The 72,089-nt window shown below is 29.6% G+C and overlaps 2 protein-coding genes and 1 long non-coding RNA gene across 6 annotated transcripts; all 3 read right to left on the reverse strand.

The window, feature by feature from the left end:
* Positions 1-8,806: 8,806 nt before the first annotated feature.
* Positions 8,807-11,217, reverse strand: LOC121122163 (uncharacterized). 2 transcript variants are annotated; one of them, XR_011781196.1, is made up of 4 exons: positions 10,808-11,217; positions 10,376-10,687; positions 9,435-9,557; positions 8,807-9,127 (listed from the first exon to the last, which is right to left on the reverse strand). It is a non-coding gene; the product is annotated as an uncharacterized lncRNA (long non-coding RNA). The 2 variants fall into 2 exon arrangements; XR_011781197.1 differs by lacking the exons at positions 10,376-10,687; positions 10,808-11,217 and adding an exon at positions 9,680-10,369 and having other exon boundaries at positions 9,435-9,613.
* Positions 11,218-13,735: 2,518 nt separating this feature from the next.
* On the reverse strand, positions 13,736-15,118 carry LOC121121405 (phenylethanolamine N-methyltransferase). Its single transcript, XM_040716318.2, has one exon. It carries the CDS (start codon positions 15,056-15,058, stop codon positions 14,264-14,266), a length of 795 nt encoding a protein of 264 aa, XP_040572252.1. The 5' UTR covers positions 15,059-15,118; the 3' UTR covers positions 13,736-14,263.
* A 170-nt stretch (positions 15,119-15,288) lies between these two features.
* On the reverse strand, positions 15,289-40,845 carry LOC121121404 (histone-lysine N-methyltransferase SETD7). 3 transcript variants are annotated; one of them, XM_071889844.1, is made up of 4 exons: positions 21,099-22,129; positions 20,947-21,041; positions 17,300-17,531; positions 15,289-17,243 (listed from the first exon to the last, which is right to left on the reverse strand). In XM_071889844.1, exons 3-4 carry the CDS (start codon positions 17,521-17,523, stop codon positions 15,785-15,787), a joined length of 1,683 nt encoding a protein of 560 aa, XP_071745945.1. In that variant the 5' UTR covers positions 17,524-17,531; positions 20,947-21,041; positions 21,099-22,129; the 3' UTR covers positions 15,289-15,784. The 3 variants fall into 3 exon arrangements, with proteins under 3 accessions (XP_071745945.1, XP_040572250.1, XP_040572251.1); XM_040716316.2 differs by lacking the exons at positions 20,947-21,041; positions 21,099-22,129 and adding an exon at positions 40,685-40,845; XM_040716317.2 differs by lacking the exons at positions 20,947-21,041; positions 21,099-22,129 and adding an exon at positions 40,690-40,821.
* Positions 40,846-72,089: the final 31,244 nt, after the last annotated feature.

The raw sequence follows: 72,089 nt of genomic DNA on the forward strand, positions 1-72,089 counted from the left end.
CTTCTCTATTTTTTTTTATCCAATGTAATGAACCAGGGAGGAAATCTGTGCCTCCCAATTAATTTAAAGAAGAACATATATAAGTCTAAATAGATGCATTCATTTAAGTGTAAGTAGTCTGAGTATTAAGCATTCACTGGCTAGAAAAATTAAACTTTCTATGGCTTCATATAGATACGGAGGAAATATCATATATTTCTTAGAATTATCTCAAGATACAATGTATATTTTCTTGATTAATCGGGGTTGGATTACCCTAAGGCTAATGGTTATGCTGACTATATGAATAGTGTTGTGAGCTGTTTTTAATATTAAAGAAAACATAGTATTTCTGTTTATACTTAATTGATAACAGTTTTGGACAAAAAACACTCTTCTGATTGCCAATCACTAAAAGTTTATCACTCGAGTAAAAGTTTGACAGTTGTCACTCTAACCATTTACGTACTTAGGGGCGTCCGTAGGGGTAGCCTGGAGGCGCTGTAGCCCAATCAAATAATTTTTTATTATAATTGTCGACACTATATAAAATTATTCATTCTTAGAATAATTTAAAAAGCTTTTTTTTCAACTACTTCTCTTTTTTTTTTTTAAAGGTCTTATTAATTTTCTCAAAAAAAATAGCAAAAAGTTTTTTTTTCTCCTTTAAATCAAAGCCAACCCCAAAATAAAGTCTTGCAGACGCCCTTGATACAACGAACATAGTGTGTGGGGTTTCAACAAGATATAGAGAGTTGTAAATTCTAAGTATTTTTAGCATGCGAGGTTTTTGTTCATTTAGCCTGAGCAGTGTTTAGCCTGATGGCAGTTGCTATATTTATACTTTAATTTGTGAAGACGGAATGTCAAATGCTTAAACTCATGAATAATGTAGACGTATCCAACAACACTGATGAATAGTTGCAAAGTTATAAAAATAAAGTCCCTGTTGGACTCAGAGTGGAATTGAGGATCCATAACAGAGTAACTGTCTTCCTATCAATGAATGATAAGGAGTGAACTTGTGTTTATTTCCTTTAATAGTTGCTTGAAGGTAATGTAATGAAATATCACAACAGCTGAATAGCTTTAAAACACTTCTAAATTGTTAGGAATATCATTTTTATTGTTTTTTTTTTGATTTTTATCACCATACCGAAAATGCATAAGATTTACAATCCTTAGACATAGACTTAGATAAAAAAACTAATTTATGCTTTATACTTACACGTAAGGATTAATAAACATACCTTTACATGTAGATAATAGACTTAAAGCTTTGATCCATGTTTTGTTTTTCGTGTCTATTTTCTAATACATCAATTTATATTAAATGTTGTCAGAAACATTTCAACATATTTATTTTTACATTTCATTGTTGCCAACAAGGAATATACACGTTTTATCACATATATACCTCTATTTTCTAGGAATTGAATTCCTATAAAAAAGTTTATAGCATTATGTGGATTGCATAATCTTTATTTTTTATTTTCAAATATGATGAAAAGTTTAGTCAAATATAATCTTTAAAATTTGTTTTATTAAACTGAAATGTGTGGAGATTTTAGGATAAACTTTCTTCAAACCCCACTTTCAAGTAAATTAGTTCCTCTGAATTACATTTACATACGCGTACAAATGTATAGGTATGGGCATTTCGTAGAGTGTGAGAAGAAGGCGGGAGTGAGACTTATAGTTCTACTTAATTATGACGAGTGTTTTGTTGGTACTGATTTATTCGGTTCAGTCCAGTCTTAGGAACGGTCCTAATGGTCCTTAGGACTATGGTCCTGAACTGTCGGCCTGTGGAACTTTTCATAAAAATATTGATGGTTTAATAGGCCAAACATGATATAATACATGATATATGTATTAAGATTATTGCACATATTTTGGAAAAAATATTATTTTTTGTATTATTATATAATATAATACAATCTTATTTTATTTTTATATAATTTAAATCATAATATAACTGAATAATTAAAAAAAGGAAACACACCCTCATTGACGTCACGAGGGATAGATTTTACCTTCAAAATGACCGACAAGTGGGGCGGGACTGTATGAGACTGAAATGGATTGGACCACAGTCCTAAATAAGGACCGACACACCACTAATTATGAACCTTGTTAACATCATTTTTGAGGGAGAAAATGTGTTACTGTTTTAGAGAGAAGAACCTTCAATATTTTTCAAATAGCATTGGAACTAACAAAATAATACTTTTATAAAATTAATATATATATCTAGCGACAGTACTCGGCATTGGCGCCAGTTATTAGGTGTCACCGAACATATACATTTTGGTTGAATAATATAGAAAATCACTCACCAACAAGTTCTTGGTGGTAATTTATTTTTCCATTTGTACACTCACACGTAGCTGCTCACTCAATACTTAGATGTTCTAATCTTAAGAATAAAATAATAATAATAACAGGGTGAGGGGAAAAAAATTAATTAAGGAGCCAAGGATTTGCATATTAGTCTTGTCATGATAACAATTTTTATTCCAGTATGGATATTTTGATAATTTTTCCACAAAAATGCAAAATAATATGGTCAAAATGGCAATACACATGCCCTTATAAAGGCAAATGCTTGTGAATTGCCAATTATTAGTTTGCTCAAAATTTGGATTACGATATGAAGTTTTTTCCAAATTTTTTTCCAAAAAAATAAATTTTATATGAATAGCTATGGTTTTTTAAAATTTTTCTACAAAAGTTTGATGGTTAAAAATTTGTTTCCAAAAATTTTTATAACTGAAATTCTCCGAAAAATTCAATATTTTGTGAACAACTATGGATTTTTGATTTTTTCTCCAAAAATTTAATTTTTTGAGAGTAGCTGGGGATTTTTGTAATTTTTTTCCTAAAAATTTATTTTTTTAAATTTAAAAAAAAAATGAAATGTAAATAACAGTAGATTTGTGAAATGAAAAAAAAAATAATACAAAATTTTTTTTTTGAATTATTTAATAAAATTAATTGTTTTTATGTTGATACACAACGTTTATTAAAATTTTAATTAAAATTACAATGAATATTTTTATTTCAATTCACCATAAAATCAATTGCAATATTAGTCCGTTTTAAAATAATCAATCGAAGTTTATACTTGAAATTTATAGTAAATAACGGGATTAGTCAATGATGTTTTCTTTAACTCCTCCGGATCCATTTTGACCTTTTTGATAGAGTTATTCTTACTGTCCAATGTTTCGGACTTGCTGACGACGAAGACGGTGATCCTGGAGGGTTGGAGTGAGCAAATGGAAATTCGTAGATCAGGTTCAAGTATCATTTTCTTTACTTGTACGCAAGCTAAAGATTTCAAGTTTGTTTTGTTTTGTAACTAACTGTTTATGCTTTAATATATCGAGATCTGAATTAATTTCAATCACTCAACCTTAATTAATTATTGAATTAGTAATTTTTCATATTTCAATGGACCACCCGGTAACAGCGTATTGAATGGTTACCTTTTTAAAACTTTCGCTTATCAAAGCTTAGACAATTGACACATCATATCAGACTGCTTTTCTAATGAGTCTATATTAGTTCAATGAATATGGACCAAACCTTGAATTTTATAACTACTTTAGGGTGAAGCTGATTTTCTGACTTTGTCAAAAAAAACAAAAAACTTAACCTTCTATTGTTATCGTCTATAAACCAAGGTGCTGGATAAAGTATCACTCACGAATTTTATAATTGGACAGAAGTGAGTAAGCCCATTTTAATCACGTCACATATGTGTAAAAAAACCAAACTTTTATTTTGCTCTAAGATTACTATGAATTTAACACAAAATAAGATTTTCTACTTGCAAACAGGGCCTAGCACTATCATTTTATTTTCATACTATACCCTTGTAGTTATGAAAAATAAAAAATAGGTGAACATCTATCTATGATTATTAATATAATACCGTAGACAACTATTACTATTATTGCCTTTTAGTTGTAACTTAGAACAACTGCATCGAATTCAATAATTAATTAATGTTTATATTTTTCAATTTTCTTTACATAAGGGATAAACACGATTATCGTAATATTTAAATATAGTTTTATAATAAAAAAATAATCATTATAGCCAAGAAATCAACTATATATTAAAACTTAGTGAATGTTATTTTTTCTAAATATGAAACGCTCATGTTAAAAACATAAACTTACATCTAGATCTTAAACTCTATATCAACTTAAATAACAAATTATCTTGCTAACAAAACTGAAAATGAATAAGCCTCTGTTCCCTTTGATTCTTACTTTTTTCTCCAGAATGATATATATATTTTAGTAAATATTTGAATAATACTCGGGAAATCAAATTTTCTAAAGATTTTCCACTTTGATAAAGCTTGCAATAATTGTTATACCGACCAATAATAATTTTACAACTAATAATAAGAAGGATTTTGAAATTTTTACTTGCCTGACAACAATCAAAATAACAAAATAGCATGTGTATGTCCAAAATAAATCCGAATTAATCAATAAGATATAAAAATAAAATAACGGATAATTCATAAATATAAGAATATCATTGATACTTATCTATTTTTTCAATCCATACTAAAAAAATCGTTTTATTAATTTGTTACATTTTAACTATTGTTCTCAGTAAAATAGCTTATCTACTAAGGAAAACATTTAATAATTTATTTAATTGTGTTGAGATCCTAGATCTTTGTGAGATTAATATTTCAATATGTTGGCAAGCAATTTGGCTGTTTGGAGAAGGATTCCCAACTCAATACACTTGGTAATTTCAATGATATTAAGATATTTCAAGATAAGTCTATAGAAGTTAAAATGTTGTTACCTATTTTTTAAAACACATAATCACTTAAAAACTCCGAATAACTATTTATATGTAATAGCAGAATAGAATATGCATTGTAGACCAAAATATCGAGAAAAGAAAAGCACATTATCTTTACTTGTTTATAATCATGTTACACTTGTTTTCCAAGGACAAGTGACTCAGTAGTAATAAAAAAATCGGATGGGAGCTTGAAGTGTCCAGCTTATATAATTAACAGCATAGACCAAATATCACGAAGTCTAACTTATAAATTGAATTGATATAAATGTGATAATGATGATTGATTTCTGCATTATTTAAGTGCAAGAAAATTGAAGTACTCTTATTTATGGAATAGTCTTGTTAGAGTAGGAGACGAAGCAGAGTTGACTTCCAATAATTTCAAAGAAGGAGCTCTGGGTGGAGGATGATAGCTCTCTCTCCTCCTCATTAGGTATCTCAGTCGATTATTCTGTCGTTTTACGGAACTCCTTAGTTCTTATATGTAGAAGTATACGATGATTCCGTGGAAGATCTGTAGGAATGAATATATGTTCATATAGGGACAATTATTAACGAGATCAGAAGTCACTAGTCACAAATCACCTTGATCTGAAGAGGTACTAGAACACTGAACGATCTTTCGATTAAAAGAGATGAGATACACCGAGTGACACACTTGTTCATTGAATCTCGCCTTAAGAATTGAAGATTGAAGAGAGTTGTATTATTCACCACCTTGACAAATTCTCAACTCACATTGTTATATTAATATTATTTTTTTCATTTCTGAGTGAATGTAACATTTGTGACGTTACTCAGCTCAACCATTCAGAATGTAGACGCTAAGCGACACATCTTTATTATCCACTACCTTGGTATAAACTTAATGAACGCAGAAATTTGATACATTTTTTGAAAAACTTAAAAAAAATTATAGAAATCAAATTTTTGGGATTTAGAATGTAATTCATATTTTTTTCAATTATAAATAGTTTAGATTAAATTACAATGATTAGAAAATGTTGATAGAATTATTTAAAAAAATCCAATTTATTATCAAGAAAATTAAAGAGTAATTCAAAAATTTCCCTATTTATTTGAAATTTATGTAAATCTGTTAAATATATTAATAATTTTTTGTAGTTAAAATCAATTGTGAGATAATTGTTTCGTTATATTAAATATTTTAGCCTTGGTGGGTTAAATTATTATCCTAACAGTAATAATTTTGAATAAGTTAATAAATATTCAGTCCATTTTATATCATTTTACCAAAAAGAAGATAAATCATTAAATACTTATTATTAAGAAAATGGAAGATTGTTGTTATTGACAAAAGAAAAAAATATTAACGGCAGAAAAAGACTTACATAATAATTTAGATATTTGAACTGCCTAAAATTTTTCTACTTCAAACAACTATGATGATTCTCAGGATGGAATTTAAAAAGATTTGAAAATTAAAGATAACGATTTATATACAAAACACTTGGTAAATGCTGCATCGTTCCTACTTTCTTCAGCCCAGTCCAGTCTAAGACCGGTCCCTAAATTCAATTAAATAAACTATTATAATAAAGCAAAATTTTTATGTCTGGATATTTGTATCTTTTCCTAAGAGTCAGTTAATAATGTATCGGGTGGAAACTTTAAACTTATACACTTGTATTATATTTATTTGAGAGGTTCTGTGCCAAGAAATTAGAACTGTTTTTAATTGTACAAGAAACCTTATATCTCAAGCACATGCTACTTTTTGAATTTTTTTAAATCGGACGAGAAGTGTAATCGCAGTAAAATTCAAGGCTCAGGGTATCAACTTCTCTTCGTGCCGGTCACACTCCAACAGAGGACGCCAGGCTGACGGGAATTGCTCGTAAGACCATTTACAATGTTAAGAAGAGGCTAGACCACAACAAAACCATAGAGGGGAAGAAGGGCTTCGGATAAAGACATTCATTAATTCGTATGCCCTCAAGGACACCTCTGATCTGGTTCCTAGAGGGTTACATGCAGCCCTGTGCATCGACATTTTCCTGACCAACCTGTTCCTGTGGGTCCAAACAAATTTCCCCTAAGGCAATTTTGTCTCTCTGCAAGATGGGCCCCCTGCTCACACTGCCAAAATCACTCAGACCTTCCTATCTAACAAACTCGCTTTCTGGGGCAAGAGAATGTGGCCACCATACATTCCAGATGTAAATCCCTGGAAACTTTGATTTCTGGTCGCACATCGAGAGGAGGACCTGCAGCATCCGTCATCCGAACTTTAAAGCCTGAAGACATCTGTCGACGATGAGTGGGCTGTCAAGGACCCCAACTTCATTTGCAATACATGCATCTCTTTTCGAAAGAGGCTTGTCGCCATCTTATTCAATGGGGCTAAATAGATTATATCAATTTGACATTGGCTTTGTATTATAAAAAGATGATTAAAGCTTTTTGTTAAATGTATAATCAAAGAATGTGAGGCTAATTTCTTTTTTCTTTCCAAGCTTCCACCCAGTACATTAAGACTGTGTGTAGACTTTATCTTTATCTTTAAACAATGCATTCGGGAGTGTCATACCATAATAATTGGGAGTATCTAGGCATTGAGTTGTATAAAAACGTTATGTAAACAAGAAGGGCAACTCATATATAACTCTATACTTCTATGTTGTATAAAATAGAAGTTGAGGACTCAATTTCTAACATGAAACGTGTGTAGCTAAAACTCATATTAAGAAGAAAAGAATAAGAAATACATTGCATAAAATAATAAATATGACTTGAGATAAGGTCTGTCAACGAGTGTCTGTGAATTCATCAGCTCATCTTAGAAAATAAAATGAAAGACGAGTACATAGTTCTATAAGGGCTTTGGGAGTGCGAGGAACAGGCAGGAGCGAGGCATATGCTACTATTGATTAAGATTAATTTTTACAAATTCAACTGCGATTCTGCTCTAGAAATGTGAATCTCCTATATTTCAAATAACAATAAAAGAGTGTTAATACAATAAATAGTTTAAATTTTCAAATTCAGCAATACTTGATTTACTTAGTGAACCCATGGATTACTTAAAGTGTAGATGAACTCCAGCCATACAACCTCATTATTAGAACTTTTAAAATAAATAATAAATAACTCTTCTATTAAATAGCAATTGTAGGATATCATATAATTAATTCTTGTTCAAAAAGTGATGAATCATGGACGCAGAGATAGGGACTTATCCAATCGTCCATTAAAAACCCTCATTTGTAATTTAAATTATCACTCATGGAATTGTGGGTGGTCTGGTGAAAGATTTTGTTGGAAAATTTCATTTTTTTTTGTGGTTAAAAATGAAAGAGTCCAACAAATGCAATGATAAAGTATGATTCAATTATGTGGAAGAAAAAAGCTAATATTTTATAGAAGATTTTCTATATATATATATACACATATTATTAAGTTATTCTTGTCTTATCTCTAGAGTTTGGATTTGATCTCCCATTTATAATTAAATAAAAGTGTTGAACATAGTATTTCTGATGTGATTTCCTAGATGATTATGTTTGTGCTTCATTTTTGAAGAGTTTATAATCAAAGATGCCTTATCTTCCCTGTAAATTTATATACATATATAATATATGAACGATATCTGCCCGAATATGTAGCTTTAACCTCAGGAATTTTAAACTTTTATTATGATACATAACCTAAGTGTAGGTTATTCAACATGTTCAGCATGAATTAGTCAATATTTTGCATATGGACAATACAACAAATCGTTATTATCCCCACTACTCAAACTGAAGATACTGCACATAATGAAATTGGGTGAATTTATTTAATTTCAAATTAATTCTGATAATTTATTGTGACAGCAAGTTCAACCTTTACTTCCGGATATTTATTTATAGCATTATATTTAGAATGCTATGAATCTTTAATAGGAAGAAATAATGATTTCATTGATCACTGGATGTAGAGTAATTCACTCATAAAGTAACTAATAAACTTATTTCTTGTTCAGTTCTATAATAATTATTTTTATTCGAATATACCATCATGTATTGCACGGGCATAAATGATATTTTTTTTAAGGAAATTAATTGAGCTGTTTCTGAAAAGGTTTGATTGAAGCTGTTTATTCTAATAATTGCATCTTGTTGGGTAGCGTCCTTATACTTAAGTCTTCAAAAAAGCTAGTAAATTTAAAACTTCGCTACGTGAATTTATTCGCTCTGAAACCACCAATAACTTATTTCATTGATTAAAATCTTATTTGCAGCATTCCACATTTGATGTTTCAAGTCTCTTTGAATTATTACACTAAATACAATAACTGGACAACCTAAAATGAATGAAAAATAGTTATCATCATTAATTAAATAAAAATATATTTATTAAATCAAATTAATAATCTATCTTCTCTGAATTAGTTATCATTTCACTAATTTTGTGTGTCGTGCAAACATCTGAATTTGATTTGGTTATGTATATAAATTGAACTTTCTCTTCCATTCAATTTACTCTTATTTTTGTAGCCACACAATTTATATATAAATTTTGTCTGAGCTCTGAATTTTTTAAAATATAATCTTCTCTTAAAATTTTTGCAACATCACTTCCAATGAATCCCTTTTCTATTTACGCCTCACCTCGAACCATTGACATAATACTGGTCCTTTGTTAATTGCCACTTTTGTTTTTAATCCTAATGATGGTATTGCACATTTTTTTCCGATACATTCTTTTAGTTCTCCATCAGTTTCAAAATCTTTCTGTTTAAAATGAAAAGAAAAATAAGTTTTTTTACATCTATTACCGGATTTTCCATCTATATAAAAAATAATAATTGTAAACTCATCAAATATCACTAAAATAAATATATAGCTTTTTTTACCAGGTATCTAATTTATTGGTATTGCCATTTACTAAGAATTTACATGTTTAATTTTGGAACTTTACACAAATAATTTCTTATTTTATTACTATTGAGCTTTCGATCAGAAGTTTTACAAGTGTGGCAAATAGGAACCGCACAATTTGAAATCATATTTGATGTCTAGGAAGAATAATCAATATCAATGCAAAATAATATTTATTTATAGCTAATTGGCGATAAAATAATTTATTTATATTATTTATTGAATCAAAACAGAAAAACTTATAGCATAGAAGTTGTGTGATTTTAATTGCGAATAGTTTATCCAGATGTTAAGTTAACTATGTAAAAACTTTCATATTTCTAAATTATAGATCTAGCGATTACCAAATATTTATTAAAGACGCTAATATGATAGGTTACTTGTAAATGTAAAATATTTGTGATATTGAGCTAAATAAGTCAGGGTAAAAGCAAAAAATACTACTAAGAAATGATTAACTATTTCGAAAAATATTAATTATAAATTTTTATAGAAGTTAGACACAGAAAATTAAACAAATTAATAATGACAAATGATAGAAAAATCAAGTTATTCATATTAAATATTACAAATGGATTCAACGAATCATAGCAACAAATGTTAATTACATATTTACAAAATATAATATACTAGTTATGAGAAAAATAAAATCGGTATTTTTCCTATCATACTTCAAATTCCATGTAGAATCATCATTTTTTGTCATTTGTTAAGCTAAAAATGAAATATTGTGTTCAGTATTTAAAACGAAAAAATTACACATCATCACTGCTTGAATCCATGGTGCATACCAATGTACCTATTAAACCAATAAACTAATGATAGACAAATACCTTACACATCATTTGAAGCTTATATCCCTTTTAAAACCATTGTAGCTAAGAAAATATCCTTATCTCCAGTTTTCCCTTTAATTTTGGAGATTACATCCTTGTTGATAATATTCATTAATCTATTAGGGACGGTTCTACTGGCGTATTTCTCTATACATTTCGAGAAATCGGGATTCACCAAGGTGAAAAAATAGATGTTTCATAAAAAAAAAAATATATATATATATCTTTAAGAGGTCGGTGTTACAGTTAAAGGGGTCAGACTCATACATGTTTTGTTGTCATCCGGTAAGTAGCTCCAATTTCATGGCCTCCATTATTTTCTATCTAGACGTAGGGTGATTTTTGTAGGCATTTTACAAATAATATTAATTATATTGTACAAGGGTACGCGGCTGACTATAGATTCTTTATTAGAGGAAGATCCAAATGTCAAATTTAAAACCATGTCGATTGAAGGGTATAATGCTCATTTTCGTATTTTTCGGTTTTTATAACAATAACACTATGCAACTAATTTGATGCATTGGAACGCCCGACTGCTAAAATCCACATTTATTATTATTACTTAAGGCAAAGAACATTTTCAATTGGAGTAGGTTTAATTTAAAAAAAAATCTCATTTTGGATTCAGAGCTATATTTCGAAAGGAAATAAAAATAAAGTAAGGCAGCAAAACGTGGACTTATGTTTATTTTCTCATTACAATGAGCAGGTTTAGTGATTATTTTTGATATTCTGTTTCCGCTTATATACAAACAAAATATACGTCATCATGAGCAGCAACAATCAAAAAGGTAGCGCAACTCAGATATCTAAATCTTAGATGCGGGAGTTGATGTGATGAAGATAATGGACATTCTTATGTGTTTTCGGAGCATGGTTTTTAAGTTGGCCAAGATGAAAAAATAACAAAAAAAAAATGGAGAAGACTTTTCGAGGATGTTTGGAAGTGGAGGACATAATTAAGAGAGGGATACAATGTTCTTGTTAAGTTTGGGGAAGAATATAAAGGAGGATACCAGCAAGTCGATGAATCGCCTCGCCAACGACTTTTCTAAGAACATCAGGAGGGCTATATAGTACAACTTTGAATCAATTTCTTTTACAAGGACCCCTTGTCACCTTCTGATATAGGGAATGAAAGCTTGGAGGCTCGAGAGGTACAAGAAAATCCTCACATTGATCTAGACAAATAGGGTAATTGTGAATATTTTCTTGGACAATAAGATTTTCACAGTTGATCAATTTCACAACCACCGAAACGACCGCTGGCATGCAGAAACGAAAGAAAATGTTGAAAGGGGTTGCCATACCAAATATATCGCTCAAAAAATGGTCCTCGGCGTTTTGGCCTCTGAAATAGTTGCCGCAGTTCTTTTTCAAGGCTGTATAGAAAAATCGGCCAGGAAGCCTACTATAAGATGCTTAGGTACACCATCTTGCCATGGCTGAAGACCAACTACCCGTTGGAAAATTCTTGCCTATTCTTAATGTAAATTGATTTAAAAATGTATAATAATATACATATATAATAATATTCTCCTAGCACTTATGCTATTTTAAATGTAGAAAGTTATCCTCTTTATAGCATTCATTCGTCTCAGGTAGCTGATATTTACAAGGTTCTTCATTCAATAATACTTTATATCTCGCTTCCCTTTTCATTAAACTTTTACAAAAATTGCATCTTTAATTTTAGCTAAAACTTATATTATAAATTAAAAAGATTTCCTGTAAAGAAAAGTTATATTTGATTGATTTTTCAGTTTAACGTTTAATGTTCTTATAAAATATTTAATAAATGTGTAATGTAATGTTGTATGAAAATATTTCAAAACTTTACATTTGATATGAAGCATATTTTTACTGGGATTAATCCTCCTGCCTCTAAAATATTAATTACTTATTACAATTCCTACTCCTTCTTATTTTTGATCAAGGCTGCGTGAATAGGTTAATATAATTTTGATAAATACTTTTTTGTTTGATCATTTCTGCAACTGTATTGTTTCCCCTTTTCTTAAACACTCTATAAGTAATTATCTATTCTTTTAACTTAAGCTTAAATATTAATTGGTAATTCTTTTGTTTCCATAACTATAATGTGAGGAACTACTTAATTCATTTCGGAATTATATCCTAAATCACTAAATAAAAATGCATATTGTTGGTATAAGAGAAATATTAGAAACGCCTTCTTATTAGTTAAACATAAAATCAACTAAAGTTCAGATTAAGCCAAACATTGCAAACGTTATAATCAGATTAAAAGTTGGTTTCATCATGTATGTTTTTTCTTCCTTTCGTTTAATCATTTACTTATTATAATTTACGTGAAAATAAGATTCAGATAATATAATTGTCTTTCACAACGTGCAATATTGGGTTATTTACAAAATAACTCTAGACTAAAGCAATGAGTTTCTATCCTCAATCCAATCTTATATTGTTTTGTTGTAAAGTTAAGTGTATTTAATTTTTTTATATATATATCAGGGGTCATTAAAAATTTGGTGGTTGTCAGAAGCGACTCTTTTATATCAATAATTATAAAAAAATGTTCATATATTACCAGAATAAATATTATAGACTGTCATTTTCTATTTAATCACGGACTTCATCGATATAATTTTTTCAATTTGGGATTTGAAATGATTTATGTGCATGCGACAAGATATTATGAAATTAATTATCATTTTTATATACCGAAATCATTTATTACCACGAATTATAAATTGATTTATGAAAATTAAAAATATTCGCGTATCAAAAAACCTGGATAAATAAGTAATTTAATAAGGTTATCCTTATTTTGATACATATTTAATTTAATGAACATTATGAGTACAATTTAAGTTAACTAAATCATATTCTATACTTATTTTAGACATGTCTATTTATTTTTCCATGAATATGGATTATACAAAAGCCAAAAGAATTAAAATTTTGAAAATATTCATTCATTTTCATAAAAATAAATTACTAAAAATATATTTTAATTATATTAGTTATATAGTTTATTAAATAAAAAAGCTCCTTATGTAATCGCATTTTAAGAATTTATTCATATTTTTTACGAGTTACATGTTATAATTACACAAAAACACTGTTTATTTCATTAAATTTGATTTATAAGGTTTTGTGACATTACCTTAAGTTCCGTTAAATAAAAGACAGAAATGAAGATAATATACATACTTTTTATAAAAATTTATTTGATTGTTGAATTAACTAACTACTCTGTTAAAGTATTCTATCATTTTAATTATAAATACTTTTATACTTCTTAATACATTTTCGATTTTCATTTCTCTAACATATTTTCTGTTCTTTTTCAATCGTTGAACACATCACAGGAGCTTCATATTTGTCAAACATGATTCCAAACTTTTCAAGCGTTAGATTTCGATTATTCTTAGTTCCAGTTGGCAATATAATCTTTGTATTGTTTTCAGTTGATGATGGAATAGGGATAGTGGGCATATCAGTGAAACCTACTACTTCTTTACTTCCACTTGTTTTGGTTCGACTATTGTCCATGGTGGTGTATCGATCTACTGGTAAAGCACTAACCAGAAATAACGAAGCTAACAAATAAATAACTAAACTCTTCCACATTTCGAATTTTTAATAAAATAATATATAAGAAACAATCAATCCTTTGATATTTTTTCAAAACAATGATTTAACGAATTCTCTTTTTTAATTCTACATGATATCATATTATTTCATTCTCAAAACAGCGAAATAGTGTGTTGTTATATGTGTAGTTGTCTCCCATTTCAAAACGTTCATCGATGCTTCATGAAAAATCTTTTTGAGACCAAGTTCATCAATGTTCATGACTGGAAATACGGCACTCCCTACAGTATAAATACTTTCACCAAGGCTTCCTTGGAGTAGTATAATTCCATTTGGTTTTAAGCATTTGCTAACATTTATTAAAGCCCTCAGAAATGTTTTATGGTTCAATGCAACAACGTCTAAAACTAATGATGCTATCACAACATCTGCTTTTATACGACTATCTTGATTAATTACTTTACTATCCTCCACCAAAAACATGGATTCATCATTTAACACATCACAAAAATAGACACCTCTTATAGCGTTCCTCGTCCTTGACTCTATATCAGATATATTTGGATTCAATTCCAAAACACCATTAAATTTAAAATGATGATTCCAATTAAAACAGTATGAATACTCATCATCAGGTCCTCGCCAAAATCCTCTAACTTCCACTCTATTACTCTCTAAAAAGTCTGCAAGTATAATATGAGAGCTCCAAGAACTAGCTGCAATGATATTAGATATTGAAGGTCCACATCCAATATCCAGGACTCTTGGTTCATCCTTTAGCTCCTTGAAAAACTCCTTTGTGAGAATAGTAAAAAATCTATTAAGGAACTCGGACCATTCCTTTCGCACGTTGCCACACCAAGTATCTAAATAACCCTTGGCGTAATATGAGTCTATTTTCGAATGAAGACTTCTGAGGTCTGAATTTGAAGTCATGTTGAACGTTTCTGTACATTTATTTGAAGCTTTGGTTATGTGCTTTGAATTTTGAATGAAACAAACAAATGTTTCTCTATAGTGTTGAGAAAGAATCTAACTGCAACTACACACGTTACTTTCTTTAGACTGAAACGATTGCCAAGATATCTGATAATAATCGTTTCTTGCATTAATATTTATTTACGTATGTTTAAGAAACTTTGTTGTTTTAAATAAAAAAATAAAGCTTCAATCAGATTAATTTATTGTTCTTACGTAAACTTCTTTTAAATCACAAGTAACAGCATGTATTTTGTATATCTATACATATAAATGAGAAATTTAGTAAAAAGTATTCATTTTTAGTGGCGCATGAATCATATAACCTTAAATTGAATATTAATATCCTTAAAGTTTGTCACATAATTGAGATCTTGTAAAAGATTTATCTAATAAATTGATATAAATTTTTTGTACAGAAAGAGTTAACTTTAGTATTATACACAAATAAGACAAAATTAAAATGAAACATTTTCTTATGAATACACAATTGGCAATGTATCTTTAAATAGAGGATATTTTATAAATAGTAAAACGTATCATCAAAGAGCCCATGATTATAGTTTAAAGTTTAATTTTTGGACATTATTTTGAATATATGTAGGTGGTATAATAGAATATCCTCGGACTTAAAAACTTTTCATGTTTTCGTGAGATTTTAACAATGACGTTTCATTTATTTTATTATTCTTCCAGTTTGACATTTCCATCACTACTCTTGCCGTTTTCAACCATGTCGACGTTAGAAAGGCTAACAGAGTCGTTGACGATATTTGACTTCTTTTGCTCCAGATCCCAACCTTCCTTAAGACTTTCAGGTACAGGATATGTTCCCTGAAGCCAAACTACTTCATACCAGTCAGGACATCCATCCATATCGTAGCCATAATGTACAAATATTTCTTCTCCCGCTTCCACGTCATGGTTAGTTACTAAACAAGGAATGACTCCAAATCTTGGGTGATCAAATGACAAAAATTCGGCATTGGGAAGGAAAGAATGATTTGTTTTGTGTGCCAGAGTTGCACAATAGTTTTTTATATCCCGGAATTCCACTGGGATGTCCATTGTCCCGTTTGGTCTAGATGGATCGAATATTTTATACGCATTTTTTTCCCAATCATCCTTGTCTTCTAAGTCAGCGTTTAAAACAGGTTTGCCATAATAAAAAGCAACTACCGTAGAAGCTTCAATTCTTATTTTAGCAAATAAACCATCATTTGCTCCCGGTACATTGGACTGCTTAACTTCAACAAGTCGTGATTCATATGGATCTGGAAGGAGAGGATTTTTAATCTTGCTATCATAATCTATGATTTCATGCTCATATAAACATCCACTGGGTTCAGAGAAAATAGGAACTTTGATACCTCGATCTTCCACTACAGTCTTCAAATAGGCTACTCTCGCATATTCTAAAACACCTTTTGTAAATGTTCCTACAAGTGCTGTTTGGTAATCAGGGAAAATATATGCTATTCTGATACCCGTCAATTCCCCAGATTCATTAACCCTTCCAACAACACAACCACCTCCCTTAACTACTTTCCAACATGGCCCATGTGGACGACCATTTCGGTGATTTCCTATGAAGGTTAAACGTCCCTTAGCATCAAAATACCGAACGAATCCATGGAGAACGCCATCAAGAAAGTATCCTTCTAAGGAAGTATCGTTTTGGAATACTAGTTTAGCTTTACCACAAAGTCTGTCGTTTTCATAAGTTCCAGCTAATGCACGTAAATTAAGTCGATTAGTTTCAATTTTACATTCACCATGTCGATATCCATTTTGAAAACTTCCAGAAATGGTATCTCCATTGGCGAATTCAATGACTCCTTTTCCTTTCCATCGACCATTTTCATCCTTACCCCCTTTAAATTTATAATCAGGCTCTTTGTATATGTTTGGATATGGCTCTAAACTCGGACTTCCAAAAATAATTGGATTTGTATCGAGTCCAACTTTAATATCTTTAAATTGTTCTAATCTCATTCCTCCGTTTCCCGTACATTTCATTTTTCTAATCCATTGCTCCAATTCTCTAGAATAACGTTCTTGATCGCTCTCTCCACGTCTATAAATGAGATTTCCCATCTTATCTCTTACTTCTGTGGGAGGCAGCCTTTTCCTTAAGAAACTTCTAAAAAGGATGCGCTATCAATTTCCATGGAATAAATAAAAACTCTACTAAATTACCTGTTTTGTTTTTCAGATTCATTTTTCTCCTCATCATCCTCGTCAGGATCATTTCGAAGTCGGGCTAATCTACGGCGACGCTCTTGTCTCTGAATTTCCAAATTCAGAACACAAGTATCTATCGATGATGTACAAACACGAGACATTATTAAAGTACTTTCTAAACCTCTTCTCGAATACCCGTATCCGAAACTGTTATATGTGGAATGATGCAGGGCAGGCATCTTTATTGCTAAAAAATAAAAAGAAAAAGAAAAAAAAAACATTAATAGGTCCACAGGATAAAATATGTATGTATATAAAAATCAGTTTTATAATTCGACCTTGTCATACTTTATTCAAATTCTTGTAGAATAAAAGCAAAAACAAATACTTAAATTGACCATGCAACGGTCAGATCTTTCTCTCTCTCCCTACAGCTTTCACATCAAGTCGTTATTCATTTTGTACAAATGTACGGAAGTAAAAGCTCAACCGGAATATTGAATGAAATATAACTCTCGTAGTATGAATAACACTACCTTGTATGTTAGGGTGGTTCTCACTGTGTAAAAAAATAAAAGCAATGTTTTTATTTTCATTTTATCACCCTCTCAATTGGTTCTAATTGTGAAAATATTTTTATGTATCAAAGATTGTAACATTTGAATGATATTCAGAGAGGGTACCCCGGGACTAATAAAATGGACTCACATTGTAAATTTACCTGCATTTGCTGACTTTTTATTCTTAAACACAAATGCAATCTATATTAATTAAGCATTGCTTATCTGTATGAAAAATAGTCACTGGGTGTACTATATATAGTGCTCCCAGATGTATGTATATGATGTAACAATGCAGTATATAAGGAAAAATAGAGTATAATATATAGTGATGAAAATAATGTGTATGTTGGGCATGTTAAAAGAAAGACACCGAAAATCAACATGGTAACCCAAACAATTTGAACAATCAGCTGTAAGAAGGGGGAGAATGAAATTAACATGGACATAGGCAAGAAATACTCTGATATGGATCCTTAATTCTACTCTGAGCCCATCATGGACTTACAATTATAATCTGCAACAAATCTTCAAGCTTACTCTCCGTCTTTTATGAACACACACGAATGTTCAATCAGGTTTTGAATATAATTCATTAATTTGAAATAGAAGTTCCCTACTTAAGAATTAAATATTAATGGCAACTCCTAAGAAAAAGAAAGATAAGTCTTTATTTTACCAATTCCATAAAAACAGTTTATTGTGTGTAAAAATACACACAATAAACATAACTAATAATATACGAGGAGTTCTATAGATAAAATGAATTAAATATTGTAGCCTTTAAAGTTCAACTTATATTAAAAAAGGAAGTACTTACTAGTCACATTCATATAAATGAATGTTACTTTAGATGAGGTTAAGTAACAAGCTTCCGCACTCCCCCACTCCTCAAATCGCTGTTATTATTATTTTTTATTTTTGAGGAGAGAACGTTGAAGTATTGAGTGAGTAACCACGTGTGAGTCTCCTCTTGAAACGGAGAGTAACACCAAGAATTTGAGAGGGAGGGGGGATATTTTCTTAGTAATTATTTCTCAAAATTTGTAGGTTCGTCGACGCTTAATAACTCCAGACAATTCCGCGTACTTCCGTCAAATAAAGTACTAAATTTGAAATAATACAATTGTTGCTAAAAAGGTTTGAATATTGAAACGACACAAACTACTCATCCAGTAAAGTTATTGGCATAAAATATATAAATCCTTATTGACAAAGTTGGTTTTGTACATCAATTTATGCTTTTAGAAAAAGTTGGATATGTATAATTAATTTTCGGCTAGCTTTTCAATATAAGTAAAACATTAAAAATTAATTAAACTCAAAAATATTTTGCACTTTTTGAATCAAAAGAAGAAAAACTGGTCACAGAGATAGTCAAAAGTCTGGAGATCTCTATGCTCGATCATTCACATTTTTGGATAATCTATATAATAGTTAGCATCACCTAATCTTTGGGTAGTGTGTATGGAAAGACTAATAAAGAACGAATTTTCTTCTTTTGTAAGATATTTGTAAAATGAATTTGAGCATAATAGAATGACTAACATCACTTAAATGTATTTTTTATTTGAATTTGGAAATATTTTTAAGCACTACGGGTTTTACATATTTTTAAATTGACCCTAACCAAAAATGATGACCATAAAAGTTCAAAGCTTCTTATACAAATTTAGATCCACTAGAACGCCATTGCCTGATAATTATGCCTAATTTATTTATAGACATTTAGTGAGATTTTTATAGGAATATGATTTCCTTTATTTTTTGTTTATGGTTTTTGTTACGTTTTAGGCGCGAGCCAGCCACATGTTATAATACTGAGTGTTCCATCAAATCTAAACACTTTGAATTTTAAACTTCAATAAGATATAATTTATTAATTAACAATAGAATTTCAACAAAGTTAAAACTATAAATATTTATTTTTTGAGCTCTCTTAATCATTAGTTTAGCCGCCCTTAGCGGCAAGGATGGCTTCTAGGATTATACAGATGAAGTTTTCTGTCATGTTGTCCCAGTACGGGTTAACAGTGGCTTTGAGGGCCTAGGTGTTTGGATGACAAACACTGCAGGCCTTTCCCTCGACATGCACCCAAAAGGTGTGGTCGAGGATGTTGGCATGAGGGTTGTAAAAAAAGATTTCAAAAAACTTTAAAGAGTTTCGCAATGAAGGATACGGGTATCTTTTATTGTTGATGTCACCCTCACAAGGCTCTATCTACACACTTTTTTTATTACTCTCTGAACAGTTTGGTGGGAGAAATCCCAAGATCTCTTGTATGGGCCCTCATGGACTTGAGGGAATCGCCCTGGGCTATTTTCTTTAACTCCTTGTTGTCCAGTTTGGACTTTTTGACAGAGTCCTTCTTCCTCTCCAACGTTTCGGACGTAGATGACCGTCCTGAAGATGTCCAACTGCTTGCAGTGAACGAATGGAAATTCTTCAATCTTGTTATAGTGTCATTTTCTCGACTTTTATAAGATAGAGAGATCAGGTTTCTTTTTTTTTTAGTAACTAATTGTTTATGTTTTAATATATCGATACATATATTAATTTCAATCACTCAACTTAATTTATTATTGAATTAGTAAGTGATCAGATTTCAATGGACCACCAAGTAATAAGTTCTTATATAATTGTACTTCGGTACAAAAAAAAATATATATGTTTTTTGTTTTTTTGCAAAGCAAAGTTTTATTATGAAGGGAAAAAAACGGAAGAGTAGGACAAGTAAAGTAAAACATTGATTTTTAAGGGTCATCCTAGTCTACACATGTACATACACGCCAAGAAGGGTATAAAAAGTCAAATAACAAATGAAAATGTGTTGAAATGTTGAACTTTCACAACTTATTTCTGTATGCATGAAATCATTTTGACTATAAATAATTATTATTTATCTTTGCTTTCGTGACGTCATGACCTTAGGATTTGTTTAAAAAGTCAAAACAAATCATCTTGATTCTTATTCGCCAATACATATACCTACAATTAAATATAATTAGTGAATGAATAAATCATCCAATTATACAGTTTGACATTTTGACCTCTACATAATGTGTTAATATGATTTTATGAACGACGTGTGAATTAGTTACCTTTAAAAATTCTGATAAGATAACAAATATTTTTTTGACATTTTTCTTTTAACTAATCAAAGACATATGGCGTACGTAAACTTATAAACAATATCCTACAAAAATCAAAAAAATATGAAAATCCCAATTATTTTTATATTTTATATATATACATTTACAGTAACGGAATTCTAGAGCAATGGGCTTGCTTTTTTTTTACTTTCATTCATGAAGGAATGAAGGTAGTAAAAATCAGTTTCCTCTCAAAATGCTGCAAGATCCAAAACATGTTGAAAGAAATGAAGGTGCCATTTTGGGACCTGGATTTACCTGAATGCCCCTTTATATGGAGTTCATTGTACACAAAAACTCAAATATTAAAACAAACAAAATTGGAAGAAAAAATAAAAGCATGCCGGGGGTATCATTCCGAGTAAATTTACAAAAGTATATAAATGGTATTCTTTTTTAAATATACTTTACATTTTAATGCATAGAAATTATATGACGTACAGTAAAACTAGGGATTTCAGGAAATTTCTGAAAATTCTAGGAATTCGTGAAATCTCTGTTTTACTTAGAAATTTCACTAAATCATTAAATATTTTAGTAAGATTTTGAAATAATAGGCCAACAATGATGCACATACCCCTATAACAAACTGCCCACAAATTTATTATATACGTAATGGAGCATGGGCATTGCTTACTTTTACTTGTTTGTCGACAAAACGATTGATTGTCTTGTCGCAAAATAATTATAAATTCATTCTTAAAATTATATTGAGACTCAAAAAAACAAAAAAAAATACAATATCCTTATTAATTTACATAATAGTCCGAGATAACACCATAAGGTACATGGACAATGCTTGCAGCAATGCACAGTACTATATTAGGACATCCTAAAAAACCAAAACTGACAAAAAAAAAAAAAAAAATATCAGTAAAAAAAATAATAAATAAGAATCGAAATTGTAAATTAAACATTCTTTTCCCGATATAGATTGTAATCTACATCGGGAAAAGAATGTTTCACCCATAGATATAAAAAAATATTGAGTGATTATGTAAAAAAGAACTTGATACCGTCGTAGTTGATCAAAACTATCAAATTGTAGTAGTAATATATAGTAAGTCAAGCACATAGAGGCACTTTAAATAGTTTTATGTGCATTTTACATTTGAATATATGTTCTTTTATGGTACTTTTTAGTTTTTATAGAAGTACAGGATAATTCCATACAAGATTTTGAGTAATTGATGTATATTTTCCATTGTTTTGATCAACAAACTTTCGGTCATAAAATATATCCCATACTTTTGCTCAGTGTAAGGACTCTATTTGCATCTTTATGGTCACACCACGTTGCAGATACTGTATATTTTTTGAGTTTACTGATGTTCCATTTTAAACATATATTTTGAACTAAACCCAAACGAAATAAAAACTTTTGGTTTATTTTTAGAATATTGCTATAGCTTCCCTTTATTTCCTTCTCACCTTTTTATTTTTATTTTATTCTATAAGACAAATCTTGTTTTGCCAAAAAACTTATTTTACAGAAATACTATGTTACGTATCGATACTTTGAAGAAAACCAATAGAAAAAATTATGATTAATCCAATTTAAGATTTTATTATTAATAGTTCAACATCAAATATTGAATTTCTTTTTAAAGAATAAATTTTTTGTTTAGGTTAGATCCTGTATGACTAAAATTATTCCAGCAGGAGATAAATAATGAGGAGAAAGATATTTATACTAATTATGTATCTACATAAAATTGCACTAATTTGTATGTGTTTCAAGAGAAATATTCCTAATCAGGGGCGTAGATAATTTGCATCATTTTTTTTTTTTTTTTTGGGGGGAGATTACCTCCAAAATTATCAATACTGTAATACATTTACTTGTGTATATAGATTCATTATTCGAGAAAAAGTACTTTCATATTTCTCACTTTGTTTCAATGTTTTATAGGAACTGTTACAATCATCCGATTTCAGCCAAAATGTCCCGTTCTGTTCAATAACTTTTTGCTAACAAGAACCCAACTTTAAAATGCCCTTTTTGTAAAAACCCTTCTCCCTATTGGCAAAAATTCGGACAACCAATTGTCACAGGCCTCTGTTGATGCTAAATTTTTATCGCCAAACGTTTTGGCCATAGACTGGAACATATGACAGTCACTTGGTGCCAGGTCTGGAATGTAGAGGACGATGCATAAGAAATTTCTATCTGAGCTTCGACGAGCTTCTTGCATGTCATCAATGATGTGTTCGGTCTGGTGTTGTCTTGATGATATCTTCTTATTTTCTATTCACTAACGCTGGACGCTTCTATTCAATCGCCAGCTTCAAACAACCGAGTTGTTTACAGTAGAAAACAGCCTGTATACATTTTCTTGGTTTCTTTAAACGCGTTTCTCCATTTCATGTTGTAAAATATGGCGAATTTCTTCCTTTAAGACCTCCATATTTGATGCGCAATTATTCACGACTGAACTGGTCAAACACAATACTGTACGGAAACGTTTGGAGTATACACTCACACCATTACATCACTTTATCGTATGATACGATGTGACCAATAATGAACAAGATATACTTAGTTAAAAAGTTTTTTCCCCAACAATATATATATATATTTTTAGAGGGGCTTCGTAAATTATAGGGGACCTTGAGCCCCTCCCCTCAAAGAGGCTGCCACAGTTCATAATTAATAATAAAAATGTGATACAGCAGCCTCAAATCCAAAAAAGTGGCTGGCTATTCTAAAAATAACCACGATTTATTCGTAAATAACACACTTCATGGAAACCGTATTACCCTATTAAAAGAAAAAAAAATTGGAATATACTGCACTCTGTCCCTAATTCTAAACCTTGCTTCGAATTACTTTAAACCTTAATATTAAAGTCACTAATAGATTTAAAGCCGCATTTTTATAGTCCTCATGTTTTAGCCTGTGATGGCTTCCGCTAACTCTAGCCCCTGCACTTAATAGGATAATAGTGTTTAATAGCTAGATTTGCCATTTTTGTAAGGTAAAAAGGAGTGCACGAAGAAGCGACAGTGATTATAAATGATACAACTAAAGTAACACTTTTGTTAATATCAGCTGCCTGTTATATGATTTGGGGCGAAGAAAATGAATTACTGCTTTAAATAGGAGAGAGAACCTTTTACATTTAAAGTAATATTTGTGGAGGGAAAATATTCTGATTATATTTTAATTTATCCATATTTATTTTATTATATATTTTTAAAACAATTGAAATCAAATATGTGCGAGAATGCTTACTGCAGAGAGATAAGTTAACACACTGAAGACCAATTAAAAAAATAAATAAACAAAAAAGAAGAAGAAGGACACAAAACAAATGTTTTTCCTTTTTTAATTTTTAAGATAATTTTTTCATTATAAACATTTCAACTCTATTAATGAAGGAATTTCTTAAGCTCTAAAACCTATAATCCCTCAAGGTGAACACTGCCTTCTCCCTATTGATACTTTTTTATAAGTACATAACTATTTATATGTTAAAATGACCATATTTTTATTTTCAAAAAGAGGAACTGTTGTCCATCAGTGTGGGTTTTAAAATATTTAGAAATGGAACATATGTGATTCTTGTTTCTTTTTTTATAATGGCAAATTTTAATTTTATTCTTCTCTTCTTTCAGTTTAATTTATATTAAGCTGATTTTCGATTGTTTCTCCAAAAACCGGGTATTTCATTTAGTTTTTAAAAAATGTCTGGAACAGAATGTAAAAAAAGAAAATGTCTGGGCACAAGAAAACAGTTGGCTGTTCATCCATACATACATCCCTACAAACATTTCAATGTTCAATACTATCATATATCTAACGAATGTGGGAGTGAAATTCATTGTATTTCTGAGTCCTTGTTACAATTTGTTGCCGCCTGTTATATGGTTTTTGGGAGAGAAAGAGCACAATCAACAACCGTTTTTCCTTTTCTAATTTCTGAACTTTAGTTTTTTTCATTACAAAAATGGCATCTTCATACTTACAAAATAAGTAAATAGTATATACATAACAACTTGGTTTAACGGTCTCCAGTTTTATGCGTGTCACCACACAAAGAAGCCATACCTATTTTTCAAATTTCGGATTTGTACAAAATAAAAAACCTGCTTTAAAAATCACCTATACAAAGTGGTTGATTTTTAGTTTCTCTTGCCTGACAGATTAATAAAAGTTTGACTGTATATGCACCAAGAAAGAGAGAGTTTTTAACAAAGAAACAAGAATCAGAAGAGCAGTTTCATGAACAATTACAATTATTATAAATGGGCTATTACCAGAATACATTTACTTTACCAGTTCTAAATTCCTTAAAGATTCTCGTTAAAAAAGTTACTTCTTTAATGTGAGATAAAATGTTTATGTTACTTGTAAGTTGTAGTTTTCGTTTACATCATCATTACATTCTAACTCCTATTACAATTTGTGCTTCGTATATACATTTACAGGATTATAGCCTTATTTTCGTTTATAGAGCAATATTTTGGATAAAAAGCGGGTATCTAAGATCACATTACGCGTACATAAGTTTAACCTATTTATATTTTTGTCACGGACGAGTCTTGGAATAAAGGTCAATTAGAGACGCAAGTAGGAATGCTATTTTCAATAGATGAAAATATAATAAGTGTGTATAGTCTAATTAGTCTTCTATAGAGAAGGGACCAACTCTTTTGTATGGACATGTGTGGCCCGTCTACACAAAAATAAGCTATAATGAGTTTTCTTAAAATTGAGTCCAGATTGCATTTGTACACTTCAACGAATCATGGTCAATTTCTATCAAATAATTATTATTATGTATCTTTTTGGAGGGGCCGTAAATTGTACTTTTAATAGGAAAAATTTATGATCACAATAAAAAAATGTGAAATTGAGAGATTCTAAATTGAGAAATCTATTTAGGGACCAATAATCAAATAATGGTTCCATAATATAAATAACATTTCTGGGTATCTGAGCTCATCCTACGAATTTATATACAATTGGAATTTTCTCATTTTCTTGATATTTGTTCAAGTATTTTTTTTGTTGATGCACCATATATAGTATATTTCAAATCAGCATAAAATAAACAATGTAGGAGAATGTACAGTTTATTCAAGCCTTCATGAGTTTGATTACTGTTCGCCACCTTTTTTATTACTTTCTTACAAATAGTTGTAAACATATTATGAGGTACTTTATACAACTTTTGGTTAATGCAAGTCATTATTTCTTAATTCTTAGAATTGTGTTAAGTAGGGATAAAAGGAAAATCTATATCATGCAACTAAAGTTTATGTATGAAAAACAGTAAAAAGTTGCACTCTATATAGTTCTTCCTGATGTATATCTTATACCAATACAGTATAAAAAAAAAAGAATTTAATATATAGTATAAAATAAATGAAATATCACAGACGTTTAGTTCAACTTAATTTTCAACTTTATAGTCACATTTACAAAAATGATTGTGAGGTTAGATGATTATATATTAGGGTGGCTCTTAATGTGTAAATAAAAAAGCAATGTATTTATTTTAATTAGCTCAACCTTTCAATCTGTCTTTATTGTGAAAATATTTAGAATTTGGAGTGACATTCAAAGATAGTATCCCTTGGCTCTTAAACTAAAATGGACTAACATTTAGGAGGGTCCCCTCGTTGCAGTGACTTAAAGAACATAAAAAATAAATTTTGAAAAAAAGTATTTTTTAAATAAAAAACTGAGATTTCTTAATTTTTTAAATCGAACACCTAGAAAGTTTTTTATGGATAAATATATTTTTTTATGAGCTATTAAAAATAATTATTATGGAAAAATGTAATTAAAAAATTGATATGTAAGGAAATTTGACATTTTACGGAAAAATTCATGCAAAGATTTAATTCTTTGTTATTTGATAATAAGTAAAATGACATAAATTTCAAGCATCCATATTTTTCTTAAAAATATATCAATTAATTTTTATAATTCTTAAAAGGTTATATTGCGTAATTTATAATATCAAAAAATATTTGCACTAGGTTAGTTGGAGCACCTCTACTAGCAAGTGATGTTTCGTATCATTCTATAGCACCTTGCCGAAAGCCACTTTGTCAAAGGTTAATTTGCCAAAAAGAAACATTACCAAATAAAACAGTGTCGAACGACCACATTGCTGAACAGAAACTTTACCAAAAAGAATCAAAATATATTCTTTAATGATTCATGCTGCAATACTATGTAATTAAAAATCAAATTCATGTAACTCCAATTTTTAAAATGAAATGTTTAATTAATTATTTATTACAAATTTCAATTATGAAAGACTTTTACTCTATAATTCTCAAAATGGTTTTGTCGTTGAACAAGAAACTTAAGCTAAACAAAGACCACAAGTCATCTTGAAATTCAATACGAAAAAAAAAATCAGCAAAGATATCTAAACATCGATAGCGGCAACAAAATACAATGTATATTTTTGTGTTAATGAGATATCTTTGGGATTTATTGAACGTTTGTCATAATTTTTGTTACAACGGTTCAAATAGCCGTATGAACCAATTGTTGAAGCATCTTCATATTGAAATGAATAAATTATTTATTAATTCATGAACACCTAATGATTGCAATTCGTGGGTAATAAATAACATATTATGTTTTAAAATTTAAGTAACATAAGTGTTAATCATAATTACCTGGTTTTGTAGGGTGAATCATCTTAAAGTATATTTCATGTTTTGTTCGACAAAGTTGTCATTCAGCAATATGACCGTTTGACAAAATTACATTTGTCAATGTAGCTTTTAGAAAAAAGGTTTTCAGCAAAGTGACCGCTCACGGTTCGCTATACCAATATTATTGTCGTACCGGGGTACTGATACATTTAAACCGGTAAAATACTAAATAAATATTAGAAGCGGTACATGCAGTTACACTACGTCACAAGAAAAAAAAAAAACATCAATGACGTGACCTCTTAAATTTCTGACCTCTCCTCATCAACCAAACAAAATTGTCCTTTACATAAAAGGCAAGAATAAAAATGTTCTTTTATAAGAAAAAGTCATTCCATTTTTTAGTTCGGAGATCCTACTCCAAACATTAATCACAAAACGCCCATGTAAGTGCATGTCAATTCCCCTCTGCATTATTATTGTTTTATATTTTTAGGAGGAAACGTACTTCCATAAACACCAATTCATGTATTTGTATTAGAACCCGTATGAAAATATTACTACACATTGATATACATAAATATTCCGGTTATTGTAATTTTTCTCTGACTTTATCGATTTCATTATAATTGAATATTGCAACATCTTAGGCACTTATGGTTGACATTTTTACTTGATAAAAGCACAAACTTTCAATAAATTGATTAAACTCCATCAAACAGTTTAAAGAATAAAAAAAGACTTAAGATTTGCTTTGAATACGACTTGAAATCAATGAAAAAGGGGGATATTTTAATTAAATCAAAGTAATATATACTAAAAAGCAACAAAAATGGCTAGATTTGTACAACTTTTATCTTTGAACGAGTAGGGACAAAAAGCGTAAGATAATTGGAGAATAATATGTTGTTCTTTCAATTGTAATAGTTAACTTATTCTGTAGTGTCCATAGTATGGAAAAAAAAAGTGCATGTCGATGTGATTAAAAAGTTTTTACTCATATTATGCTATGATATATTATAAAGCCATATATTGGACTTTTAATTGACGGTCCTTTTTTGATATTATACTACACGGTAGAAATTCAATATTTTCCTTAACTTTAATAAAATTAGTGTTTTATTCTTTCAAAATAGGATTGTTTAGGCTCCCGAGATGACCGGCATCACGTGAAATTGCTCTACAGAGCGTTTTTATTTGACATCATAAATTGAATCATAGTTGAGGGTGATGTCATCTTTGGGGCTCATAATTCATATTTTTACTACATAATATGAACAAATTTCCAATAAATCTCTATTAAATGTCTTTAAAAATAAAAAAAGTCATAAAATCTGAATTGAATACTATTAGACGCTAATGATAAACAGTGATATTAGATTTAAATAAAAGTTATATCTACTAATAATTCTAATTAAATTGAATAGATTTACTACAATTACTTATGTTTTATCCATTGTGGACAAGAAAATATCCAATTCATTCCATTGTAATTGTTAACTTATTGTCTACAATATGGAAATAAGATTCTATAACGATATAATAACCTATTTTAAATATGCATTAGAGGGTTATTTTTGGAAAAATACAGTAAGATTTAAATCCATTTATTTGTTGGTCCCATTTTGACATTTAAATACAAATGCATATTTGACTATTTTCCTTCATATTTATTAATAAAAAAATATGTTTGTTTATGCTCCAAAAATGGCCGCCATCAACAATACTGACGTCACATGAAAATGCTCTATATTTTGAAAAATAAATAATATAACATATTTGAAAATTTGGAAAGATGTAGTTTGGAAATTTGATTCGTTAGATGATTTACAAGGTTTTAGTCAATATAAGTATATTTACATACATATTTGCTATTTTCTATGTAAAAGTGTTGACAACCTTAAGCATATTTTTTCTTCTCATATTTTTAAATTAAATCATTAGTAGTATTTGTATTACTCTGTTTATTTTTGAAAGTAAATGAAAGTATGAGCAAATACTGCCATGAATTCTAATATGAAGTAAAATATATAAAATTGTTCCTTTAGATTAAATACTTAATCACCCTTTGATTATCATAATACCATCTACTTAAGTATAGTGCTTCAACAATGGCCCTATATTTATTCCAAACAGATCTGTTGTCATAATAAGAATTCCTGATCACTGTTCTAGACTCAAGCGTATTTCACAAGCAAAAAAGTTGCTTTTTTACTTAAACATTAAGTATCATATTTTTAATTGAATGTATTAGGATAATCTATAGTTAAAGGCAATGCAGCAGTGATCCTAATCGGTAGCATTTTTTAACTCGTCTTTTTTATTTTTTTTTTGAGTTGGAAGCTGAAGAGTGAATTTTCTTTTTCTAAGCTGCTATCATATAATTCCTGAGGTCTGAATTACCTTTTCTACTTAATAAAATATACCATTGATCTATACAACACCGGAGCGAATATTAGGGTCTTGCTCATGAAAGACGGAGAGTAAGACTGACTATTTATTGGTGTGATTGATTTATTTAGCTAACTACCAGATGATTTTGGCCCTTTTTTCTGTTTCTTTTTGGAGGCAAAGCTGTGTGATATAATAAGGGTAACGACGAGTAGAATTCAGGATCAAAATACGAGTAATTCTTTCTCATGTCCTTTCTTATTTCCTTCAACCCCCTTCCTCCCTCGTCACAGCTGATATAACCTCATGACAGCCAAGCTGCTTTTCTCCAAAATATTTTTCCAATTTTGAGGGATAGCATGCTGATTTTAAGTTTTCTTTTAACATGCCCAATAGGTCTCACAATTTTCATTACTGTAATTGAGCTTTTACCTATAATGGATTTTATTGCACATTTTCAATATGTGAAATCCTATTATGCCATTTTTTGACAATGTTTAGGCTTGGTCAATTTCTCTGAGTACTACTTGAAATGGCACTAAGAAATTTAAAATATTTACTGGGTTAGTTTGTTTAAATATCATAGAGGGCACTTGGTTAAATTCACACTATCTACTTGTCAAAAAAAATTGATTTTTTTACCCTTGTTATCATCAGCTGTCTGTTATAAATTAAAATTCGATGTATTAACAACTTGATATTTATAATTTATTTTGTTTTAAAATGTACAATAAACTAAGTACATTTCACAATATCAAGTATTCTTATCCCAGAGTTTAAAAACAGGTTTCCCAGGATATCCCTCAAGTAAACTCTAAGAGGTATTGAGAAACGTTAGCATACATTAAATCTTATGACTATATACGTACTGATAGTTATACTCCCAAACAGTTTTACAAACATGAATTTAAGTTTATGTAAAAAGAAATGAATAGAGTTTGTTCACCTTGATATTTGAAATGGAAAAAGATGAAATAAAAAGTGAGAATCTTTTATTTTAATTAATAATGTTTTCTAAGACAACTGATTGTAAGGAAAATAAAAGTTACTAAACATCTTAAGCTTAGCTACTGTACATTAAGGTGGCCCTTAAAAGTTAATATTTTCCATTTTGTTCATAAAACAATGTAAATTTCCTTTGCGAAATATTATATACTTTAATTAATATTTGAAGGTGGCCTCGTTTCTTAATGGGTGGCTATATTTTGAAAAGTTAGCCGGGAAAAAATTAAGTTACAATACCAACTTTTTGTTTAAACATGAATATATATGATGCCAATAGCAATGGTTTTTGTTGCTTCAATCCTTTTTAATATCAATTGGTTTTAGAAAGATAAAATTTCCTATTTAAAAAACTCATATAACCTTTTTCTGATTGCTTTGCTCAGTATTGTTTGAGAGTGTATCAAAGATGGACACCAGCAAGGAGAAAATGGGCCATATTTTACGACTGAGAATGTGAATAGTGATTATGGTCTTGATATTAAAAACAGCTAATTACGCACCATATTACTTTCATCGATTCTGTTCCAGTAAACTTAATGTAAAATATGCCAATTGCCGAGAATTTAAATAAAATAATTACAATACTAGTTCAAATAGTTTAAGTAACAAGCTACAGACTCTCACACCACCGTACGGATAGTATAGTTTTTTATTTTGCTATTGCTTTTAAAGCTACAAAGTAGTTTAATTACAAAAATAACTATTATTGAATGAACTCTTTTCGAGTCGGTAAAATATTTTATTCATCGTTTAATTTGTGTTATAAACGTCAGCAACTGTTGATAAATTTGAATCAAAAGTTTAAGAGCCAATGGGGACGACCCCTGAATGTCACTCAAATGTAAAAAAATGGGACATTAATAAATTTTCTTAATTAGGACCGATTGAGAAGTTGGGTGAGGGAATACAAATAAAAGCATTGATATTTTACATACATAATATGAGCCATTCTATTGAACATTCATATTTTTATTTACAAATTTGATTTTTTTTTTTTCATACTCTATAGTTTAGCTTTCTAAATATTGATTACATATTTTTTTACTTCTATTTTAAATAAAGTACAAAAAAATAAAAAAAGACATATTTTCAGATGTTGGGTTCATATTTTTATATGTATTTGAATTTATGACCTTTTTTACTACCTAAACTTCTTTAACCTCCTTATGTATGTCAATATATCTAACATCTATGATATATAATGACCTACTAACAATAACATGAGTAAAATATTGCACAATCTATATATTGATTTCTACATATACTGGAGCTGTTGGCCCGTTTCCAAATATTGATACCTTTTTCTTGATCATATATGAACATATGAGTGCATCATACGCTCTCATGTTCTTACCTATTCTCTCAAATGTCACGCTTGGTGATGGAAACATGTATTCAAAATATCAAATATAAAGATCAGAGGTTTCCTTGGCTGGCCACTGAGTGCTTGTATATACAGGGTGTGGATATAAATTTGGAAAATTTAAAGATAATATATTTAAATATATGTAAAATCCAGCACTCAAAGGAATCAACATTCCCTCCAACCTGACCCTGAACCTGTTTCCTTGTCCATTTTGGCCACCACAAGGGTTCAACAGTGTTATGTACACTTTAATTGAAACACTCTCCAAGACACCTCCTGCATAGTAGTCCAATGGGTTCAGATCCAGCGAGCAAGGAGACCATATGTTTATTCCTTTTCATCATGTATTCAATTAATTCATTTTCAATTATTACCCCAAAACATTCATAAGCTTTCCTTGAAGGTGTTTTCGCACGTCAGAATCTTCGATTGCCTAGGCAACATCCTAAGAAGTTGATTTGGGAAGCTTCATTAATTCAATAATTTCCTTTGGCGTGTGACCGACAGGAAGGCTCACAATAATTGCCGAACATTGTTTGTATTTGGAGGATATGTCAAGGATTTTGTATTTATCCTATACAGCTTTGTAGACTGTCATAAATATAGATCTCAGGATTGCCAATATATTGAGGTCTAAACTTGTTAAGGATTTAAAATCCCTACCTCTGTACCCTTTGTGTACAAGTTGTATGTACTCAGAGCCATAACATAAAACCCTCACCTTCCTTTTTTATTCCATGTTTGTTAGTCATATTTGGTGTAAAATGTTTAAATTTGTATAACACAAATATAAACATATTATGTAAGAAATATGAGGTCACAACAACGACAAAAAAAAAAGACAAATATTCCATTTAGTTTTTTCTTTAAAAACCTTGAGCATTATATATAAAATTGTTGTATGAAACATCCCGAGAACATATATACAATTGAAAATGCCTCTTATTGTGTACTTATCAAAATCAATGTTTTTATGTGCATTCTCTAAATTGACCTTAATGGTTAAAATGTATTCTGTTGCCAAAAAGGGTAACATTTAAGCGACATGCAGAGGTTTAAATAAAATGGGTAATTTATCAACATTTGTGGACATTTTTATTTTCTTAACACAAATGAAATGTAGAATAAATGCAAATTTTATCAATACCGAGTTAATAATGACTTTTTTTGATGATACAGTACTTAGTTAACAAGTAAATATTAGATGATTCAATTGATGTTAAAAAAGATTGAATATTAAAACTACTATAAAATACCAATTTATGGCAAATTGTGTATTATGAAAGTGGAATTTTTTTTTTTTTTTTCCTCGGCCAACTTTTCAATATAGTGGAAAAAATTAAGAAGGAAGGGCCGCCATTAAATATTAATTAAAGTCAAAAATATTTTGCAGAAGGAATATTCATTATGAAGGAAACAAAATGGAAGGACAAGAATTGTTCGTGTAAGGCATTGGCTTTTATGGGCCACTCTAAATATGTTAATACACTAAGCAGAAATTTATGGCCTTTCCAACATTTAAAGCCGCTATGTTATTACCCCCTCCCCCCGCCTAAAAAATCTTTGTATCTTAATGTTCATCTTTGTTCACACACTGCGTCAAATAATAAAGAGAAAATAACGACAAAAAGTAATTACGCAATTTAACATAATGTACATAAAAAAACTTATTCGTAGTCTATGTCCATATATTTACATAAAAACCATGTCCCTACCCTCAATCATATTTTAATAACTTTGCTCCATAAAGATAATAAATGAAACAATAAAAGATTATATGAAATAATTTAGCTAGAGATAAATTGTTTTTGTCATGGAAAGGCCGACTAATTATTCTTGACCATGGTTAATCATTATTTTCAAAATAGGAGATATAATAGCTTGTCAAAATACCAAATTTAGCGGAACGATTAAACTGAATCAAAAATGATTTATAAAATAACAAGGTAATGCGTGATTATAATTTCCTGATTTTTACAAAATATACTCATGTTTATTATTAAAATAATAATAATAATAATTTTAAATATGTCCGGCTACTTCCAAAAATTATAATTATTGATGGAGAAAAATGACCCACTGTCCCTCACTTCCCTGTCAATTAATTTCATGTGTTTTTTTTTAGAAGAACAAATATTTCAAGACAAAAAAAGAAGTATTTATAAGTAATTGACGTATTTCTAATGAAATTAAATCATTATATGTGGCCTATGAACACAAAAGTAAAATAGAATGATTTTCCTCAAAATTGAGTGGGAATTTCACTTTTTATATTTCCACAACAAATTATTGTCTATTTCTTTTTAAAAAACTATTCTTATTAACCCCTTTCGTGTGTTCACAAATGACACTTAGAGTAGTCACAATTGATTGTCACAATAAAAAATGATAAATTAAACAATTTGGTTTAAAGGGGGCTATATTGGGGTCAATTTAAGTCTCATATATCAAATAAAGATTATAAACTCTTTCCCAAATCATTGGGTATCATCACTAAACATACAAACTTTAATAAAAATCCTATAAGGGACTCAAATATGTCTATAAAGCATTGAAGCGTATGTCGTGTTGTGTGAGGCCTAATTTAGGACAGAAAGCTGCGGTCCAGTTGAATCCGGTCTTCTCCAGTCCAGTCTCAAATGTTGATCCTTAAATATGTTCAATCAATCCTTCATGACACCATTGTGGGTCTTTATCATTTTTTGTAATTATTCTGTTATTTTTTATAATAAATTATATAACTTAGTAAAAAAAAATGCTATTTTCTTGTTATATTTCATTATAATGAAAACAAGAACTGTGCAACGCTCTTAATAAATATCTGATATATATTATTGGGCTTAATAACCCATCAACATTTCTAGGAAAAATTCCAAGGACCGAAAGTTCTAACAACTGATTGCAAAGACAGATAGGACCAGCCTAACACTAATAATAACAACGATCAGAATAAGACAATTTATTCTTCAGATTAACAATTCCAAAATAACGAGTGAGCTAACAAATATACACAATTTACATTACTACGTGAGACAAGAGGGTTAAAAATGGCCCGTTTTGACCAAAAGTATCCTTTTTTTCCAAACTAAAACGACCTATACCACGTCAGAAATGACCAAAGAGGCTTAAAATTTGCTCAAATTAAGTTTTTTTTACTGTCCTCTGCAGCAAAAATATCAGGCCGAAAATGAAAATTAAATTTTTATACAAGAGTTTTTCTGTGGGGATTCTTGGATTCTGTTTTCACAGGATTTCTGGGAGTTTTACACCTACGGCAAATATGGTTTTTTCCTTCCAGAAAAAAACCATATTGTATTTATTCATAATACAAGTTTCATATCTTTATACATAATTCATGAAGTTACTAATTACAAATCATGGAACGACGTAGCTCAAGAGACAACAAGACTAAGAGATATTATTCTTTTGAACTCAATGTGAGTAGGCTTGCGTCTAGTTCGCTCCTAAAGAAGGAAATATCATTTATTATATGGACTTCAGAGACGATTCTTAGGTCCAATTTAGTAAATGTAATACTACATAATGTTTACTTATACTTTGAACCAACCTAAAAAGCACACTCATGTTTTATATGTCATGTCAATAATCTAAAACTCTTCCATATTGGAAAAATTGTTCTGTATTTTAGATATAAGATGTGTTTTACAACAATATGAATATGAGATTTTACCCCACGCTTTAGATTGTCTATTTTTGCAATTATCCAGCTTCATCAAAAATTAGCTAGTTCATCACATACTATTTGAGTTAGTTTTTTATTTTTATTTTGCAAGTTATGGAATTCAAAAAAGGCTCTAAAACCTAACATGTGCTCATAATGTGGTAATAATGAGAATATATGTGAAAGACATACTTTAAATTGAAGATAGTCCTTCTTGAAATATAAAAAGAAATACTTAAATTTAATAGTATTTTTGTTACTATTATGATATTATAGATAAAGAATATGTGTCCAACTCAAAGACAACTTTCCAAGAAAGGAAAAATACTAATACTCACATTACATTACATTGTAATTAATTAGTTATATACATATGAAATACAATAATTCTTCTTCTATTGAATAAACAATTTATTCCACGATTCTCAATCCTGATGTTGATACATGAACCACTAGAAAAATGTAGGTATTTTATTGCATATCTTACAAAATAATCTTTTTTTGTTGCTCATCTATTCTTTCCTTAAATGAAAAGTAAGCATTATCTTTTGAAAAAAAATAATACAGAAATAAAAATTTGCAACTTGAATTTACCAATTGCTACATTAAAATCTGAGCACTTTGAATGTTAACCTTCATCAAGATTTAGTTTATTAATTAACAATGTAGTTTCAATAAAATTAATACTATAAAAGGATGTGTGTCTGAGCTCTCTGAATCATTATTATAGCTGCCTTTAGTGCCAGTGATAGCTTCTAGGCAGCGGAAGTCCTGTAAGCTCCTGCAGATGTAGTCCTCTGACATAGGGTCCCAGTGCTGGCTGTCAGTAGCATTCAGGACCCGTTGTTTCAATAATGGAAATTGCAGGCCTTCTCCACGACATGGATGCAAAAAGTGTAGTCGAGGAGTTGGCATCAGGGCTGTAGGGGAGATGCCAAAAGTGTCTAAAAAGAGTTCAAAAGAGTCTTGAAACGTTTCCTTTCATTGCTGGTGTCTAAAATGGCACCTCCATTCTCAAAAGGCCCTCTCCATCTACTTTTTTGATAGCTCTCTGGACACAGGACAGTCTAGTGTGAAACTTGGAAATCTCTTGTATGGGCCCCTCGTGGACTTGATGGGATTGGCTTGGGGTGTTTTCTTTAACTTCTCTGGATGCAGTTTGGCCTTTTTCACGGAGTCCTTCTTACTCTCCAACGGTTTAGACTTGCTGACTGTGTAGACAGGCGTCCTGGAGACGCTCAACTGCTTGGAGTGCGCGAATGGAAATTCTTCTATCACAAGTGTCATTTTTCGACTTATACCTAAGTTCGAGAGTCAAGTTTGTTTCGTCTTGTAACTGATTGTTTATTCTTTAATATATCAAAATATGAATTCAATTGAATCACTCAATCTTAATTAATTATTGAATTAGTAAATGTTCAGATTTTTCATGTACCGGGGAAAGCTTCATTCTATTCAACGAATACATTTTTATATTTATAGTTAAAAAAACAAGACATGTATACAAAAGATAACAAATATCAATTCTTTTAATTCCATTGGGGGTCGTTCAAAGAGGCATTTACCACACTATAGGATTTATGTTACATTTTGTAACATAAATGATAGACAGGTCCTCCTTTTTGAATGGCACCTAATCATACAATACGAAAAATTACCCATATATTGTTTTACCCCATATAAACATAGAGCCTAATATTTCTTGGATATATTGTTAGCTTTATATTTAAACTTTCTTGGATAATTTGAGATACTCAACCATTACTTGATTTGTATTTACTTAATTTAGCCTTGATTTGGCCTTTCAAATATATTTTTAATTTGTTAATTGTGATAATGAATTTTGGATCAATTTTAAGTGTAATTTTTTGTACTGTCAAAGGGTTAAAAATGAATCATAAGTTTTTAGAAATGGAGGATAATGAGTCGAAGAATATAAATGTTAGAAAGACTGAATTTTGAAAACAATCATTCTGACTTGATTTTGTGTTTACAGACCATAATTAGCAAATGGGTAACGTCAAATTGACGTGTATATGTGGTACGTAAATAGAAAAACACTCTTGAACATAAATCAAGGATCAGAAAAAAACCAACTTTGTTTGTTTAACTCATAAACAAGCCGATATTTGACATATTTTAGCCAATTATACACCTTTTATTAAAAATTGTGGGATAAGTTAAGATACTCAAGGGTAATGGTGAGAGTTTAAAATCTATATTTGATTTAAAATACTTATATTGGCCCCGATATGGCCCCTATCAAATAGATAAAATCTATGAATTTCCAGTTTTTTTAATTGTCTCGATCAATTTTGGGTACTTTAACTGGAATTTGCAAGATTCCCAAAGGATTATTAAGAAAAATTTGTTGATAGAAATTGACGATATTTCGTCAAAGAATACAAATGTATTCCACACTCAACTTTGAGAAAAATAATTCTAGCAGACTTTTGTGTTGATGGACTGCATATATCAAAGCTACAGCAAAGAATTCAAAACTCATTAAAAACAGTCTTGCAACGGAGAGGATGGGGTTATTTCATTTCTGGTGTCTGTAAAAATAACTACATTCAAATGCAATAAATCAGAAGATTAAGCATAAAATAAGATATACAAAATTATATTTCTTAATGAACATAACAAAAAAACCTATTCTAAATTTGAACAACATACTTCTTTTAAATACACTATATATTGAGAAAATATATCCTACAACCCTACATTGGGATAACCATTGTATTATATAGTTTTGTAAATATGTTATTCTTCTTTTTTGTATAAGGTTACTTTCTTATTTAATAGAGTTATTTGGAAAATATGTCAAAGGTAATTTGGAAATAAAGAAATAATTGATAACAAAAATGACCGAAACAAATCAAATCAACAGAAAATATTTGAATAAAAAAATTAGAATTTATTTTCCACATAAAGGTCACATGAGTAAACTAAGAAAATTACTTTCTCTCTTAAAGATATTTAAAAAAAAGGAAAGGTCCTTATTTTTTAATTATTAAAAAATCCATTGTATTAAATATCGACATAAATTGTTTAAAAAGGTCAGAAGAAGGCTTGGCCTTTCATAAAAAGTCATTCTAATAATACTTAATATATAGTATATATTTTAGAAATTTACATTTATAAAAGGCTGAAACGGCCACATTTTATTTACATTTTTGTAAATAATGTTATTTTTATATTGGGATTTAGGTATCGCATATTTCTTTTTCTTAGGGCACTGCCACAGCTAAGACGGCCCTACATAAAAGATTTCCAGAGTTGTTTTGGTTATACGTTGTCCCAATATTAGGGTTGTAAATATCAAGCATTCTCCGTATGTAAAAAAAGGAAGATAAACATGTTCATCCCAGAAATTTGAAAAAATGTTTGAGAGGACAACAAATTAGCCAGGGGCGTCCGCAGGCTATAATAGGGTAAGGCAATTAGGTAAATTAATGTTTTACTATAAAAAGGTGCAGTGATTATTTTTTGATATTGTGTTTCTGCCGTTCTTTTTACATAAACAAACTAAATAAATCAGTTAGTCATTTCATCGTCATAAGGGAGAAACAAGCAAAAAGGCAGTATATCTCAGATCTCCAAGATGCTGGAGTTGATGTGATGAAGATAAATGTCATTGTTAAGTATTCTAGAAGCCTGGTTTTTAAGTTGGCCAAGATGAAAACAAATGGAGAAGACCTCTCCAGGATGTCAGGAAGTGGAGGGTGACGTGTAATGGTTGTGATTGATAATAAAGGTGGCCATATTGAGTGAAAAAAATTAGCAAAAAGCTTGTCTTCATTTTTTGTTGGCATTATTTTTTTTTGCCTATTATTGAAAATTTTGAATAATTAATGTATTTTTAAATCAATTTTTCTGGTCCCAGTTTTGCTTCCCTACCCTATATATAAAAGATATACTATTTTTTTGAATTAGTTTTTCTAATTTAATTTTAGTTAAAAAAGAATATTGAAAAATACATGGCTTTTCACAAAAAATTAAATTGATTGGGAAGTAAATTTGAAAAATTGATTTTTTTGGAAAAAATCTTCAAATGTTACATTTTTTCAAAAAAAATTTCGAAAAATCTACTGCTATTTAAAAGAAATTAAATTGAATGACTTTTTTTTTAATAAAACATATCATAATTTGACGTAAAATTTTTTCATCTTGGACAAAAAAAAATCTATTACACAAGAAAAATTCCCTCAATTTGGGAGAGGGAGGAGGCGACACCCCTCCCGACCACCCCCTGCAGACGCCCTCATTACCTGTCATGCGCGTTCATTAAATGAATTAAATAAATAAAAACAAGTTCCATTCCTTTTCAAGCAAGGACAATAGTAAAAATTAATCCGTTTTCGATCTTCAATTCTACTCTGAGTCTAACAAGGACTTATAACTAATCCATGTAACTCTCCGTCATTCATGTGCACAGGCACTCGTGCTTACACTTAATACTTAGATTTTCTCTCAACAAGAATAAAAGTATGTTGGTTACGGCGTTAGAAAAAAATTAAAAAAATAATATTCCGGTTGCCAACAACAAAAACAGGGTTTTGATTTACTACCCTACCTATAAATTATAAAAATGTTTAAATAAGTATATAATGTCTTACTTTACAATTATTTGTTTTTGAACTCCGAAAAACCCTATTGAACTATGTTCAACTGCTTAACAGTAAAGTAACCAGAAGTGTGACTTTAACAGCAACTATGACAACAATGTATGTTAACGGGAAATTATGAAAACATTAGAATAGGTATACGTTGAACGAGTATAGTTTAAAAAAAAAGTCATATACACGTAGCTTTCATGCTTAATAATTATGACTTTATTTTCTTGCTTGTCGAGTTGAGCGCTTCCACTCAAGTTTTAAGAAGTTATAATGTATCATTACACCATTTGGCAATCTGCCAAATCATTTATCTACCCAAGCACGTATATGTGGAGGAAAAACCCTATGTAACTATCAATGATGAATGTTTGCTATATGTATGCTGTACAGCCTACTAAATGTTTTGTTTCTGTAAACTTTAGAAATATTACATAAATACTAGTGTTGTGTTTGGGTCTGAAAATCCTAGACCGGGCTGAAACTGTCATAATTTTTAGTGTACCGAACGAATTTGGTCCGTTAAAGAAGTTTGTTCAATATCGGTTGTAAAGAAAAATTCGGTCAAGACCGATTCTATACATGAAATTTTGATGACAATGGGAGAAAATTAATTGAAACCGTAAAATCGATCTATAGAGTGGAAACATATATAATATTTTTGTTGCATGATTAAGTTACGATAAACATTATTATTATGACATCGAGAAAAACAACTCAACACAACTTGCAATATGTTACCTTATTAAACTATTTTTTTTATTCAATAACAGCTTCGATACGCATGTGAACAGATTGAAATTTTTGGAGAATGAAGGACCTGCCAATCACGTATAACGTTCTGCCATTAAGGATTTGGATATGATGTGCATTATATATTCTTCCCCAAGATGCCCTAAATTGAAAAGTCGGAGGAGTTGAGGTCACGACCGTAGGAGGCATACAGAGGCAGCCCCGGAGTCAGTCATGTTATTGCTGCAGAATATTTGGTTCTTGTTGGCAGTATGGGGGTGTAATGGGCTTTTTGATGTTCTAAGCAATCTGGATGGAGATATCATAAGTAAGTTTCTGCAGCTTTTTCGACGCTGACACTGGATTGGAGGAGATCACATTGTTGCTCTGACATTTTTAGTAACAAAGACATGGGATAAAACAAAACGTTCCCTCTCTGTATATATTGAGTCCAAAAAATCAATCGGGTACCTTTTACAAATTAGCCCACACTCATACTTTCTCTATTTATCTCGAAACTGGAAACAATGACAGTGGAACCTTCTAATTCAACTATCCCAACATTTCAATAAATAAGAAATACATTTGGTACGTCAACAGTAGGGACGCAAAGTGAAGCGAAGAATATATTGGAGGAGGAAGAGGGGAAGGATCTCGAATTGTTCATGTTATTCGGTTAATTAGCACTTCAAGGATCACTAAAGTCGATGAAAGGTCTCATTGTGTACTCATACTTAAATAAAGAAAATAATCATTCTAAAATAGAGTTAAAACATTCAGTACATTAGTACATACATAAACATTTAATAATTAACAAATTTAACAGTTAACAAGAAATATAGGAGTTACAAAAAATTAAACAGTATTCAAAAATGCTACAGAGAACAAACTTAAGCAAATGGATGAACATCTAATTAATTAAAGCAATCACAGCAAATTAATAAATTACAATTTAATAACAAATGAAAAATTAACATTAAAATTGATAAAAAACAATAGATAAAATCATAAATACAGCCTTTCAAATTTCCGATTCGTTTAATTTGCAATCCTTCCAAAAGAAATTATTTTGATCCAATGCTATCAAACAAATCCAATATGAGAATAAATTTCAAGCATACTTCTTCTTTTTTGTAGATCAAAATAATAGGTATCATTGTAAGGAACATACATTTCATCAAATCCACTAAGCCATGAAACAGAAAAAAATTGGAGCATAAATGAACTTTAAAAAAATTAATGAAAAATATGAAAGAACCTCAAATCAAGAAGTCGTAATGCCTGACATAATTAAATATGATTTCCACCACCCTTATCCCTCCGTCAATCCATACACTCCGAGAGAACTCACCCCACCTCCTCAGAATAACCCATAAGAGCCAAATTTACAGCTTATTCCACACAAAGAGACGCTCCCTCTACTTTGTGATTCTTTGAAGTGCTGATTATCAGAATAACTAGAAAAAGTCCAGATCCTTCTCCTCTTAATATATTATATTCAATCGATCTGTATATTATATCCGAAAAAATTGTCCACGATTTGAAAGCGCTTGAGTTTTGGTTTACAGTCTAAGATACTAATCTGGACTAAAATATCTGTCCAAATTCTTTTAGAAAAATCACTTAGGACCTGATGGAAAAAAATCTACCTTGGATCGGTTCTCAACACTACTACAAATATTTAATAATTATGATGTTTAACGGAAATGTAGGTATGCTTTTATTAGGGTGAAATAATGAAGTTTTGCAAATTAGAGAAATTGTTGAAAGAAGATTGTTTTCTTCATACTATAGATTAGGCGCATGCAAAAATAATCAATTTGCTAACCTAACTTTTTACTGGTTAAATAGGCGTATCTAAATGAAATTTGGAGGATAATAAAATTGATATATTTTAAACAAAATTTTTTGACATTAACGTATTCAACTAGCCTTGATCATAGTTTCAACTCTGAGGCTAAATCTGGTACAAACCTGAATGACAGTGTTCTCAAGAAATTAGATTAACTTATTTATTATGGCATTTGCCTTTCCTTGAACCCTTTCTGTTCCTAGCAAACACATATTTTTGCACGTTGTAATTACGGCAAGCTTAGGATGAAGCAAAGAAAAATGTGCACGGTCCTGTCTTTTTCTTAAATTTTATTTTCTTACTAAATTAATTTCACTTTTTTATCAAATTAAATGAAGTGCCCTTTCTGTCTTTTTTAAATATATTTTTCTAATTTATAGAATATTTTTTTATTTTTGTGAACTCTTTAAATATGTTGTGCACAATGGAGACCCCCTAAAAACATTCCTGATTTTAATTGCTGAATAGAGCAGCCATTCACTCCAATAATAACAATCTTTTCAATGCCCTTTTGATTCACTGCGTGTCATTGATTCCTAAGCTTTTTTTACTTGCTCGATTCATTTTTCGTCAGATTTTGAAGAAACGTTCGAGAGCAAGGCTTTATGTCTCATATTTTACTCTTTCTTCTTTCAAATATTTAACAATTTAGTTCGACATTTTTACTTACGAACTCTGTATACATACCTATGCCTATATAACGGGTTAAAAAAGGCAGAAAATGTACTTGTCCACGATAATTTGCCATCTCTAGAAAACTGCAACACCCTACAAGGGCAATTTATACATAACTTTAAAGAGCTTAAACAAACCTCTCAAATGATGAAACAATTTTGTTTAAAACATGTTAAGGGAAAAAATTAATATATCAGCCCAAGTTTCATTAGGGACACACCCCAAGAATGGTGCAATTAGTTGCATCTGTATACCAAGGAGGCCTATGACAAGACTAGATGAACAGGTACAATTAATCTAAAGCCCCCGGGCGAACTATGACTGGTCATCAACAAACACCGTATGAGCAAAACGGCTCACATTAGGCTAACACACCTTCCCTAAGCAAATTTATTCAAAGATAAACACAAATAACAGAGAAAAGAAGGAAAAAAGAAAAGAGGAACCTCTTCTATAATACTGTCATACTGTTAATTAACAATGTCGTGACCAGGTGCTCATGTTTGTTCCAACGTCAAAATTGTCCAAAATTTGCTCTAAGCCAATGCTCACACTTTCTTCGACGTTGAGACCTATCCATCCAGCTCCCCCAACATGAACCCCTCGGACTTTACGTGTAGGGGGAGTTAGAGCACAGGTACAAGTCCCACAACTCTGCAAGGGTCTTAAAGTGCATAATCGTTCATGAGACCAAGAACCTATATTTTGATTACGTCAAAAATCTTTAAACCAGCTTGAGGTACAAGATCGAGTGCATGGTGGTGGCTGACGGCAACAGAATCGAATAAAATGTTATTTATGTACTTATATTGTAAAATAAGGTAGTTGACCTTCATCATCTTCCTCTTATTATGGATGTTGATTAAGTCAAACTTTTTCCAGATTTATCTATGAACAAATTGTCATGGAATTGTGATAGCTGTCGTCTGAAGTTTGGTACTAACTGAAAATGAGGGGAATAAAAAAATAAATAACACCATCCATGTGGGAAATCCGGGACTTTTCATATGTTATTTGAAAAATTGGGAACCACTTTGTTAGATCCTCCATGGTCCAGCTTTCTATTGAATTTTGAATCCGTTAATAATACAAAATCATATTTATCCTGATTTCAAAGGCTAACCAAAAGTTTGATCCTAAATAATGTGGGATCATTTTAAAGCTATATTTATTTTCGTTTAAATAAAAACGAAAATTGCCCTTGTAGTTTTAAGGATTTATAAAAACATGTCAATTTTCGTAGACAGGTAAACTTTCACTTCATTTTTTATACGCACCCTAGATATGTCAAAAGTGAATAATATGTATCATTATAAGGTTTTTTATATATGCATAAAACTAGATACATAAGACGTTTTTATTATCCGAAGCATTCGAATATAATGATTTATGCATTTCAAAATGATTTATTGTCAAAAATATCCTATTTTGATATTGTATCATTGTACATCTCTCCCTATAAAGTTTTAATTACAAAAACATGCTAAAATTTTAAAAATTATGTGTGTATAACTGTAAGTGCCTCACAATAAGGTTTTAGGAGACTCTATCATCACACATTGTACACTAGTATACTTGTACTTAACACTGAAACAATGAGTAAACTTTTCTCTTTGTTTATTTTCACAATTTATTTGAACAATGGAAATGAAAACTTTCGTCCCTTCGAAACTTTAAAGTTATTTAGAAACAAATAAGCAACACAGCGTTGCTAAGCCTTGCTTTAATAATATATAGAGACGTAAATAAAATTTTTATCCCGGAGTGGAAAAATCAATAGTACTAATATAAGTTGGGACTCTGCTTATTCTAAAGGAGGTTTATTATTAGAGATGTGAAAATGGTCTTAATCCTCGTGAATGTAAATTTAAAAAAATGTATGTGTTTGTAAATTTGATAGACGGTATATCTGCTGATAGAGCTCACAATACATAGTTGAAAATAATACGATCTGTCAGTATGCTGAAGAAACCCAAAAATGAACGTAGCTATCCTAACAATTTGAATAATGTTTTGAGAGGAGAACAGCTTTGCTGTCATGACATTTCATTTCATAGCTGTAAGCAGCTATGAAATGAAGACAAAAAATATAAATTCCCCTCCGTATCTAGGGATGATGTATGTAAAACTTAGACTCACCTAAAAATCCCTAGTGTTACTTTTCGTTTTTACTCACTTGTAATTACTTTATACTTATATGTTCTCTCTTCAAGAATAAAAAAAAATGGATGACAACAGTATTGCAAAATAGGAAAACACTGTTATGGGAAGGAACTACAAATCCTGCACCCTCCACAATTTTCAAATTATGGAGATTACTTTAAAAACTATTGTGCTCTTTCCTTGCAAATACGTTTGAATTTTCAAAATAGGGAAAATAAAAATGAGAGAACAAGTATCTTGACGACTGTTACTAAATTATACATACGTCAATGCATATAATCTAAACCTCTGGAGTGATGAAGCAATGTGTAGGGATTATTTCTGGTTTTATTTGTTCAAATTGAATTGAAATGGTCATTTTTCGTGAAAATGATGTTAAAAGGGTTACTAAGGCCCTGGTTATAATTTTTTTTTCTGAATTTAATGTGACTGATACGTTATTGCAAATTTTCATATTTATCACTCCAATAGTTGGGTTGCAATATCCTAAAAAGAAAATGTCATGAGCTCAATTTCAATCAACTTCAATTGATGTTATTTTGAACATATGATATCATTTTTGTTGAAGTAATTACAAAATATATTTTATTGTAAATTTAGTAAAATCAATTTATTGTTTTTACAAAAAAGCTTTAATTGGAAGTATATAGACAGTATTTAAGAAAATACTAATTTTTTTCCTTTAAAAGGATATTTTAAGACTTCATGGTCGTTGAGCTTCCTTTAAGTCTTTTTAAAAACTTTTGAAACTTATTTTAAATGTTTAAATATAATATTTTCTAATCTAAGCCATTATTTTTTTTTATTTGTCACTCTATTAGGGATGGGATTTTTGTAGAACTAATGCTAATATTGATATATACTCCTATTTTATTTTATTTTTTAACATTGCATGCTGAATTTTAGCAACACACTTCTTACGCTACATTTTTATATCTTAGATCATGTAGTCCCACAGTTCCAAATTTAGTCCTCCATAGACAAAACTTTTGTTTCATTAACAATTAGTTAGCAAACATGCTTTTTTTAAAAGGTCAGTCAACTGGAGTAAAAGATTGTTTAAGATAAAAAAAAAATTATTATACTATACATAGTCAACATAGACTCAAAGTTACACTTTGTATGTTGGTAAATTTAAAAAAGAATATATCATCAGTTTTGTACTTGTAAAAAAAAAAAAAATGAAGTAAAAACATATGTGAGCTTAAGTCCTTGTTAAATATAAATCTATTGTTAAAAAAGTTAATTATTACCGTATTAGTTTGGGGTCTCAACAAGATATTAGGTATTATTATCAAAGTTAAAATATGATATTTTCATTTTTGATAGAAATTTCTATGAAATTTATATTATTTTTAACAAACTTTAAGTAGAAAATAAGTACTTATCAAATTTGATGAGCTTTCATTCGATAAATAAAATAATAAGCTACCTATATTAAATTCTATGCCATTATAAATTATTAAAAGAATAGCCATTTTAACAACAATAACAAGATTGAAATGTATTGACAAAAATTAAATAACGTTATATCAAATTTGGCTTGTAAAAAATTTATCTTAACTAAGGAAGGGTTAATATAGATACTGAGGGTATCAAACTTTGTGGGAGGGAGAGAAAATTTGGCTTCTGATGTCGAGTTATCAATTATTTCTTTTTAGTAAGGCAGAAGCGCATATTATTGTTTTGGTGTGGACAATTCAAATGTCTCCTCTGCGCTTAAATATATTTAAAAACAGTACTTCAATTTTTGGTGGAGCTACGTGATAAGTAGATTTATGCCATATTTCCCTATGGAGCATTTGTTATTGTCTGTATCGTTGTTCGTGGAATTTGTGGAGTCTGATTTCTTAGTTCTACTTTGCCTCTTTGCCCGATACTTTCCCAAAAATCAACTTTAAGACTCAACTACCAACGATAACGAAAATTGAGAAGATTCCTTGAGGCAATGAGGCATAGCTCTAGCTTGACCGATACTCTACCAAAAATCGACCTATTTTTAAAACTCCTCAAAGAGTTTGATTTATTTGTCTTGAAGCCACGGGAAGAAATAGTGGGAAATAGCTCCTTCTGAAAAAGTGGTGAAGATTTATTGGAAAGCAAAGGGAACGAACAGACCAATTCGAGAAAACCCAGAAAAAAAAAAAAAAAAATAAGAGATTACATGAAAATTGAAAGAATTAATAATACTTTTGATAATGAACAATAATTATAAGACGACCATACACATACATCCTACACGGGGTTCTAAAAAGTATTTTAGACTACTAAGAAGCTACCCCTACTAATGGAGTTATACAATATTCAAAATAATGTCAGGAAAGAAGAAGTGACAAAGAGAAAACCGCATTTGACCTCACCTACACATTAAAATCTCCAACAAAAGTGTATGAACATCAACAATCATATGTGATTTAAATTTTGGACCCTCTCCTAAATTCAAAACAGGCATAAACGATGTTCAAAGTCAACTTTGGGGCCCTATTTTACAGTAAGGAAAGAAACAGAAGTCTTTATGTATTTGCCGCGTGCAGAAATCTACGCTTCATAGCTGTGTGAAATAATTTTATCTAAGTGGTTTGAACTGATTTTACATTAATTGTTCGGTTTAAGTGTATTTCTAAGGACTCATTTTGTCTTTTTCAGGATCTTGTGGACATCGTTTAGTTATTATTTATGTCTAAATATACATTTTTGATATATTGCATTTCATCATACGTCATCTAAAAGTTGAGAGAAGAAGTTCATTCTGTTGATCTTTCTTATATTAAATATCAGTAAGTTTGCCTGAGCGCCTGCCTGATATACCTCCTGATACGTCTGAAGGGAGTGATGAAGGCACGCCTTGTATACTTTACTCGAGAGCTGTTAAAATGGAAGGGAGATCTTTGTCATCATGATTGAAGATAATGTAGATAAATCTTATCTCGTTGAAGGACTAAAACATGTTGATGTGTACGATACATTGTTCGTATTCGGTTCTATTTGGGTGGAAAGAACATGATATTGTCGGAACGAATCCAAAGTTTAGAATGAATCAAGCTGGTTTTTATTCAACATTTCCTATTAAAGACCTCAAGAAAATACACACATATAGAGTTAAAATATTAAAGGAAACTTTGTAACTGTAAAACTAAGATTAAAAGGAATTGACATACTTTGTATTATTAAGAAAAAACAGACACAATCACATTGGTCGACACCTTTAAAATGGCGAATGAAGTTTGAAAAAAAGAGGAGACTTTAGTATATAATGTTATAATTGCTCTCCAAATATTTTTTATACATGTCTATTGTCTATGGAAATATATTTCTTAAAGTAAAAAGTATTAATTTTTCAGATTTCACATCGCACCCTGTATTATTGTTTATTATATAATGTTTTACTAATTTCTGAAAAGGGAATACATCAGTTGTGAATCCCTCAAGGGATATAAAGAAGGGAAAAATGAATAAAACAAAATATGATTAACATTATTTTAACACCTTGAAGAGTTTGATTTATTTGTCATCAAAGTATAAATAGTAGATTCATATTTCTATCGGATGCTGAATAATACATTTTAGTATTAGATTCGAGAGATTATTTAAGTTCGTGGTAGGATAATATGCTAATTTTTGAGTTTTGTCGATTTCCAATTTTTGAGGATGTACACTTTTGCATATCCTGCGTATTGATGGGATATTGAAAAAAATAACACGAGAATTAACATAGTGACCTTGACAATTCAATGAATAATTTAGAGGAGAGTATCTTAGCTGTCATGCCATTTCATTAGATCAGCTACACGCAACTGAGACGAGGGAGGAGGGGAGGAGGAAAAATTAAAGGACGTTGGCCATAATTATTTCGATGTCCATCCTCAATTCTATCATGAGTCCAGGAAGGACATAAACTTATAATCCTCAATGTTACTATTCGTTTTTTATAAGGACACATGCATGTTCAATCAGGTTTGGAATATAATTAAATCTATTTAGGAAAGAATGTTCAATACTCAAGAGTTAAATAATAATGAGAACAACGCAGGAAAAGAAAACTTAACCTTCAGTTTGCCAATTCCAAAAAAGGGGGAGTTAAAAAAATAACCCAATTTTCATAATTACTGTGTTTCACCTTTACAAATATCTATGAGCGTTATTTATCTAAGGAAAATTTAGTTCAAACTAGGGATATATCGGCCCTTAGTATGATTTCGGGGCTCTGAATGCTTTCGACTAATTCATCTTAACATTTTGGACGAATATATATGTATATTTATAATAAAAAAATGTGAACCTCACATTTATTTATATGTAAAAACAAAAACAGGCAACTTTGATCCAACTTTGTTGTTTTGTGAGTATATAAAAGGCCTGTAAACAAAATAATGTAGAGAGTAGAGATGTGCTGGTATAAAAATATTTGCCGATCTGATATCATTCAAAAAAAAATTTCCTATCCAATATTTTACCCTGAAAACATTTGTTTTGTTTCGTCACAATTGCTGACAGGAAATTTTTTGTTTCAACTGTTTGATAACTCAAAAATAGTTTTGACCTATTTTCTCACAGACTTAAATGTGAGAATTTCAAACTATTTAAACTTGACTCCTCCCTTTCTTTTTTTAAATAATATAAAATTCAAAATGATTTAAGTCGTATCTTGGATATTTCACCTAGTGTAATGTCCTGGGAGGCAAACTTTGTGTTGCACTCTTTTTAAGAAGTACATAATTCATTTATTCATCTAAGTGACAAACAATATATATTATATATTTAGTATTCCCTGGCTACAAAAATTGAAAATCAAGGTTTTTATATTCCCTCCTTTTTCTGATTACTTCATGTAAAATAACGTAGCAAATATCGAAATTTCCAAAGACTTTTCTCCGATACAGTACAGATATTCGATAAAATTGCTCAATATATAAGTTTTTTTATTTCGAGTCGACATATCAGGCCACGTAGCTAATGTAAAAAAAAAACCCTGATATTTTATAATATTTTCCATTAAAACATTACATTGAAAAAGATGGATAGTTGATTAAGGCCTTCAGTTGTTTGATTTAATCATCAATATATGGAAGCTGATATTTCTGAAATCTTACTGTGAACCTATTACGTAGTTATTTTTTCCGACTTTTGAATAAATATACAAGCTTTTTCGTTATTGTAGAACTTTTTCTGAATTCAAATAGTAGAAATATTTATGCTTATGAATATTTCATAGGTATATTATATTTTGTAAGTTTTTGACAGATTTTAAATAGAGATTAACAGTTTATACACCGCTCTAAAATATTTCATTCCTCACCAAACACTTAAATATATGAATATTTTGAAAAAGGGGAAAAAAAAAAAAGAATTATCAAATATATGGCCTGTCAACACAAAAGAAAGCAAGATTTTATTTTTCAAATTGAGTTGTGAAATATATTTGTATTCTACTACAAATTATCACTGGTTTCCATCCATAAGCTATTCTTAATAATCTTTTGAAAGTTCCACAAATTGCATTTAAAGAAGCCAAATGGATCCTTATAATTAATGTATGTTGAATTTTATGTATTTTATGAGGTATATTGGGGCCAATATCAAATCAAAAAAAGCTTTCAAACTATAAATGTAATTCTTGGATATCTTAATTAATTACATGAATATGGATACAAAATCTACAAGGAACTCAAATATGTCTATTAAATAATAAATATTGGGCTGTACAAATATATGAAGTAAAAATTTAAATTCGGATATTCGCTTTTGATAATTTTTGTTCAAGATTATTTTAATATAGATGCATCACATATTTATTAATTTGAACTGTGGGGCACTATGAACATTAAGACAATTTGAGATGTTTACTTAATTATTCGGGATGGTCTTTGATTAGAATTTTAAAGGCTCTAACATTAAGTATTTTTGAAATTTGCAAGTTGTAGAATTTGAGTGTCAAAGTTTCCACAGGTCTCTGAAGCCAAGAAGGATTGGAAAAAACAGAATCAAAGTGTAAATAATAAATTAAAACAACCAATATACTTTTAATATCAGAGGCACACAACAAACTATTAGATGATTATGAAGCTTTATTAGTGTTTGAATAAGTTTCCAAGAATAATCTTTTAGCCGAAGAAAAGTATATTAGATAAATTACAACTTGCTAATAACACTTATAGTGCTTGTAAAACTCATATTATTACATAATAATATGAGTTAAATTTGTTCCACTTATGTAAGTAAAAGTCTTCAGCCCATTTGCCGTTTCTCTATTTTCATGTTTTTCCTTGTATTAACATTCCAACATAAGTGTATAGTTATTTAAATAGAAACTATATTTATGCAAAACTATTTTATTAATAAACTTCGATCATATTGAAAAAAATAGTGAATCGGAGTAAATATATAAATTTCTGATGTTAAAACTGTTTGTAAAAACAGCTTAATTTTCAATCCATACGACATACATAAACATAAACTAATATTTGTCGTCATAAATGATTTAAGTAGAATTGATTCCCTACCAAAACCATAAGTTAATTGTATTTAAAAAACAACAACAAAAAAAAATATGCCACTTCTCAACAGTTAGGAAATTAATTCTAAAAATTGGAAGATTTGAATGAATATTAGGCAGTATCCCAATACAAACCATTAAATGTGATTTTTTTTTAAATAATTTAATTTATATAACTAATTAAACTCCTCATATCTCCCAAATCTAAAAATCTACCACTCTAATCTTTTGTTTTAAAAGTAAAATATTAATTTGTTCTTGTTCCAATAATGTTTTATCGAAATCAGAGAAAATTATGTTTGGGATATTTTAGCTCAAAAAATGTTGTAAAGGTCATCCATATTTAATATAACAGAATCAAATAACTGATAAAAATATAATAGTTAATAATTACTAATATAATCGATAATATTCATGTTTAAAATACTTTTGTATTTTTTTTAATAGAAAACTAAGAATGTCCATTATTACCTAATAGATTATATTTTTTTGAGAACTATTCAAATAGGCAAAATATTCATTCAAGGAAAAGTTAAAAAAATCTATTGATATTTAAGAAAATTATGATATTTTGAAGAGAAAAAAAATATTATAAAATTAAATTCTTTGGTATGTGTAAATGAGTGAAATATGTCCAAACTTTCAAGTACCATATGTGGTGCATCAACATAAAATCTATTGTTAAAAAAAATCAGGAAAACAAGAAAATTCAAATTTATTTCATGACTTCCTATTTAAATACAGCCAATTATTTAATAAACATATTTGAGCCAATTATAGGCTTTGTATTCAGTTTTGTGGGATAAGCTTAGATAACTAAAAATTTTAGCTATAGTTTTTTTTAAATGCTCCTGTATAAGTAAGTTTAAGTTTATATTATATTAACTCCATCTGACTTAAGAATAACATTTGAAGTCCATTTTATAAGGTATATCTTTCCTTCTCTAGGAACGTCCGAGACGCAAAGGTACGCACATTGAGTTCAAGAGAAGAATTTCTTCTGAGTGCCTTGTACATTGAGCTACGTCGTTCAAATAATTAAAAAAATATTTGATGTAAGAAACTTATATTGACCCCCAATATAGTCCCTTTCAAAAATAATTTTTCATACTTTTATTGTTAAGAACAATTATGGGTATTTTAAGTGCAATTTGTAACACACCCAACCCATTAATAAGAATAGGTTGTTGATAGAAATTGACAATCATTCGTGGTGAAGGAATACAAATGTAATCCATACTCAGTTTTGTCAAATTTGCATTTTTGTAGAAGGGCCACATATCTTTTTTCCTATGAAATATATCAACTTGAGTTTTCTAAATCTTAAAAGGTCCAATTTATACATTTATATTGTCAAAAAATGAATTAGACCTTATGGATTATTTTTTGCCTATTCTTACTTACACATATTGTTTGTGTAATAGAGGGCGGGGAAATAATACAAAAAAATGCTACGATATATTTTAAAGTATTAATTAACAATCCATTTACATTTATGTATAAAATGTATTTAATTAGTGTGGAGACATGGTCAATGGCCATAGATATATTTTTTTGTTTCGGTTCGGTGATAAGTGATTTTTTGAGACAGTTTTTGGACCAATATTTCGTTTTTCTCTCCTATCCTGATTTACGAGTTGTATAAATATGCTATTTTCAACGAATTTAACTTCATGTGACGTTATTATGCCATTTGTTTATAGGTTTTGAAAAACACATGTCGTCATTAACTCTCTATGTACTGAAAAGGTAAAGCCCAAAGTTTAAATTAAACCGATGGTGCAAATTACTTTAACAGGCCGATTTATTTTGGTCAAATAAAAATTATAAATAATTGTATATCAGTCTCATGGGCGTCTGCAGGGGTGGGATGGAAAGGCTAAATCCCACCCAAATAAAGGAATTTTTATTTTTTACTATAATTTTTTTCGTCACTCGGGCAAGTGATGCAGCAAAGGCAAAAATTTACCAAGTGAAATTTTTTTCGAAAAATTTGATTTTTCTAAATAGGTGTAGATTCTCATTTTTATTTTTATAAATAGTAATATTTATAATGCAATTTTTGAATTTGTTTCCCAAAAAATTGGAATTTATAAAAAATTAATTCGAATTTTGAAACTTATTTCTTAAAACATAACATTTAATATTTGATTTTTGAAAGTTTTCCCCAGAAAATATAATTTTTCAATTTTTTTTTACAAAATTTCATTTTCTATTAAGAACTATGGATTTTGAAACTTAAAAAAAAATTTAGTAGTTAAATTTTTTTTCAAAATTTTTTTATAATTTGTGAAAAGCTATGGATATTTGACTTTTTTGCGAAAAAGTTAATCTCTGGATATTTTTTCAAAAACAATAAATTTCTTGTTATTTTTTCAAAATAGTTAAATTTCTTGTTTTCAAAATTTCAAAAATATTTGAGTAATAATTTGTCAAATTTCTAGTACTACTACTCTATGAGACAGTAAAAACAAAAAAATGTTATCCTCTCTGTCATAAAGAGAAGACTTGATTTATAAAGAAAGAGAGACCACATAACATAAGTAGAGACAAATATCCGGAGTATTTTTTAGATTGGCCGTTTCTTTTGGAATCGGTGATCCGAACAACGAATATTTTTTTTTTAGTAGTTGCCATTATAATACAATTCCTGAGTAGTGTAAATCCATTCCTAAATGGATTCAATTACATTAATTAGCTGATTGAACATTCGTGAGTGATCAGTAACTTTAAGGATTCACTACAGAGTTATAATTTTATGTATATCTTGGACTCACTGTAAAATTCATGATCGATACTGATACGAATATCATAGTTTATTTCTTTCCACCCTCTTCCCTTACCACAGCTGATCTCCTTTAAATTTTTTTTCGAATGTTTTAGGGGTACCATTTTGATTTTTTTTTTAACATGCCCAAAATATGTAAACAAGATTTGTATCACGATAGATTTCCCTATGTCATAGCATTTTCACTAGCCGGCTAAAATCAACATTTATTATTGTTATTTCAGAGCTAAAATACAGCAATCAGCATAAAATTTCAACTTCTATAGCTTTGGTGTTTTAATTCTTTTTAAAAAAGTTAAGATTTTTTTAAAATAAAATGTAATAAGTAAGTTGCTTAGGTTGCGTGAAACATAGTTATAATAATATTCCTAGGTAACAAAATTTTTTTTTCATAGCTTAGCTATACATTCGTAATTCCGTTCTACCTGAGCTATTTTAGAAATAGACACCAAAACTTTACAATAAGAATCTGGTTACCCTGAATCTCACTACCTTAACGACATGTATTCTTCCCCTAATCAGTAGAATTAACGATGAAGGACATGTTTCCTTTCATAATCAGGGAGACGTTTGATACACATTCAAAATCTTTTGATGCAGAAGTACAAATCTCCTCCAAGAGTGAGAAAGACATACTATGGAAGGAAGAACTAAGAATAGTCTGTGTACCAGTGAAAAAGAATATTTAATCCAACACTGGAAATTTATACGGATGCTTCTTTACTAGGTTATGGCATTTCATTCTCAGACGGTTCCTTTGAACAGCGTCGGTGGGTAGGGAATAATCAAAATCTTCATATTTTATAAGCTTGGAAAGTTAGCTGTGGAGAAAGCGGGAAGTATCACTCCTAGATATTAGTTACGTGGATAATACAACTACTTTTTTAAAGAAGGGCAGTACCAAGGTGAAATGTCTAAAATATGTCGCTGTGAGAACGTGGAAGCACTTGATGAAAGGAAGAATTTGAGTAGATTGTGTTTTTATTTTTTTCAAAAGAGAATACACAAGCGGGATTTTTATGAAGGGACTTTCTTCATATATAGGAGTTCGGATTGAAGGAAGAACTATTCAGCCAAATAACCTCCCATTGGTTCTAAACTAAGGTGAATTTCTTCGTATCAATTGATTTCCATGCGAAGTCAAACTATGTATCTTTGATGAGAGACGATCAAGCAAGAAGAGTAATTTCTTCCCTCAAGATCCACTGCTTTCGAGAGTTTTCAGCAGACTGATAAAACAAAATTGCTCACCAGCAATTATGATAACTCCTGAGTGAACAAGAGCAAAATGGTTCCTTTAGTAACAGGAGATATCGAGGGAGTCACTCAGATTAGGGGTAGCTAGTAGAATTTTCTCTTGCCTAGACACTCAGAACCTCGTAGAACTAGGGATTCTGATGTCATAGTTGATTTGGAGGGAATTTAATAAAACCAGCTTTCGATTCAAAAGCAAATAATATTATTTTTTCTGATATTCGTTAGTCAACTAAGTGGACTTACACATTGGTGTTTTAAACATTTTTATAAATTTTATTTTGAAGAGGGTTTCTCTACCTCTAACATGTCAGCGAGTGTGGTAATGAATTACTAAGTATCACATCCCATGTCTTCCTACAGTACCCTTGCAACAACAAAAAAGGCTTTAGTAAATAATAAATTAGGATCACAAGTGTTATCATCAGATAAATTGTTGACCAGATTCATATTTGGTTCATTCAATTTAAATCATCCGTTACCCAAATAACAATATACATGGAATGTTAAAATGCTTCTTAATAAATTAAGATTCAGGGTGTCAGGATAGCATTATCATTTGAAATATTGACAAATATGACCCTTATTTTCAAAGTTTTGGTAAGTATAGCTGAGCTAGTTCTTTAACTTTATTAAGTTCGAACTATAGAATAAATAGCGATTGATCTATTTTTCGCCCCTTTTTGGGCCTCAAAAGATTCAAGTTTAGGCGATAATAGAAGTGGGATTAATTTAACAAGTTTTATTAGACGAGAGACTAGTCCCAGTGAGATAGTGGATATATCATTGAATATCTAAATAAGACTGGAATGAAAAGATTAATTGTTTTTTACCTTGAGGGGGAATTGTCACCCCTTTGCAACTTAGACAGCTAGTAGATAGTTAAGAGAGGGAATGCAAATGGCAGGTATTAATATCATAGCTTTTAAAGCTTCCAACTTAAGAGCAACTGTAGTAACTTTAAAAGGAACTAAGGGCAGTTCAGTTCAGAAGTTTATTAAGCAAGGTTTTTGGTGTGAGGAATCTGAAGCTTTTCATCGGTTTTTATAACGATTCTATAAGGAGATCGTTGATTTATAATTGATAAAATATTATTTTACCTGTTAGAAGCCGAGATTAATATTCGAAGTTTACGACGTATTGCAAATGGATTTAGAAATATTGAGTAAAGTATATAATAATTGTGTTTTAATTTGTGTTCCTTTTTTCCAACTGGTTTGGAGTAAACAACTTTGTAGGATTACAATGGTATAGCTATACTATGACATAAAATAGTAGACATTACCTAAGTATACTGTATTAATATCATATTTATTAAAAGCGCAGCTATACATTTGTCAATAATAGTCCCTCTTGCTATCCCTTTTACTTAGTTGAAGTTACGACTATCAGCAGAAAGAGGAGGATAATAGGGAAGGAAGATATATCATAGAGCTATTAAGATTCAGGGTGACCAGATTCTTGTTGTAAAGTTTTGGTGTCTGTTTCTAAAAAAATAGCTAGGGTAGAACGGAGTTCTAATGTTATAGCTACGCTTTTAATAAAATATCACATTAATACATTAGATTTAGTAAATGTCTAATATTATTCACAGTGGGCAAATACAAATCAACTTATTCGAGTAAGAAGCATTTTAAAATTGTGAAACTCCCCGTTCCTCTAAATGATTAATTACATAATTTAGTCATAAACTCATAAGTTCTCTAATCGGTGTAGCGGATCAAGCGGTTCAGGTTTTTGAACTGCTAGAACTGGAACCGATAAAGTCGAACCGAAACCGCAATGTATTGCTTATCAGTCTCGGTTCTTGTACTTTTGTTCATATACAGAATATATATAGAAAATACAATATATATTATAAAAATAAATTAATTAGCTTTACTCAATAAGTCAATTTTTTGAGTTTCTTTTTGTGGAATTGTAGCGTTATTCAATGATTTTTTTTTTACATCGCCAGGGATATATAGTTTTATCTGAGTTCCAAATAGCTAAGGGCTTCTTATGGCTCTGGAATAGTGGTGTTAGGCACCAGATGGTGTAAATAAAAGAGAGAAGGGGTGGGGTAGATCATGGATCCAGGACCACTACTAAGCTTATCCGGGCTCTATAATATCATAACTACAATATTTTTTAAGCCAGGGTTTCCCAAACTTTACTATACCCAGGGTTTCTACAAAACATGTGTACTATGTATGTATAGACTGAAAGCAATCCTCAATTCTCCATTTTCTTGCCCCCCCCTTACCTCCACTCACTGCCTCCACTCTGATAACCACTGTCTTAAACAACCTTAATTTTCGGGTAAATTATGAGAAAAAATATAATTTTAATATCTCCTTTTTTGAAATTCTTTAAAAAACATATATATATATATATAAATGATCTTTATTATTGCTTTTCCACAATTGCAATCGCTGGAATGAAAAGGATATTACACTTGTTATTTTTCAATGGTGTGTTACTATATATTTCTATTATTTGCATATTTATTCTATTTTTCTATAAAAGGATATGTTCGAATAAATATTTTTTTTGCTATACAAATGAAAGTAAAAATATTCTAAACACTTTAAAATGTTTTGAATGGATGAATGTAAAAGCTATAAAATACACAATATTTTATGTAATTTTGGCAAGAGGAGTTTATTAGGAACTCAGTTATATACCAATTTCGATAGATATTTACATAAATAAACATTTGCCAAATTATACTTAAATCAAACAAATCAAGAAAAAGAGATCTTCGTTCCAACCAAAGTGCAAATATTTGGATAATCATCAGCTATTATAAAATATTTGGCCTAAGATAAAGTATGCAAGATTGTTTTTGCTAGAAAAATTCAATTTTTTTATTTTATAAAGAATTTAGAACCGTCTATGCAAGATTTTCTTTAAGAATGATGATTGTAGAGAATTATTTAACATTTCAAAAATCTCTGTATTTAGTTCAAAGTTTGCCTAAAAATATTATCCAAATATATATTTATATTAAATAAATCTGTTAAATCCCAAATATTTGTTAATATAAGAATGTAGATATACAAATCAAATATAATAAAATAATCTACATAAGCCTTTGATTCCTTGGCCACCGAAGATAAATACGACATATTTTCAGGTTGATGTTGTTGGTCGAAAGTATCTAGAAAAACTAGATTTACCAAAAAAAAAAAAAAAAAAAAAAAAATGACGAAAGGTAGCGGATGGGAAAAAATTACTTCTGAATTTTAAATTGCAACAGAGCTATTGTTTTTTAGACTGCCATGTCTAAATTTTGGAAAACTATACAATTCTGTCATTACAGAATTATCCGGCTGCCTTTAGTTATATATCATGATATCTTCAATCTCAGAGGCCTAGAAGATGTTGATTCAAAATACATCAAAGTGATAATAATGTTCAAATCAGCAGTTAGCAATAAGAGAACGTCTTCCAAATTAAAATTAATTTTTGCTATGCTTATATCACAAAAAGACTAATAGGTAAGGAACAAGTTTTTGCGGGAGACTTAAGAGTAACATCTATTGCTGTAGCTACGAGATATGTCATGTTTAATATAAGGATTCCCAAAACGATAATGGATTTAATATAGGGGTCAATCTTGTGCCCTACATACCTTAGCTTCTAACAACTCTGAAAGATATTGTAAAACTCTTCAAGACGAACCGATAATTCAATGTTTGGGATATTTTTTGTCGTACAACTTGGGGAGATGGTCTAATTTTAGGTTAGAATGCTAATTTATGTTAATTTAACGACATTCCTCCTATCCATTTATATTTAACAGGGTTGATCTTATCTAGTGGTACACATTTTATTATTATCAAGACGTCATGACATTGGTGCAAAATCAAAAAGGATGACAAGAAAACGTTTTATTTATGAATAGAGCAAACTGAGATGTTTGGAAAGAGCAAAGAAGGCATTATCTCAAGGCACACCAAATTCTGACAAAGTTTTGCATTTTTTAATAAAAATTTTTTCACAAAATATAGAAATTCTAAAATCATAACATCATTGAAGTAGAAGTTAGTGTTAGTCTTGAAACTTGAATGGAAATCAATTTATTATATATTCTGTTTTAAGTAATTTTTTCTAGGCCGATCTTGGTCAAAATTATTATTTCCTAAAAAAGACTCCAGTAGATATTATTTTTCTTTGATTTATTTTCTAAGCAAACAGTTACTTGGGGCTGGATCATTACCTTTTTTTTATAAATCGAACCGTAGATCTGTCCAGACCAAAATTGGACCAGATTTAATAAATTTTTATTGGTATCAGACCAATTAAGGATTTCTAGACTAACACAAAATACTAATATGTATATTGTATCCATATGAAAATCCTTTTTTTAAACTATTCGTGGGTGATAATTACAACTGTGCTTATAATTTTCTAAACTGTTATCTTTATTCTGCCATTATTGAGGAGAGAATATCAAAGTAAAAAATAACGAATTGTGTGTGTGCTCATGAATGAGGAAGAGTTACACTGATAATTTCCTGGGATGTTAAAAGTGTAAGTCCTTGTTAGACTCGGTGTAGAATTGAGGATGGACATCTGAGTAATTCTTGTCCATGCGTTGGAAAGGAGTAGAATTGATCTGTATTTTATTCTATGCCTCCCAGAGCTGCTTGTAACTAATGTAATTATACATATGCCATGAGAGCTAAGCTGTTCTTCTCCAAAATATTTTTCAAATTATTAATCGTGGTGAGCCTAAAAGCCAGCCCTGAGAAAATATCATTAAAATAAAGTAACTCTGAGAGACGACATATCTAAAGAAGTCTATATATAGATACTGCTCCTTGTTCGCCAATACGTTTGAATTTTTAAATTTGCACTATTTCTTTAATGCGAATACATTATTTCTTATGATATACATCAGGGAGTACTATATAGAGTGCTCCTTGTATATGTTACATGCTATATGCACACACCTACCATATTTCATTAATACGACTACATTATTAATTTTCATAGATCAAAAATTTGTTTATGATATACTTCACGGAGTACTAATAGATGAAATAAAAAGTTCTGAGCGTTTTTTCGCTTTATCTTGAGAAAAGATTAATATAGTTAGGATTATCCAATTAAAAGGGTACCAAACGGTTTTCTAGTTAATCTTCAGTTCCTGGTCAATTGAATTAGTGCTCACATGCTGGTGCAACTCAAAGATATCCATTGTTTTATTACCGGAAGGGGATTGTTGGAACCACCGCTTTTCTGTTGCATTCGATACTGTATTGAGTACATAAACAGTACTTTTTTTTTTGCCGTCTGTTCTGCCTTTTCACCTTGGTAGTAGTGATACTGAAAAACATATCGAATTTTCTTTTTTTTGCCGTTTTCCTTAGAACACTGTAACACACAACTGGCTTTACCAAACATAAAACTGTAGATTAAATTTCTTATAAACTTTAAGCATACTTTAAGCTTTTTTTTTTGTTGATACAATGTATTAATCGTGTGCTATAACTCACTAGATACATCTAACGACAAATCTCAGAACTTCTTACTTTGCTTAATATAAACAATACATTCAGTGAGTCATTTTTTTAAATTTTATTTTTATAAAGAATAACTTAATGGCACATTAAATTATTGAATCAATTATAAATTTATTGATATATGAAATTTCATACGAAAATGTATGCAATTTTGCTCATTAAGTAGCATAAAATCTTAATTGCAACAAAATCGTTAAGTATTTCATTTGTTTTCAAAAGTTGAAAAAAATGTTCATTCTTCAAACAGGGATAGGTAATTGCAGTCAAATATGGTAGATACAAACTGCACAATTCGATTTTATAAGTCATAATCATTGAACTGCAGTCTGTGTTTTAAAATTAATAGTAGTTTTGAGATATATTTAATAGATGATAAAATAATGAACGAAATTTATTAGAATAATTACTCAAATAATATTGGCAAAAAATAATTTGTAATTCATTTTATTACAGTTATCGGGCCTTTTAATGTACGTATATGTGCATTTAATCCCCGGCACTGGAATCTTTTTGCAAGTGTGTTCGTTTCATTATATAATGATGACGTCGGCAGGGATGTTTAGAGGTTTTTTTTGGAGTGCCGTGAGAAGGATTTGTTTTTTGAAGGAGTGGAAGGGGCTCTTTGAGAATTTTGTAAAATTATTATTTTTATAAACACTAAATTTGAGACAAAAAACTTTTTCAAAATTTTTTAGAGTAACTTTTTCCATAAACGACAAAAGATAATAAAGTGGTAGACAGGTTTTGAGTCTAGGAGAGATGTATAAGAACTTCCCATCCGATATCCCGAAGATTCTGGCGTGTTATGAAACATGTGTGTGGTCTGATGTTGTCTTATTGCCCTATATTCACCAATGCTGTCCGCTTTTTGTTCGATTTCCAGCATCAAACAGTCGAGTTGTTTATAGTAGAGAACAGAATTGAGCAAAAAAAAAAAAAAAAAAAATCAGGAATTTTTTTAGGGCAATCCTCAATTCTCTCCATGTCCAACAAGGACTTACGCTTAAAGCTCCGCAACAAATCTTGAGGGTTACTCATCGCATTATACGCATTCGTGATTACTTTATACTGAAATGCACTCTTTTCTAAAATAAAATAATAATGTCCGTCCAATTTCATATTTTTTTCACCTATATATTTAACCCTCCCTCCCCCTTACTTTACAGACAACCCATATATAAGTTAAATATCTGATTTAGAATCATGATATTCAATGAAAAAAATATACATGCATGATTCTTGACCACTTTGTGTGTGGTTCACGGATAAGTTTGTATAGTTATTAGGGTGCCAATTAAATCACTTTCTTTTGAAAAAGTACAACATTGAGGGTTCAAATGTGTTCCTTTTGATAAAAAAATACTATTATTAAGTTTAAACAATTTTTATAAATATTTAGAGGTAGCTCAATACCCCTAAAGTATTGAAATTTTACCAATTTTTGGAAAGCAACCTGATTTTTTTTTAATATCATTAACAGAAAAAGTGCCAATTTTGAAGAACTTAATCTTGATGACCTTTTTTCAAAATACTCAAAATAATTCATTTGTAATTCTTAAAAATGTTTTTGTTCCAGCAATTTACATTATGATTATATAAACATAATATTAAAAAATCTATGTATATTAACTAAATTTTTCTTCTTTGAATCAGTATACAATCTTCTACATGACCGGTACTTTTACCTTAAACTATTTTCCCTTAAGACATATGCCTTAAACTACTTCGCCTAAAAGTCATCTTGCATTAATATATAAATAAATTTTCCTTTTACATCGAAATTGTTTATTTTTAATTTAAATTGATGTTCTCATCAAGTTTTTTCAAATCAAAATAGGTAATATTTCTTACTATAAAAAGAATTGAATAGTTGTTTGTCTGTTTGAATAATGATGGGATTATGCCTCAAAATTACTAAACATACTATCAAAATCTCACTATTTAATTAGTTTAAAACAGAAACAAATTACATAATATAATTAATGTAATAAGAAAAATTTACAATTTTTGTGGTATTAGGGGACATCTCAAGGAAGTTGTTTTTCATGTGCATTGTTTTGATTTGATGAAAATCAGACAAGAAATGAATGAACAGGAATAAAAAGCCAAGGGTTTGGGATCTTCTCGTTGTGTATGTTGGTCCAACAAGAATTACAGACACTGTTGTGTGATCGTGAAGACAGTATGGAACATCAGGTTGGCCTAGGAGAATTAGAAAGGAGTAAAAAAAGGAAGGCAGGAAGTAGAGAAAAGGGTTTAATGCAAGATAAACCATTTCTCAAGTACCCAGAGGCCAAGATCAAGGAAGATCCAACAACATCAATGTACCACTTGGCTGACGAGTTTAAAGTGGACGATATCCCCATTAGGGGGAAATTCATGCTGACCTCGGCCTTAAGGGCTTTGTCTCGACTCCAAGACATCGACCAGGTTTAGAGCCACTTAGAATAGATTTATATAAACATCATCTGAAGAAGTCAGGGCACCTTCACATCAAAATATTCTTGGGTGGTGTGGTCTCTACTTGGATAGAAATTGATTCTTTTTTCTTCAAGCCGATGAGAAAATCGGCGCTGAGGCTTACTAAACGGAGAGCAAATATGTGTAGACCCAAGACGGCCACACGTCCTTGAAGACGGATAACTTCTGCAAGGAGCACTTTACTGTCTTCTGGACAAGACCTTCTGCCCCTTTTCCAGTCCTGATCTCAATCCCTCGACTTTAGGTTGGGAACACATTACAAAAAAATGTGCAGGAGCCTAAGGCCAGCATCAATAAGCAACGGGCCAACATGCCCACCAATTATATTGTGGCAACCTGCACCAAGTTCTGATCTCGTGTGGAGACTGGGGGGTATGTGGTAGAGACTGGAGGAGGTCATATTGAACAATTCTTGGCAACATTTATGACTAAAAGTTTTTTGGTAACTTTTTTCATTATGTTTTTCTTATAAAAAGTTATTAAGGTTTTGTTTTTGCTCCTTCATTCCAGAAAATTTCCCTGTCCCACTCTGTATATTACAAGATCTCTAAAAATATGTGTAACTTAAATTAATTAATATTCTTTAAATCTGCTGTTAAATAAAGACGTCATTTGATTTAAATAATTATGTAAATGCTTGAGAATTAATTATTGTTATGTAATTTAACGGTTTAGAAAATATGAATATGCAAAAAACTTTTTGGCAGATTAAGGCCTCATGTTAAAATAAAAATTAGGTTTATCCTTTGCAATTTAATGAGGGATTTATAAGACTTATGTTCGTGCATTTACTTTAAATTATATTTATAAATTTGTATAATGAATTTATTGGATTTTTTTGTCATTCTCTACCTTTTTTTTACTTTCTTCTTTCCAACATTACATCATTTAATGCATTCTCTTCTTTCATGCATTCTGAGAAAAAACATTTTGGGTACAAGAACATAAAGAGATTCTTACAACAAAATCCAAATTCATTTTTTGCTTCATATATATATATGCAATTTATTGGATAGACATATTTGAGTCCTCTATAGGCTTTGCATTAAAATTACTGGGATGGATTAAGATACCCAATCATTTTATTTATAGTTGAGAACCTTTATTTCATATATAAAAGATATATTTTCCCCGATATGGCCTTTCAACCATAAAATATATAGATTTATTATTCTTAAGTTGTAATTTTAGCTACTTCTAGTGCATGTTGCAGCACCTAAAAAGGTTTAATAAGAATAATTTAGTGATAGAAATTGACGATAATTTGTCAAAGAATTCAACTGTTTGACAACTCCATTTTAAGTAAGATCATCCTAGCTTGCTTTTGCGCTGACATTTATTAACGTTTAACCAGCATTACTCGTAGTTATTTGGTAAACTCAATCTAATGATGCTGATTGGGAGCTTTTTGGTCAAAACTGAAAATCCACTCGGTGACCCAGACAATTTTTAGAATGTTTGGAGGAGAGCTCCTTAGCTGTCATGACATTTCATTAGATATGTTACAAGGTGAAATAAACAAGATCATAGGCAAGAATTACTCCGACGCCGATCTTAAGTTCTACTACGAATCCAACAAGGAGTTACAATTATAACTCCAAAACAAATCCTCAGTTTTATTCTCTGTCTTTAATGAACACATGTATATGTAAGATCATATTTAACATAGGTATATCAATGATATATGTTGTATATTATATTATTATTTTTTATAATGTTTTTATTGACATATTTATTGAAACAAATAACATAGTGAAGTGTCATTCTATTATAATTATAAAACCAATAAAAATATGTTGTATGTAGTGGAAAAGGAAGTTCACTCCTCAGGAATAAAATAATAAAGACAACAGATAAGGAAAAGAAAACGCACTCTTCAGTTTACCATAAAAAAAAAGTAGAAAAAGAAAAGCTAAATGACACGGAATTTTTATCACTACCTTTAAAACAATGTCCTTGTTACCCATATTAAACATTTAAAAAGTCAGTGTGTTTTAACAAATTAATTTAAATAATCAAATTAAAAACAAAACTATTAGACTATTCAATTTCCATTCATATGGAACCTCTCCAGCACTTTGTGGGATCTTAAGAAGAGTCTGTCCAGACTCTTAGGTATGCAAGAGTTCTTACTTCTTGCAGCGTTACTTCTGATGAACAATTATAATAATTACGTGATTTAAAACTTGCATCAAAACTAACCCATGCAGCGTAGAGAATAAATAGCAACTTAGTTATTAGGTATTATATTTTAAAACATGATGAACAATTATAATAATTACGTGATTTAAAACTTGCATCAATTTTGTTTCTTCTTTACCTTTTTTGAATTATACAAATTAAAAAAATATATATGCCATTACTTTTTTATTTCTTTATAAATCATGGGATCATTCAGTATTACTCTCTGTTTCTCTCAAGCACACAGTGTAGTTATTACTTTACATTTGAATTATCTCTCTTCAAGAATAAGAAAAAATTATAGCAAGAACTTTACAGGAAAAAAAACCCTCATTAGGTTGTAAACAACAATAACAAATTCTGTAGGATTTATAACCCTAAATATTGGCATCTATAATATTTTATATCATTTTCAGTTTATCTGTGAAGTTTATTCACAAAACACCCATTTAAGGCTCTTTATCGACTTTTCAATATCCTTATAAATAAACATTATTTTCTTAAAAATATGCTTAACAAAAATCAATATATTTTATTACTATTAAAGAGAAGAAATATTTTTCCAACTTTTTTATGGGTTGTAATAATAACGGATTCCAACAACATCAAGGTTTTTCCCCACTACCATAACATAGATATTACTGGATTTGAAAATAACTCTGTTGAATTAGTCATTTTCTTACCTGAAATAATGAAATCACTTTCCCTAATTACAAATTGATTTAATTACAAATTTTCTATTCATTTCAATTTCGTTTCGTCTTTATTTTGTCACATTCTGTCTTGTCCATATGTTTTCTCGTTACGAATATAAGATATTCAATAGTTTTTGAGACTTTCAGTTTTGCATGTGTTACTCATAATTAATAGTTACTATTAATTCATATCTGCAATTCTGTTAGACTTAAGTAGTTAGGGTAACATATTTCAAAAGCTATTGGATGGCTCTAGAACTTAATAATCTCGCATAATAATAATTCATTTCTCACTATAAAATATACTATTTTTTCAACATTCATATCAGTATTTTAGCATATTTAGTCTATTACATGATAAGACATGACGTAAAAGTTCCGGGCTTAACAAAGACATGCTTTTTTTGTCGTTCAAAATTATTAAATTATTATTTTTATTAGATTATTGGAGCAATGTCCCGATTACACTTTTCAGACTATTGCTGCATAGCCTAAACGTTACTTTTTCCAATCAAGAAGCAGTGTAAAACTAAAATCAAAAAAATTAATGGCCTTCCTAGCAGCCACGGAGAATTCATTGGTGAGACGATTCATCGATTTTGTGGGTCCTCCATGCTCTTCTTCTCCAAGCTGGACAATAACTTCGGATCCCTCTTTATATTATACCCTCCACTTTCTGCTTTCCTGAAGAGGTCATATCCATTATTTTTTATGTTGGTCTCCTTGAAAAGCAGGTTTCTGGAGCACTTCACAATGGTCATAATCCTTGCCAACTCAACTTCCTCTTTTAGGAAATCTGAACTGCGCTGCCTTTTTTCTTCTTCCTCACTTATGATCACGAAATGTTTATTATAGTTTATGTATACATTAACATCACTAAACTTATTAATATTAAACAGATAATTAACATTAATTAACAGTCTATGTTTTGTTGTCCAAGCATGTCTGTCCGTTGACCTACCTCGAAATCTGCTTCCAAGCGGCTCAAAATTTGAATTACTTTTAGGATCAAAAGGAATGTTTCAGACACTAAGAAAAAGATGTTCCGAAAATTTAAAAATTTATATTTCCCCAATTGTGCAGTTTCCTTTAGTCAAAGTCATGCTTTTATGTATTTGCACATTGTGAATGCATGAAAACTTCTTTTTTTTTGCATTATCGATTCTGTTTATGATATTTTTATTCATATTATTCAAATAATAGTTGGAATAAAATGTCCAAAACATATATATACTTATAACTAATATGTATGTATCTATTTCATGTTAACTCTACATATATTTATATACCAACTTATATTTATTTTACATGTATCTAATTCTACATATTAGCCTCAAAACTTGTCATGTCTATTTAAAAAAAATAGCATTTGATAAGTATCCTTATAATAGTATGTGAGTTTTTTAAAAGTACAATTACGGTCTGTAAAGTTTCCAACCAATCAAGCATCTATTGACAGTTATTAACAAAAGTTTCAGCCATTTTGGAAGCACACCTGTTATGTAACAATTGTTTGTGTGAGTGTTTTTCTGAAAATAGACAAACTTATTGGTATTGCCTGTTGTTGCAGTCTAAGCACAAAAATACGAGTTTCAGGGCCGATTAATTACTGCATTTGAAACTTTGATACATCCAAAAGAAAATACAGTCCAAACAGTTGACTTCAAAGATTTTCGTCAATATGAAGAGGCAATTATCTTCGTAAACAATTATTTTGCTCAGAAAAACGCCGAAAACTATATGGACGGATTACAGATATGGGATCAACGATCGGAAAAGTGTGTAACAAGGATACTATGTTGAAAAATAAAATACAATCAGAAAATATATTCTGATTCTTTGTTAAGTTGGAAATTTTTAAGATCCCCCTCCTACCGACAATTTATATCTATAGTTTATAACCTGTATTTAATTGAAGTGACTGCTATTTACCCAATATTGCCTTTCAAATAAAATATGTATTCCAATTTATCATTCTTTTACTGCGACGACACATTTTGCTTACTTTAAGTGTGACATTCAGCACACCCGAAAGATATAATTTGAAAAACATAACTGTAATCCACTATCAATTTTGAGAATACTAATTCTAGCTTACTGTTGTATTAAAGGCCCACTTAAGTATGTAGTGTTAGATAAGTTAATAAATACATATCATAAGTATATGTAAATATGTTATAAAATATATCTCAATATGTTTTAAAGGTGGCTTATAAAATATTTCATTTTCAACTTTCAAAACATTTATAAATTTAGCTATTAATATACATTTAGGTTAAGTTAATTTAATATAAGAATGATTATCTAAAAATAGAACAAATATATTATAACAAATTATTAATCGTTTATCATTTATGTACCCATATGCATTATAATATAAGCATTAAAGCTATGTTCCCAACACAAATTACCAGGATGTGAATTTTCACGTCCCAAAAAATATACAATTTATCCATTTTATTTCTAACATATTCACTTCCATATTGAATCCTTGTTTATAATTTGCAACAACTTTCTTGCCCGATGGCTAAATCCCACATTTTTCAGCTATATACCACGAAGATGACTATTAAAATTTTAAATCGTAGAAGGTTTGGTCGTAAAGTCTTTTTTAAAGGCATTTTTCAAATATAATTTAGAATCAGAGCAATATTTTAAAGTGGAATAACTCGATAAATGGAAATTTATGTAGATAACATTTTTTTTAAAAAACACTATAGCATTCAAAATTTAAATTACTTAATAAGTTATCTAGAATACAATTCCTACAAAGTGTATTTAGTCATTAGAAATCCAGTAAAATTAAGAATTATAAAAACTCTCAAATTTATAAATACATTTTTCTATTGTTTAATAATAAAGTTAAAACTAAACATAAGCTTTCAACTATAACTTCAAAAGATTCGCTGCAACAAGTATTCAATTTTAATCGATTTTTTCAGTTTAAATTTTAATTGATTTTTTCAGTTTAAATTTTAATTGATTCTTTCAGTTTAAATTTTAATTGATTTTTTCAGTTTAAATTGTAATTGATTTTTTCAGTTTAAATTTTAATTTTCTTATCGAATAATTAGTAAATATGCAATGTAAGGTTGCATGAAAATGTTTCATAATAAAATATACTTCAGTGAATTATTTCATTAATGAAAATAAGCAACTTATATTTTAAAGAGAGGAAGATTAACCTCAATTTAAATATGTTGGGTATACAATGTATTTGATTGTTATTTTTTTGATTATATGTAAGTAATCTATCAACTTATATAAATTTAATTTTTGAAATTTTCCTATTTCCTACTCTATAATTTTACTATCCGTAGTACCCTATTTATTGATTATTTTTTTTATTGATTTATTTTGTGTCGACAAACAGTCAAATTTTGCGTTAACATTATAGAAGATAACTTTCTAAGAAATCCTCAGTGTCACTCTCCGTTCTTCATGGGTAGACTCACATGTCGTTACTCAATGGTCACTCCTCACGACTAAGACAATAATAATAACAGTTCAAGAAAATTATTTTATCATGACATAAGTTCAGAAAGTCATTTGTCAACCAGGTTAAATACTTTTACGGAAACAAAACATTTATTAGAGTAAAATATATGTATAAACACATGATATTGAAACCAACGTGGATATTATTCGAAAAAATCTTGCAAATATACTTTTTTTAAGAACTTACGCGCCTCTATGTCTTTGAAATGGGAAGCAGTTCTAACAATCTGCTAATAATACATGTGTTCACTCTTTTTTTTTTATCGGGAAGTTGAAAATTAAATATTTTTATAAGAACTGTGACTTATAACTTTCACAATCCTTTTATATAATTAAAAGTTATTTAAATCTAATATGTGGTTTCATTTCATGAACTATAAATAAACATCCATATAAAAAATAATGAATGAACACATGAGTTCTATTTTAAGTACATTAATCTATCAATTAATCCAAAGCTAATATCAGAAAATGTGTATTTTTGAAACAAAGGTGTAAAAAGTAAACTAAAGTAAATGTGTAATTTAAATTTAAACTTAATTTAAATTTATCTTAGGGCAATTATACTATAATCTAGATAATTTACATCGTTATTGTATACTATTAAACTTTTTATAAACAATTCTTTCGTATCTTTGGGAGGGTAAAGTATTCGTTGTTGTTGATGGATAATTAATCATTTATCTTTCTGAAATTTGATGAAAACATTTTTCCCTTATCCTACTTTGTTAGTTAATATAAGCACATTCCAAAAGCATTCATTATTCTATTGGAATTAAAAATAAATGTTTCGGTATTTTCTCAATAGATAAGAGAGATTTTTTTGAAGTAGAAACAATGACATCATCTTAGGAAGGTGTTAATATGAATATTGGATTTGGGTATGAACAAATAATTATTTATATTTGACTTAACTAATTTTGTACTAAAAATAAGTTTACAATTAGGTCCAGATCGGTTCCAAAAAAAAGTTAAGTATTACAATCAATCAGACTGGATAAGTCTCATTCAAAATTCGATCCATACCAATTATATTGTGAAGATCGACCAACAATAACCTCATATAGAAATTAAATTTGTCTC

The sequence above is a fragment of the Lepeophtheirus salmonis genome, chromosome 7, assembly GCF_016086655.4.
Source record: "Lepeophtheirus salmonis chromosome 7, UVic_Lsal_1.4, whole genome shotgun sequence".
NCBI classification, from domain to species: Eukaryota; Metazoa; Arthropoda; class Copepoda; order Siphonostomatoida; family Caligidae; genus Lepeophtheirus; species Lepeophtheirus salmonis.

Excerpts from the sequence above, each read along its gene's own strand:
- LOC121121405 (XM_040716318.2), bottom strand. The coding sequence starts at position 15,058 with ATGACTTCAAATTCAGACCTCAGAAGTCTTCATTCGAAAATAGACTCA.
- LOC121121404 (XM_040716316.2), bottom strand. The coding sequence starts at position 17,523 with ATGCCTGCCCTGCATCATTCCACATATAACAGTTTCGGATACGGGTAT. Across the intron at positions 17,244-17,299 it reads GAATCTGAAAAACAAAACAG|AAGTTTCTTAAGGAAAAGGC; the intron begins GTAATTTAGTAG and ends CATCCTTTTTAG.